The sequence below is a fragment of the Pteronotus mesoamericanus genome, unplaced genomic scaffold (assembly GCF_021234165.1).
Source record: "Pteronotus mesoamericanus isolate MK-2021 breed Mesoamerican mustached bat unplaced genomic scaffold, CSHL_Meso_final contig_2, whole genome shotgun sequence".
In the NCBI taxonomy this organism is placed as follows: domain Eukaryota; kingdom Metazoa; phylum Chordata; class Mammalia; order Chiroptera; family Mormoopidae; genus Pteronotus; species Pteronotus mesoamericanus.
Window position 1 is genome coordinate 7316017 of NW_026555084.1, and position 72089 is coordinate 7388105.

A 72089-nucleotide genomic window follows, 5' to 3' on the forward strand; every position below is an offset into this window, starting at 1 on the left:
ACAGCTGGAGCTGAGGCTAAAGAGACTGAGCACGTACTGTCTTCCATGGTCCCCAGTGCTTCCTTTGGTGTCATACTGGGTCTGGTCCACATGTATATGCTAGTTTCCTGGCACTAGCCTTTGTGACACCCACAGTTAAGTTTTAATGTATTGTTACCTTTGAATGGAAGGTCCGTCCCTCATCACCAGCAGCCATCCCCAGCACCGAAGTGCCTGAGAAATGCTGAGTCATCCTTGAAAACACAGGTCTGCTCACACTCTCCTTTGAAAGCTCCCATCATGCCACTTGGCAAACATAATAAACCCCTGTTTATTGGTGGTTGTGTGTCGTGTGTAATGTGCTGTAACTTTAGGTTCACTTGAATTCTCTCTGAAATTACGAATTTTCCAAGAGCATACTGCCGCCTTTATTTCTGCACTCTCAGTACCTACCACATTAGCTAAAGGATCTACAGGTCCCAAATGTCAGTGATTACATGGATAAAATCTCATTGCACTGACACTATATCCCAGGTCCACTGACTTGCGGTCCAGGGCCACTTCACTTACATTTTGTTTCACCTAAGACATTGTTAGTTCCTCCAGATTCAGTTATATGACTTTATGAAGAGTGGCAAGGTACTACTGTGATGTGTAGCTTGTCTTCTACTTCCCTCATAATATTTATATTCTCTTCCTTTCTCATCAGAACTGTATTTTCTTAATGAAAAAGGCCATGAAATGTTTCTCTCTCCATTTCTGTCATCTAGCACACTACTAAACAGGGTAGAGATTCAGCAATATTAGGAGAATTCAGTTTAGTTAAACTAAAATAACATTTGGAGTTAATTTATTTGACTAAATTATGGCTATAATGTAATCAAGTCACATAATCGTTCTTGTTTACAAGAGCTGGATAGATTTTAGAAAACTCCAGCAGAAGGTCTCAACAAACAGGTATAATGAAATTCAAACAGATGGTCAGCAATAATGCCAAGTTCATCCCTGTTTTGATCCCTTAGATAATTATTATGGTGAGCCTTGGCATGGATGTCGTTTGATAGCCTAAATAATCAACATTCACTACATTTTAGGAGAGCCAAGAAATCAGTGAATGTGATGGTGTAGCCAGTTTACAAATAGCGGTTTTATTTGGGTTGAGTCAGTCAGGTGAGTTGGAGGATTTTAAAATTATAAATTTTGCTAAGTACTGAACAGCTTTTCAGAAAATGCATGTTTTTCTGTAGAAGACAGTTGACTCTACTTTTGCCTCTCTTGCCTGACCACCATTGACATACAAAGGTTTTGCCTTGTGTGGTCCTGTCTGTGGAAACCAGGTAGGGCTTTATGCCTGTCATGTTAATGATATCTCTCTTGTCTTTCACGTATTGCAAGTATTCTGCGCTCTAATCTGACTTTGTGATTATTGAAACATTAAAGAATGTAACAGCTCTGGGGGAGCTTTTCAATAAACTGCAATGCTCAGGTTCCTCCTCCAAAACAAACCAGTCTCAGAGTAGATCAGAAGACAGATTTGCTGCATTAACAATGATGTGAACAAACTCTACTTTCATTTAAGCATTTTTATTCTGTTCAGTTTACATTTTACAAATTTTGAGTTGAAGTGCTACTGGTAGTATTAGATACCATGTGTTTAATAATTCTTCTTTTTTAAGGTGACTTCTTTAAAAGGGTAGTTTAGGATCGTACTATTGCTGCATCTTCAAAAGTCTTCTGTGTAGCCTACCTTCCTGCCAGCACTTGGAACTTCTAGGTGCTCTTACCTGAAACTGTTTTAAAACAGGAAAATGGTAGGACCTATTGATAACATGACAAAAGAGTCACACATTCTGTCTTGTTATTGAATGATGTTAGCTTTATTATTATAATAGAATACAGTATGACATAAAATTAAGAGCTTTTGCTAAACTCTGTAAAGCAATACATGCATCTGCCATAAACAACCCCGATTCATATTAGGTTTTATTGCCACTTCACTGCACTAATGTGCAATAAACATTCAGTGTCATCTTTTAAAAAATATTCCTGGGAGTAAACAGGAACTGTCCTCTATAAGAGTGTAACTTTATTTTCAAGGAAGACTTAACTAGTATTACACGGTTTAGCAAAGCACTGTAGAAAAGCTACATAGAATAATTTGTCTTTGATAAATTATGCAATCAATTAATACAATAGAATACTATCCACATACACCAACAAACTAAGAAATGATAGAAATGCAGTCATTGCATAGCATAAAGCAGACTAATAAGAAATATTCACATCTAATGAGCAAAATACAGACCAAATGTCAGCTATGACGAGTCTGGAAGATAAAATGCTCTTAATAAATACATTAGATTAACATTGAAAAATAACAAGATAAACAGTAACACAGAAGTTAGAGCCATATTTTACTTTATTTTCTATACATGATATCTACATAAGATACCAGAGGATGAACATCCTTGGTTCAGCCTTTATTGGCCTAGCTCATGAAATTTACACAGGACCAAATCAAACAATAAAGCACATTTAAAAAGAAAACCAGAGTTTGTTTAGGAAAACACAGTGTATTTTCCTGCATCATTGGATAGCAGCTTTTTGAGAAAAACATTACTCCAAACTTGTATATGGGTCCCAACTGCCTCATTTGGCAACTGTGCTGGCAGGTTTATGTTTTGGTGTTCTAAATGTGTTTCCTAGACCATGGCCTGTGGATTCTGGATGCTAATTGTAAATATCTCTGAAACTCTGTCAGACAAAAGGAGACTTCAAAAATACCTTCTGCATAAATATTTATCTCCAAAACATCTGGGAAGTAATGAAACAGACTAGAATTTTCATAGGGAGTATTACTGGACCTCTTGTAGTTAAAGCCCTTACATAGTATACCTACAAATATATTGCTACAGTATAAATGAGATGTAATAATATTACTCAATAAAAGCTATTTCCTATACATTCTTTCATGTATTTTTATATTTGGTGCTACATATGGTACAACACTTACTGAAATAGTTGATATCAGCAAAGAAAGCAGTAATATACAGTTGATTTTCTAGCTCTCACTAATGCTTTCCCATTTTCTTTCTGTATTACAAGAGCCTAATTTAGGGACGTGTGGCAGGACTTGAGCAGATAGCAACTGATTTACTGCTGTACATCAGACAACAGTTTGAAATTAGAAGCTTTCTGTACACATAGGAACTTTATGCCCATGTATTTGAAGTTCCATCTGATTCCTACAAGCTGTTCTCATCTTAAATGCAGGTTCTAAAAGTATTTCCATAGCACTTAACATTCTAACAGCTAACAGCGGTGAGTCTTATACAGTATTTTAAGAACACAACTTTAAAAAAAGTAAAAAATGTACAATCTCATGCTGTATATTTACATATATAATTTAAATATTCTATTTTTGTTCACTAGTCATAAATTTCAATCTAAAGCTTTTAATGTACTGTTATATAAAAGAATACATTCAACAATTCTAGAGCTTGCAAAATATCTCTGCCCCTCTAAAACATCTGTATAATGAGAATGGAGTGATTATTGGCCCCGTGTGCTATCTGGAAATAGACATGATAGGGAAGGGAATCTTTTTAAATTATTTTATTTATTTTTTGGTTTTTATTGTGTGTGTATCTTTTAAAATGATTCCTCATCAAGTCTAGTAATAAAAGCTTAGGGGATAGTGAAATAGCATATTTAGAGCATTTCTCTCCATTGAATTAAATGTGCTCTACAGCGAGGAAATGCTCCTTTGCCTATGCAGTTTCCATGAATTTTAAAATAGCATTTAGCAACAAAATGACATGTTAGGCATTTGTAATAGGAGAAAGAATGGGGTCTTTTAGCTTTGGAAACAAAAAGGTTATACATCAGCTTAAAAAACAAAACAAAAATGTAAGTACACCGTAATTTGTGCAATAAAGACAGTCTTTGAAAATTTTCTTCATTAAACATTTATAATTTACTCTTAAACACCTTCACATAAAAATATTTTGACATATACAGCATCTTTTTTTAGAATATTTGGAAATATATATCTACAAATCTAGAGTTCAGCTTTATTTTTCTTCTACTTTTCCTCCTATCTCTGGAACTACACCCCTCTCCTTGCCTCTTCCATCCTGTCTCCTCTTGTTTTTGCTCGTGCTCTCACTCGCGCGTGTGTGTGCGCGCGTGTGCGCGCTCTCTCTTTCTCTTTCTCTCTCTCTCTCTCTCTCTCTCAGAATCCTGTCTCTCAGCTGTATGCTCTGCTCTGCTCTGCTCTGAACTGCCCGACAGGGGTCTGTTGTTCTAGTATGAATTGTGGAAATAAGAAGGCCTTCAGATTCTTAAGACAGAGGCAATAAAGCAGATGGGAAGTACTGCGTTGAGAACAGAAAGCAATTTCCAGTGCAGAGGATTGAACAACAGAATGTGAATAAAAGGACCTATTGATGTGGGGTGGGGGCCTTTAGCTGAGGCTCTCTGTTTAAATATGTAGCCCAGTAGACCAGGTTAAAGATTCCAAATAGCAGCGGGAAGGCTATTCTTGACAGCCGGTCAATTTTGCTGACACTGTTAAAGGTTTTCTTGGGTTCTGGTGGTTTTGTTTCTGGCTTGACTTCTTTTGGTTCTATGGTTGCACTTTTAGCAATGGTGGCTAAGCCAGGGTCACCCCTGGCCAGATTAGGGGTGTAGCTGGTTGCTGTTGGAGCATAAGTGTTGTTTTTCTTAATAAGAGGGTCCTTCACTTTCTTTGGCTGTAGAAAGAAAAAGTAAAGCATTTTCTTCAGTAAACTGTGAGAGAAGCAAGTTTATGATTTGCTGAGTAAAGTGACTTATTTTGGAATCTAAATCTGTGCTTTATTTAAAATTTAAGAAATGTAGTTTATGTATTATTGGGATAAAGTAAAAATGCAGACAAGAATAATATCCAGTTATAAGATGAACAATTTGGGAGATCAAATGTGTGGCATGGAGATTATAGCTAATAATACTGTATCGAATGCTTGAGCGTTGCTGGGGAACAGAAGCTAAACGCTTGCAGCACAAGGAGAAGTGGTGACTGACTATGTGCCGGGAGGGAGATGGTGGCTAATGCTGCAGCGCTAATCGACTCACAATATATAAAGGTATCAAATTAGCCACGTAGTACACTTAAACTTAACACAGTGATATGTGTCAATTATATCTTCATAAAGATGGAAAAAATGCAGACACAGTATCTTCCCAGTTTTCCTGTCAAGGAGTGGGGTCTATTTCCCCACACATTAAATCTAGAAAGGATTTACGACTTTGGACAGAGTGATGCTGTTCCAGCATGTGAACCTACCTGCAAGAGGCTTTGCGAACTCGGCCTCCGCCCTCTGGAAACTCATTCTTTTGTGTAGAGTAAATTACCAGTTAAAAATTTTTAGAGTGCAATGTCTGGGACACAGTCTCATATTTTGATTAGGATTCCATGGGATTTGAACCTGGTTATTGACATTGTAAAAAACTTACCCAGATAACACTGAGGAACAGCTAAACTTGAATCACCAAATGCAATACTCTCTGAATAATTTGTACTTTTAAATTATTGGATCGGAATAAATTATTACTTCCAGAAGACCTGGTTCTTTTCACAAGGCACGATAGTAAGGAATTATTACAGGTTAATTAATTTATTTTCCAGCTCTGTGCTCTGAGACTTTTTCGCCTCTTTAAATCCTTAAGCATACTTTAGGACTTAAGAAAAAACAACTCACATTGTTCTTTTTTTCCTAGTATCACTTCATTAAAATAAGGCCACTTACACCAAGTATACACTCATTTTGCAGTGAAAGCAGAGTTGGTAAAGTTTTATGAGGAGCAACAGAAATTTCCATAATAAGTAAAAGTGATTCTCTCTGAATGTAGACCAAATGAATACAGGTCAAAAATTGATATGATTTATTTCAACACAGTTAAACAGCCAAACCTTATGTTGAGTTCATTTCTTTAAAAATGAGAGTTTTAATACTGAAGGTTATATTAAAAAGCTTGTTATATCCTTTAGATAAAATGTATAATGTATTCTGGTGTTGAAGAGAGGCCAAGGATTCCAATCTAACTAAAACTTGTTGAGTGACAGACACTCTATTAGATAAACTGAAGTGAATAATTTTCAAAAGAAAAAGTTCTTGAGAGATAATCTCTCCCTGTGCCAATTTATCCCAATACTCCCAATACTAAAAATTCTCAAGTGCTTTTTTTTTTTCTTTTTTTGGCAACATCATGTTAAATACAGTATTTGGAAATATCTGTTCGGCTTATCAGAAAATAATAATTATTAGTTTTTTCATTTCTGAAAATGTTGGGCTCCCCCATGTTCTTTAAGAAGTTTATATTTCTTTGAGCAATTAACCATATACAGATGGATCATAAGCAGACTACTATATGCTCACTTGATAATGTGAGGACCCTATGGGAAATTTTTTTTTTAGATTTTCAAGCTGTGCCTTAGAGATTAAAAATGTAACTATCCTGAAAACACTAACCTGGTATCAGAGAAAATATATCATTCTTCTTCTCTGAATGTCAAAATGAGATCTGTATTACACTCTCTGACTCATCTGTGGCTGAGGGGTGAATCTCGAAGAGCTTCTTCACCTTGGCAGCATATTTTCTTTTCGAGTGCGTTTGACCACTGAACTGTAATTTCAGGGACTATCACAAGAGACTAGCATCCTGTGGAGTGGAATTTTGGGGAAGCTGCTGCAGAGTGATTCCTCTTGGGTTACTTGTGGATGTCTCACAATCTCGGTGTCTCTGGCTTTGCCCTTCTTCCTCCCATCCCAAGGCTCACTTGCATTCTGACATATGTTTTTTCCTCTATTCCTCAGGGTAGAAGTAGCCTCTCTAACCATGCTGTAAAATCCACTCTAAAATAGGTTCTAATTGAGGAGAACAGTGATATTCTTGACTTGATAATTTTCTACAGTGAAGAACTTTTCTGTGATTTCTCTGTTATGATCCTTAAAAAAAACCTCTGTTTTGGAAAGAGAAAATGTTTCCTGCCCTTTGCTTCACTGGTAATTTGAGGTAATGCATTTTGCAAACACAGTTCAATTGAGGCATTATAGTAGTGGTATGTATGGCCAAAGGGATTAGGTTTAAAAAGTAACTAAAGGCCTATGATTTTCCAGTTCTAAAAAGTATAATGGGGTGTGTAAGTTTACTTGCTCGTAGTGTCAGGCTTATTAAAACTCAGAGCAGTAGTGACCATGGAAAAGCATATTTGAATGGAAATATTAACTTTTGTGTGTCTCCTCTATCTCTATCTACTCTGCACATCTATCCACTCAAACAACCTCTTATTAACAGTAACAAAATTATCATAGCACTTAATCATTTATAACATAAGAAATAAGAATCTTGATTACCCGCTCTCTGCATTCTTCATCCATCCCCTCACGTTCAAACATCTCATCTCATACCTTTAACAAGACATTAGGGCTATATCATAGGGGCTAGTAAAGCATTTACCTTTTCTGGAACCACACTTTTGCCATCCCAGGCATAACCTCTCTTGGTGAAATAGTTTACGGTGGCAAACTCTATCAGAGCTGAGAACACAAAGGCGTAGCACACTGCAATGAACCAGTCCATAGCAGTTGCATATGCCACCTTCGGGAGGGAGTTTCTGGCACTGATACTCAAAGTTGTCATGGTGAGCACAGTTGTTACTCCTGGAAAGGAAGAAATTAAGTGAATCGGCATTCTTGCTGCAAAATTTCATCACCAGAGGTTAGCCTGCTTGCACACAGGGAAGCCAGCAGTGCCGCAGAGGGAGTCCATGTTTTCTTGTTTATCCCATTTTGGTTTGGATTGGATGAGTTTTAATTTAATCCTAGTGTAGTTCGCAGTTGATGGTATGACGCTATTGAAGGGGATCTCTTATAGGGATAAACTACTTTGCTACTCTTAATAAAACAGTGAATTCTTTAAAAGAGGATCTTGAACATGGTGTCCTGGTTAGAAAAGGAACTAACATTCCCTCACGGTCCCCAGCTCTTTGAAAGAGAAAGCGTAGATCTTTAGCATCTCTGATCCACGAGAAATCTCTGGATCCTCAGCTGTCTGGCTTTCTGCCTGTGTACCCCAACTGTACATGCGCAAACCAAGAAGTCAGTAGTTTGAGTATTGATAATCAGTAGATAATTGAATTATCTTAGTATAATACTTTGTTACATTATTAAGTTTTCTGCTTTTATATAATTTTTTACTGATTCTGAGATAGCTACTCTTTTGAAGAAATTTCTGAAATATTTTGCATGTAACTTGCTTGAGGTTACACAGCTCAGAAGTAGCCAAAAATTTGAACACAAGTTTGTGATTTAAATGTCCATAGGCTTTCTTTTTCTGTTAATGTTGCCCCCTCTTCCTATTCTGGGACTCCATCCCTAGTGATTAAAATTATCTATATTCAAAGCACTTTTTAAGTTAGTTATTTTTAATTTATTTATATAATTATATGAGTTGGTATATAAATGATGATAGCCTTTAACGTTTGCTTAACAAATTAATATTATCAACCTACTAAATGTAATGCAGTTTATAGTTTGACTCTTGTAAGGTGCCTTTTAAACCATTCAAAAATGTATTTAAAAATTCACAATAATCCAGTGATGATGGCTCAGGCTTCATCCTCTTCCTCCTGACCTCTTCCAAGGCCTACTCTCAGCCTCACCACTTACTGGCTTTACGGCCTGAGCAAATCAATGAATTTGTAGGGACCTCAGTCTGTGTATCTGTAAAAGCTTCATTTAGGCTTCGTTCACTTGACTTGGAAGTTCTAAGAGAGTCAAATTTCTGCACAGTCATTCACAAGATTATTTGAGGATAAAGTAATAACATGTAAATGCATTTTAAAAATGTAAATAAATTATTGCCATAGTCATCAAATGGGTCTAAAATTAGTATCAGTGATTTGATTAATTTTTAGAGAATAACTAGGATTACACAGCTGGTAGGTGGCTAATTTTTATACACTGCTTTAAGCCATCCAATATTCCAGAGTTTTTAATGAATTTCAAAGTAGATGATCTTTGTAACTATATTAGAAAATGATAGGATTAAGAAAGAACACTGAGGTTCTTATTAAATCATAGTTTTGATATATGGTCAAAATATGTAGAGGGCAGATTTACTTGGAACTTTGGAGGTGTTTCATAAGTTCTGGGGCATTATCTAATATTGCCTAACCAACAAATGGCTTAAAGAATATTGCCTGGAAAATTGCCCCCAAATGTACCTATACCTATTAACTTGAGCAGAGAGCAAGGCAATTAAATGTCAGAATTTGGGAAACAGCAACCCAGTGACAAATTACAGTTCTATAATTGTTGAGTGACCTCGGGAAAATTGTCTCACAATTCTGAGCCTCTGTTTCATTATGTAAACAATTATTTCCTTATAAGGAAATTTCAGTAAGCCTAATTCAGAGGGGTGTTGTGAGTATTAAGTTCAATACAGTAGTAAAGTGTTCAGTACTTATCCTGATATTTACTAAGGGTAAAGTAATGACTAATTACTAATGACAACCTCAGTTTTTTTGGATAAATTCCTGCTACAGTAAATAACATTTCCCCCCCAGATTTTGGTATATGTAAGCAGCTGTCAAAAGTAATTTGGGAATGGATGCTCTCAAATCAAATGTATGCATAAATTAAAAGCAGTTAAGAATAGCGTAAATGGGGGGGGCGTGTGTGCGTGTGGTGGGTGGGTGGGGTGTGTGTGTGTGTGTGTGTGTGGTGTGGTTTTGCAGTGTGTGTGTGTGTGTGTGGTGTGGTTTTGCAGTGTGTGTGTGTGTGTGTGTGTGGTGTGGTTTTGCAGTGTGTGTGTGTGTGTGTGTGTGTGTGGTGTGGTGTGGTGTGGTTTTGCAATCCTTCCTATGGGAAAGAGAAAGGAAAATTATATTGAGCATCTGTTAAGCTCCAAGTACTGAGATGGACAATTTACATATTTTATTTTTAGCTTTTAAACAGCACGATTTTACTTTCATTGTACTCACATTTCATAGTCAAGTGAGGCTTGAAAAAATGAAGATTGAACCTAAAACTTTGATGTGTCTGGCAGTAAAATTCTAGGACCACATTGCCTCCAAACGTAAGCATAGAAGGTCAAGAATGTGATATTTTAAGATATAAAACAGGCTTCAGCTTTGTTGCAGTCTGGCTGCCTTTTACTAAACTGTTAGAAAGAACAACTCTTTTTATTGTTATATTTCTTTAAATACCCATGACCCTCTCTGGCATCTTACACAGCTCAAAGGAATATGCTGAGTTCAGACAAAGAATAGGAACATGTGTACTAAATAAATGTTAAAAGGCTAAAGGTCTTTAAAAAATTGTACTTTTTATTTTATTGAGCGCCAAACATTAGAAATATGTAACTTGACAGAAGTACTTGCCACAGCTGAGTTTACAGATAGATAGTTAGGTTCACCTAAAGGGCATGAGTTGCCTGATTGCTGAAAATGGTAAAAAACAAGGTTTTTTTTTTTGTAAAAGCCTTGTTAAAAAAAAATGAAGTTTTTTTGGTATGTAAAGCATATAGTCCAGAATGCTTTAGAAAGTTTCCAAAATGGAAGGATCAGCTATGTTGGAGTGAGAATGAGGAAAGCGAGCATTTAGAAGAATCTTTTTCATTGTAGTGCTGAGCTCATTCTACATAAAACATAAAGATTTGTATTTTAACTCTTAAAAATTTCTAGTGAAAAAAGGACTCAAACTACATATACACACAGAAGAAAGCATCTTGACAAGAATGCCATCTTCAGTTCTAAAAAGTGGTATCAACTCTAGTTAACATTGACAAATGGTGATCAAGAAAAAAGAGTTTGAAGCGACTTACACTTTTGCTCTGCAACTGGGCTCCTTCTGGATCTTGATTTAGCTGTGTTCCTAGGTTATTGTCAGAGCAAACATTTTGTGCTTTCCAACCTGGATGGAAGCGCCTTGCTCCATTCAGAAGGAAATAATCTTTTCTGGGCACTTGGCAGCAGAGTCTTGCTTTTTTCTGAGATAACTGATTTTTCATACCTTGCATAATATTGAAGAATGACACCATAGGGATCTTCGAGTGTGAATAATACTCAATTTAGACTTAAAGCTTCTTAAGGCTTTTCTTCTATAGTAAAGGGTCTTAAATCTAGCATTGTGCCTAGCTGATATTTTTGGAATGAACCTTGGTAATTGCATCTTTCACAAATGAATATATGGTGGTTATTTACAAGTGAGTAATGTTGCCCACAACAACCCAGTTCCATGCCTTGTCACCGCAGCCAGATAGAGCACTGGTAGTGGTGCAGCGTGTCTGGATCTGAGGGTTTGGGTCCTTTACCTAGTAGCTTCTGGCCTCAAGCATCTTTCTTTATCTCGTCCCTGAGCTTTGTCTATAACTCAAAAATAATAAAGAGGCTTTTTTTTAGTGTTAAATAATATAATGTAGGATTATTTTATAGAACGGAGCCTGATATAAAAGCACCTGATAAATAGTATACATGATTTTATTGTTATTCAGAGTTTAAGCTCCAGATTATAACCTCCGAGAGGGTTGTGGTTTATTGTAAGGTCACGGCTACATTCGGTGCCTCGCTCATAGACGGCCTCAAATACAAATTCACTGAGTGAAGGAGGGAGTCAATAAGTTCATGGTAATGGAATCTTTTGTTTACATCAGACTGAGAAGTACAGTTAAGATAGTATACTACACTACAGGCAGGAAATACCCTTTATATGAAGTACAGATTTCTAAAATAATAAATTAGGGGGTGACTTTTCCTATTAGTAAAAAGTTATTACCCTTCAAGCAATTTCCACTAGATTGCTTTAACTTGAAACATGTAGGCATTTAAACGCTTTTAATAGAAAGAATACATATTTGTAACTCTTCAGAAGTACATGCATTAGGTAAGTAAAGTACTCCTGTACTGTTTCATATGATATGGTCATTAGTGATCTTCATACATAAGGAAACCCCGCTTTCATATATGTAAGGAAGTAGCCCTGCTGATATTTTCTTATATTCTCAAAAAATATGCAGATATGAGATTATGTATTCTGAAGGTATGATTTCAATATTAATGTTTCCATGTGTGTATTTTAATCGGGTATGGTATGTTTTATGCCTGCTTCATTCCATTTGTCTCCCAAAATATCAAATCCAATGTTCATTAATCCCATCAATTTGCATGTACTGAAGCAGCTGCTATTTAGGGAAATAACTTTTCAAAATCATACCATGACGAGAATGGTACGTCCCTGAATCTTTGTATTAACTTCATATTTTAATACATAATTTTTTTTTCATTCTGTCTGCTGTTATCATCCGCATAGCTTGGCCCCCAGACCCTTGCATGCGTGTTTTGATTGGCACTTACCAAAGACAGTCCTTGCTGGTACAGATTCTCTGTTGAGCCAGAAGGAGACTTGGGACAGAATAACTGTCATAATGCAGGGCAGGTATGTTTGAATAACGAAATAGCCAATCTTTCTTTTCAGGTGGAAATGAGTGGTCATGACAACATATTCTCCTAGAGGGAGAAACAGTAAGGGTGAGCTATTTGACCTTGAAAAAAACTATTCTTTGGGGTTTATTTATCAACAGCAAAGACCTGAAGGTTAGACACATCCTTCCTCCAAGTGATATCAGGTTCCTGAAAAGCTTTTATCCAGGAAAGAAAAAAAAAATCCAACCTTTAAGAACACACCAAAATGACTCTGGGGGTGAGCTTGAGGTGTCAAAGATGTCATGGATAGTCTTACATCCTAACCTGGGTACGTGATACATGTAAGATAGACCTGAGATATATTTGCAGATTGTCTTTAATGACCACAAAGGCAGTGTACTAGATCCTCGTGGCACACACCAGTGGATTAGAGTAGACCAGATCCTCGGTGTGGGCACTGCAGGGGAGAGCAGGCTGTCTAACGAAGGGGCTTTGGAAGCCAAGTCCGGAGAGCAGAACTGTGGCTTGGAGCACTTCCTTTTAGGAGCTCTGTGACCTTGGGCAAGGCAATCAGCTTGACCTGATCTCCAAAGGAAAGAGAGTCCAGTGTTTCTCAAAACCCGTTTTGAATTCACCTGGGAAGTTTTTGAGACAGGCAATTCTTCAGATCCCACCTAGACACACTAACTATTCTTTGAGATGGGGCCAGCTTTTGTACTTGTCCCAGTTCCTTAGCCTGGTCTGGGTACCAGTGGACTAGTTGGGCTCCGTACTCCGAAGTCTGGCTTTATGTACAGATCCAAAGCAATAGACACACAACCCAAACTGCAGGAGGGATTTTTAGAAATTGTTATTTTTTTTCAATTACAAATCTTAGGAGGTTTTAGCTTTATTCACTCTAAATATATTCTTAGTTATCTGAAACAGAGCAGGAGAGAAATAGGTATACTCTTGCAAAGAAAACTTAACTCTCTTTGGTATTCACATTCTGTACCTTCTTCCTTCCCTTCAGCTTCAGATGTTTTCCTGTTCAACCCAAGATTTCTGTCTCTGACCATGGTCAGTCAGCTTAGACCCTACAGTGCCGCTGAAGCTGTTCATGAGTTCTTAATATCTCTAACTGGAGACATCAGTCTTAAAGAAGATCTCAGCCTTCAAGCTGGTTGCTCCCCTTTGCAGCATTAAGAATTAAGCACTGCTGACTGCCCCTACTGTCTTGATAGCACACTCTTAATTCCTGTTCTCTTTTTATCTTTCATTTTTAGTTTATTTTGATAACTCATTTATTATCTCAATCTGAGAGTAATTACTGTGTTTTTTCTTTTTCTCTTTCAGGTAGTTATCTTCCATCTTTCTGCAAAGTAAATGTAGAGATTCCTCATGTAGTTCTAGCTTCAGCTTTCTTTCTCATTTTTTTTAAATAAGAAATTTTCCTTTTCACTTCTTCCCCTAGTGTCATTTTTGTTCAGATGGATGCCATGTCTACCTTACAGGGCATTGCTCTGAAAATGACAGCCTATATCTCCAAATGCTTATAAGACATCTCATAGATACTGATTTTTCACTAATGCCACTTATTAAATATGGTAACTGATATTAGTTATCTTTTCTCATAAAGAATAATGCCCAGTAATAGTGTTGCTGCTTATCTACTTTGTGTCTCTCTATTAATTAACGGCACTGTCATCTGCCTGCTCACTCGGGCTGCAAACCTGGAATGAATCCTTGAATGTGAATTCGGACTTTGGAAAGAGAGCAAGAAATCAGTTGATCATCACAGTTTTAATCTCACCCGCAGCATCTCTCAGTCTGTCTCTTGTCTTGTGGTCAATGCTCTATCTCCTCTGTAGATTCTTTGAAAAATCTATTACCTTTCTTGTCACAAGTCCCATCCTCACTCCACTTTTTTCCCCTGAAATTTGTTGTCAGAGTGATCTTTTTAGAGCATACACAAATATCTTAAGATACCTTAATGGACTCCCATTACTGACGTCAGGGTTTCCCAACCTCAGCACTATTGATATTTCATACCAGTTAATTGGTAGAATATACAGGTGGAGACTGGTCTGTATATTGTGGGATATTTAGCCACATACCCGGTTGGCTTCATTCCACCAGCACTCACTCACCTGAGTGTGACAATGAACAATGTCTCCAGTGTTGTATACTAACAAGCAAACTCCCTAACCTGTATTCAGGACTCCCCACATCCTAACTCTCTACATTTCCGTATCACGTCTCATGTCTCACCACACATACATCTCAGTATCCTACCTACAAAACCATCTATTTGACATCTTCTGTTGGTGAATATTTTGTTCATCTATTCGTTCTTAGTTTATAGTGGAATAGGAAGAACTGTACTGTAGAAAAGGATTTATTAGCTTTAGAAGCTAATGAATTGGTTTCAAAACCCAGATAAGCTAAATTCATAGAAGTGGCAGGATACAAAATATTCAGAAATCAGTCAGATTTTTATACATCAATAATGCACTTCAGAAAGGGAAATGCTAGAAAATAATTTTGTTGGCAACTGTCTCAAATAAAGAAATAGGAATAAATGTAACCAAGGAGAGAAAAGAAAGCCCCAGATATGCTATTTTCTTACTCTGTGGTCTTGGGCAACTCACTTAAACTCTCTGATCCTCAGTTTCCTCATCTATGATACAGTGAGGATAAAAAAAATAAGAGCTCTCCTTGAGATCATGCTATGTAAGAGTTTTACATAAGAAAGGGGGGAAAATAGTTTTAAAATAAATTTTAGTTTGTCCATTATTTTTCTCTCTTCTCTCCAGTTGAAACTGGTAGAAGTAGCGGTGAAAGAAATGCACTTCATCTCTATAGTAGGAAATCATCCATACATTCACATATGCTTTCATTTTTGTTAATGATAATATCTGCCATTTAATGATCAATATTAAGTAACTGCAAATTTATTTATAGCTCCTTTTTATATTTATAGTAGTATTTCATGCTTTTAATTTTTCTGTATATATGCTTATAGCCTCAGCCAACGGAAAGCTAACTGTGAAGAGGGGCCGCTCTTTGGCTACCGCATGGCCGTACATATTCTAAGTATTTAATACCTGCCTGTGGTGAAAAGGGATGCACTAAGGCTTAGGGGCACTCACTCAAGTGGACATCCAGAAGCGTCTCTCTTTTGAAGGGTAAATAAAATGTTAACTACAGTTGACCCTTGAACAAAATGGGTTTGAACTGATCAGGTCCACTTATATGTGGATACTTTTCAACAAATACTGTAAATGTACTTTCTCTTCCTTGTGATTCTTTTATTAACATTTTCTTTCTTCTACCTTACTTTATTGTAAGAATACAGTATATAATATATATGACATACAATGTATGTGTTAATTGACTGTTCATGTTGCCAATAAGGCTTTCTGGTCAACGGTAGGCTCTTAATAGTTAAGTTTTCGGGGAGTCAGAAGTTCCATGTGGATTTTCCACTGAGTACAGGGTCAATGCTCCAGACTCCTGGGTTGTTCAGTGGCCAACTGGAATTTCTTTTCATTTTCTGTAGATACCTTGGGTGATGCCTCCAAGGTCGTGTGAAAAAAAAATACGTGATTTAAATTTGAGAAAAATGCAGAAAATCAATTTTCTCAGGACTCTGCTAAAATGTAGCCTTGTGTGGACACAGTCATGTTACATTTCACACTGCCAATAGTATGTGTTGTTATTCCTAATCACTCATTCAGATGGGGACTGTGAAATATCATCAGCTCAAAGAAAAAAATTCTTTCATATAATGTCAGAAGGATGAGCGTCTACATATATTCCATTAGCATCTCTTGTTCACAATGTGACATTTTGGGAAGATTCTTTAGAGTATGATTGTGCTGGTTTGAAGAGCAATTATTTGACATTATATTTGTCTTAAAAACCACTTCCTCACTAAAACAAAAGTTAGAGAAAGGATAGGAGAATTTCAAATCTTTTGAAATCATCTTCCTAAACTAAACAGAATCTGAGTTTTAGCAAAACATGTTTGATCAAGGAAAGAAAAAAGCAGCAAAATCAAACTCATGTTGGAATAACTTAAAAATGAAAGGAAAACAGAACAAAAAAATTGGTCTCTTAACTTGAAATAAAGGAATATGTCCAGACATCAAGTGCTTATGCAGTAAGCACATGGTTTTCCTCTAATGCAACAGTCTGGAAGAATTGTAATTCAAATATCCTTGCAAATCATGTAACCCTGAGGGAAGCGTCTAAGTTAGATGTGACAATATTTCTGATACATTACAATACAGAATTGAGGGGACCAGAAGAAAAGAAGCAGGGATTTAATTCTGCAAAGCAGAATCGAGCTTTTGTTTAGACCTGGCTTCAACTCGTTGTCTTCGCCAAGATCTGATGGCAGACTCCAAGGAAGGAGTTGTGCCTCTAATATGTTTTTGCTGAATTAAAAAATCCAAGTACTGGACTGAGCTTCATACATTCTGTTCCTATATCATAGGATTGAGCATTTGCCCTACAGGAGGCCGCTGGTACTGTGTGTGCGCGCTCAACATGTGTGACGACTGCAGGCAGGTGGAGCCACACCTTCTAACCTTCCGAGAGGCGATGTGAATTGGTTCTCCCCCGAGATTTTGAGGTGGAAAAAGATGTTCTTTATTTAATCGTTCTCCATGTGTGTGCTCCTGGCTGCCGTCCTTCCCAGTCTCCTGGCAGAAACAGGGAGGCAGTAGCACCGAATGCCATTTATCTTGATGTTTTCAGGGCTCCACAAGGACATGCAAACTATGGGGTTGAAGACCTTAACAAGCATTTTTGTTTCTTCCCACAGCAATCTATCAAGGTGGATCTCCGATGAGTGGAATTGGACCCAGAGGAAGTATAGTTCAGTGTCCTATGGTGAAGTTGAATCTGTGTGTCATACTAAACTCCCACATTTGAGAATTTGGTCATTATTCTCCTTCACCCGCACCTACCCTCGCCCCAACAGTTATTATGGGAATGACAAGAAAAAGCTTCAATTTTGTACAGATAATCTTGCTGGCTCCAGCACAATATAACAACTTTAATGGACCAAATTTATGAGGTCCAGCCAGGTTGGGGTTGGTGATTTGGGCCACAGTCTCTCACCCATTGTCTCTATTTCTGATTGCGTATCTTTTCTGAGAATATGTAACTTTCTCAGAAAAGGCTCACATTTCTCAAGAAAGTTACGCATTTCCACGTAACTAGAATGTAGGTAGGCTGAATCTTTAGGAAGCCAGAGTGAAAGAGGTCCCCAAGTTCATCAGGCTAAGCCATTCACTTTGCAGACAGGAGAACTGGGGCATAGAGAAGCGATCCAATGACATGTCAAGATCACTAGTGTCAGAACTAGAATGAAGGCGCTCCTTCCTCCGAGTAACTCTTGTGGCTTGTATGTACTTCTGTTGCATGCGTGCTGCTGCACTTGAATTACTGTCTCCCTGACATCCTCCATTCTCTCTATGATGATAGATGGGGGATTTCTTGAGGAAGAGCCCCGTGTCTGTTATTCTGAATGTCCTGGGCCTGGAACAGTGATTAGTTGGCTCCCAGCAAATACAGATTAACAGACGAAAGTCAGATCCTGCAGCGATCCTTCCTTGATTATCCTAGGCTAGACTCATTTACTTACTTATTTAGTGCCGCCTCTGTTTCGGCTACTATCGTAAATGACAGGGATACAAAAAACAGATGTGGTCCCTGAGCTCGCAGGAACGTTTCTCCCAGCATTGACCACCCATTTGGAGAGTTGTAGTTTATGTGTTTGTCTTCCCTTAGACTTCATGAGGGTGATCTGTGCCTTGTCTATCAGTGACTCCCTAGTGCCAGCCACAATACCAGCCTGTAACAACAATTTTTAAAAAGTCAACATGCTCACTTTAATATCTTTTCCAACATAACTTGTGAGTAGGAAAGTTTTCAGTATTTTCTTCCTTCTGTGATGTTTTCTGGACTATGGCAACAAGTACTACGTATGTTTTGAGCATTTACTATCTAACACTGTGATCAGTGTTTTATATTATTTCATCTTTAATGCGAAATTATAGAGTCCCCGTTCTTAGAAGGGACCAAAGTTTCTAATTGGATAATATGGTTTTCACAAAGTCACAAGACTTCTTCTAAGGGACAGGACCTGGAATGGAGCCCACATCTTTCTCCCTGCGAAGCCTAAGACCTTTCCATCTGCTACGTGCATTTTTTTAAATTTAGTTTTAAATCACTTACTCAATTACTTATATGTGGATGTCTGATGTTTGCAAAACTGAGAAACAACCTTCTCCATGTTTCAAAAAGAGAAACATAAGATACTTTAAGGTAAGGAAAAGACAGATCCTATTAAGCAAGGATTATCCAATGACCACAGTAAGAGATACTGACCTGTTACTTAAACAGGTTAGAATGATCAGGGTCCCAATATAGAGTCTGAAATCTAAGAAAGAAAGTTTTCTGAGAGAAAAAAAGTGCTTCTGTCCTTACGTATTACTAAATTGCCTCTCTGTAGAAATTATAAATCAAAGTGAATGAACTAATTTAAAATTTTAAAAACAGCTATAAAAGTAATTGTTGAATCTTGCTAAGCTTTCAGTGATTGAACATAGTTAAAAATATTTGGATTGCGGGGGAGTAGCAAATTTCCAAATCGCTAGAACCCAAATTTTATTTATAATAATCTGGCTCTGTGATCATGCTTAAGTCACAAAATGATACTTTCAAAATTAAGCTCTTATTTCTTGAAACAACTTCAAAAGTGTAAAATTTTGGATCCAGCCACTTAATATTATTTTATTTAGTTCTGAGTAGTTCATTTGTAAGGTAGTTATAACTCTAAGAAGGATGGCACTCCGTCTTCTTTTAATTCCAAAATGACCAATCATGTGATTATGTTTCTGTAGGGTTTAGCTGAGGAAGATCCTTGGCTAGAATACAAATGGTTTGTAGAAGGAATTGGCTTTTTGGCATCCTGTGTGTAATGATGACTGCTAAAAATTCACCAAGATTCATTGAATCATGGCATTAAATGGGGTGTAGGTAATATTAATAGCTAACATTTATTAAGAGCTTTTTATGTGCCAGGAACTGTGATAAGTATTTTTTATGGATGCAATTTTTTCTTCCAATAACCTGTGCGGTGACCACAAACAACTGGCAAGGCGGAGGGGTAAGGATTTCACCCAGACATTCTTCCTCAAAAGTTCACACACCTAAATAACGCGCTATGCCGATCACACAGAACCAGTTAGGTATTTTGCAGACAAAGAAACAAAGGGCATTAAATGACAAGTCCAAGGTCACAGGTCTATAGAGATTACACTAGCTTTTAGCTCAACTGTTCCCCAGTGTAGTGCAGTTTTTTCTCTCTCTTCTTGTGCTTTCGAAGGACTTACTGAACTGTCACATTCTCACAGAAATTCTTTATGCTCCTCCCTCCCTGTCTGCAGTTACCAAATGGCACTTACCTGTGCTAGACTGAACAATCCCTGAGTCTACTGTTTGTCCAAGAAGATCATACTGGTTGAGACGTGACCCATCTTCTGCGACCACCACCGAGCGTGCTGGCTCCCTGGTCCACTCATAAACAACTTCTGCTCTCGTGTAAGCATCTAAAAAAAAGGCAAATGGTCCACGTGTCATGCCACTTTCCTTCTCCTGATTAGCTGGTGTGTTCTGTCAGCTTCACATTTTCTAGCTCACGATTCCAGGGCCAGGCTGGGAAACGAGAGCCCGTGTTCCTTATGTGTTCCTGATTCATTCAGTTATCTGTCCCCTCTTACTACAAACAGTTATTAAGCATCTGCAAAAGACAGAGTACTTCTCTGAGGATATAGTAGTGAACATTAACAAGGTTCCCTGATCATAGGGAATGTGCATTGCATCGGTGGAGACAATGCCAGATAAGCAAATCAACAAATACTTTCAAGTAGTGTTCAATGCAATAAAGCCGTACACAGCAGGTAAGGAGATAGAAAATAAAGGAGGTGGGGCCTGTCTTGGGTATGGGACTAAGAGAGGGTCACCAAAGAAGTGACATTGATATAAATGCATGAAAGGAATGAGAGAATGAGCCATGCAAGTCTTGGGGAAGAGTTCTTTGGCCAGGCAAACGGACAGGTTTCTTCCTCCAGGGCAAGAAAAAGCCTGACATGTTTGAGGATAGACAGGAAGACCGGGGTGGCTGGGGGGAAGTGCACGCGAGGTGAAAGGAGGCCGGGGGCCGCAGCCGGGGTCCGGACTGCGTCAGGCATGGTGAAGGTCAGGCTAAATGAGAAACGTTACGCCGGAAATTTTACTGAACATCTATTATTTTTAAATTTATTTGAGCATCTATTTTTACTTGAATCTGATTTTACTTTCTTTTAAAGTAATTATCCTTTTTATAGATATTTACTATGATGATGACGATTTATACCATGTATGTAGTTCTTTGTACTTGGCAGTCACTTTCCCTAGGCTGCCTGTTAACCTAGCCACCATCCCACAGGAGGGGCTAGGCCACAGCCCTGCTCTGAAATCCGGGCAGGCTTGGGGAGGAGGTGTATTCAGCGAGAGGGAAGGAGAAGGAATTGCATGCTTCTTCTGATTTCCCATCACCGAACTCCCACTTCACGTAGGTTGTAATGATGGCACATATTCTTCTACTCTGTTTAGATGGAGAGTGATACTAAAGTTTAAAGATGATCACATTGGGAAAAGCAGAGTGTTCCCGGGGTTTTTAAGAGAAGGACACGCAGCAGAAGTCAGCCTTACAGTGAGGGCTTCGCTGCCCCCCCGCCATCCCCCATCAGGCAGAGGCGGCGCTGTGCGCTGGCCTACAGTGCGTTCAGGAGGCCACGGAGATGCTTTAATTTCTTTTAACATCAGGAGAAAAATGAATATAAACATACATGTTTAAACTATAAATGAAATTTAAAATAACGTTTTAGTGTATGTATTTGCAGAAATGGCCCACAAAGGCAAAAGCGTCTAGGCCCTGTAAAAGTCCTGAGGCGTCCCTGCTTGACGCGACCCCCACCAAGGTTACCGGGTCTGGGTATTTTGTCCATATTTGCATTTGTCCAAAGTAAAATATTAGGAGATGTGAAATAACAGTTGCATTTTTACACACCTATGAAGCTGCCTAAAAAAGATGTGAGTCATGCCCCTCATTCTGTGAACCAAAGCTGCTTAAAGTGACCACTTGGGTCTGCAGTGAAGGATGCAGAAAAGTGTAGTCAGTGTGCCCTAGATTTTCTCTGGGTATCCTCTCTGCTCCAGCATCATTTCACAACAACTTATAGTCAGTTACCTTTGGAAACAAATTTTTCCAGAAGTTTGAGAGAATGTGCTTGCTATTAATGTACATGAGTATTGCAGTCTTTATCCACTCAATGAATGTACTTGGAATGTACTTGGAATGTAGTTACTGCTGCTTTTGTGAACATGTAAGAGGGACAGACACATAATTTTGGTATTTGTTTTCATTGTCTTTTTAAACTGTGGTTGTCCTCATTGACTTTTTTTTTTTTCCCTGTACTATGTGTAAGGCAGGTTTTTTGTTTTATTTTTTTAATTTTTTTATTTTTTTTGGTAGTAAGAGGCAGGTGCACTGAGTAATTTCTAAAGTTTTTATTCTGAGTTTATTTAAATTTCTACTATTTCTTTGTCCTTGTTTGCAAGGCACTGTGCTTGATGATCAGCCAGGATACAATCATTTATTTAATCCTTTCTAGATCTAGCGCTTGCCTAGATCTTATTGTCAGGATATAGTCTGATCCTCTTCTCTTAGAATCAAAGCCTTATTTTGTGTTTTCCTCAAAAAGCAGTTAAAAGCTGTCAGCGGCGTCATGCATTGACCACGGTGACCTGGCCTCATGACGAGGGCTTTGTCACTGAGCAGAAAGTGTAGTTTAGTATGGCAGCCAGAACCTAATAGAAAGTGGTAAGGAAAACATTTGCTTGTCCAAGTTTGGTTCTTATCAACGTATGGATGAAATTACTGTGGATGCTTCATAAACATTTAGTTTATAGCATTCTACTAAATTACTGCAAAATCCTATTATTCTCTTCTCTGACATGTTGGCAAGATATTTATTTCGAATATTGGATCAGAGCACGTTTAACCCTCTGTTGCCTCAGTTTCTTCATCTCTGAAATGTGCTAGTTAGACCAGGCCGGAGAAATGGCTGCACAGGAAATGCACCGCCACCGAGTCTTCTCATGCCCTTGGCAGGCAGTGCTGCTCAGTCACGGTGCTCTCTCCCGCTGCGCGTGCGCCGCCAGAGCTGCTGCTCAGGGTCAGGTCTCACCTGTTTAATCACCACGGGTCTTAACCCCTCTTTTCTGAGGCCATCTTTTCTGAGACTTAAACAGTGAAGGTGTATTCAAAACCTGAGTATTGTGGTCTTTAACAAACATTTATTCAGTGTCTGCATTTTATTAGGCTCTGTGCTAGGAGATGCTGAATAAAAGAGATCCTACCCCCAGGGAGTATAGAGGTCTCCAAACAAACAAACAAAAAGTGTTAACCAATAGCTGAAACTAATAATTATTTCAGTGATGAACAGTATGCAATAAATGTGTTTTGTGTATGTGATCAGGAGGACTGATGCAGATTTTGGTGAGGTCACCAAGGAAGGCTCTAGAAGGTGGCGTTGATGCTGAGATGTGGAGAGATTTTAAAAAAAACCAGCCATGCTAAGAACCAAGGGAAGGGAGACCCAAGCAGAGAGAACAGAGCACCTCAAAGAAGGGCTCTGAGGTGGAAAATGGCTTACTTATTTTTCTTTAATTTCAATTTTCTTACATGAGAGACTGTTTATTTTCTACTCACTATTCATTTCCTCCTTCCTAAAATACATTCAGTTTTCTTCATGATGACAATGTGCCTGGCTAAAAATATTTCTTCCCGACCTCCTTTGCGATTACCATTGGCAATGAGACACAGCTCCGATTAATGAGACGTATGATGTCTCTTAGGATTTTAGGGAAAGCTTTTATCTTTTTGATGCAGGCACTACTACTTCTTCTGTGCTCACTATTCCTCTTTATCTTGAAAGCCGGCACAATAGCTGGAGTTGTAGCAGCCATTTTGTGATCAGAAAGAACATCCAAGGACATCTTAAGATATCATCCTTGTTAAGATGCTGAATTAATCAGCAGTCAGCCAACAATCACTTACCGTCATGAGTCTCCTATGAAAATATAAGCCCTGCTTTTTGTCAGCTATACCTACTGTTTGAAGACATTCATGAATAATATAATAAACATTATATTAATTTTGGATAATAATTCATTATCCAAAACAATACATTTTTGAAAAAAGAGGGCACTATTAATAGGATATGAGACACAAATCAGTACTGTGTCAGGCAAACTAGGATGCATGATTTCCCTACCTATAGGGAGAATTTGTGGGTTAGATGAGCTGACGGCATATCCAGATGCCTACTGTACTGCCAGGCATATAACTCACACATGATACATAAAACCATTCTTAAAAATGAGCCTGGTAATGAGGAGAAAACATAATAACTCATGACACAGAACAGTCATTAAAATGGGAAATGAATGGGGAGGAGGGATTTATCACCAAAGATCTGTTTAGCTGACAGCTTTCGAAGGAGTGTATGGTTGGGTTTCAGTATGGAATGAGATTTATAAATACATTTCTCTATCCATGACTAGTGCTGCTAGAAGCCTGAAGGCCCTCTGCTATTTTCTTTGCTTGCCGTCTTCCTACACGACCACTATTTTTTTTCTATGAATCATATACCTTCACCGAAATAGTTGATTAAACTGCTTGTCTAGAGGGAACAGAAAGCTGGTTAGGTCGTTCGGGAGTTGACTCAGTCCTTGTACGTGACTCCCCTGCGGAAACCAGAGCTACATCCCTCCTGCGCCCTTTCTGGGTGAGCACACTGGTCGGAAGCAGAAGGGTGGAGGAAGACCAGGGAGCCTGACTCCGCTGGTCACTGTTCTCTTGGCTCCACTAATGTGCGCCCACATATATAGCAGCAAAAAAAAAAAACCCAACAAACCAACCAAAGTTGTTATGAAAGGGATTTATCTAGGATGCATTCAAGAGCATTTACATATACATGAATTTCATGCAATACGAAAACAGGTCTATAACATTCCTAAGACTTTGATTAGGGTAAATTCTTTCCTGGCTACATCTATTAGGTATAAGCTTCATTATTAAGAAACAGCTAATTATGTTCCTTTGCCAGCTACTAATATTTCCATCTGATAAACAAGTTGAATCATTCTTAAGTCAAACAAATGTCAGTAATGACAGAAAATAAACACAGTCGTCTCCATTTATTGGAAAAGAAAATGTTATCTATGAGGTGTAAGCATCCATAATCCAGTTTTTTTTCTTGGAATTCCACTTCAACAAAAATAGAATTTTCCCTCTAAATAGTTAAATGCAGGAGATAGGGAATAACCCCTTACTCAAATAACATTAAAATGTGAACTCAAAGATTGTTATTTATGGAAAGCACTTGGAGCAAATCACTATTTACACTTTCTTGATGCTCTTTATCTAACAGACATAACTAATTGGAGATTTCTTGCCTAAAGACTTAAGCCTCTCATAAAAATTTCAAAACGTTAAAATAAATTTACTCACAGCTTCCAAATTTTAGTGGGCAGGCGTGGGCATCCATGGGGAAGTCCTCCAAGTGCATTGGACACTCAGCTCTCACTGTCAGCCTTATCGTTTAAGGAAAATAGGACACAAAGAAGAGACGTAGATTAGATACTTCCTGATATACACACTTTTGGGATATTGTTAACTATAGCAAGTTATTAACAAAGCAGGAAAGACTGGCCAAACTGTACGGCATTACATTGAGCTGCTCATAATCAATTATCTAAAAAGAATTATTTACAACAAAGAACAGATTCCATCCTTTTTTTTTTGTTTGTTTTGAGAAAGTAAGTGACACTTGATTCCATAAAATGGGCACGAATTAACGTTTTTCAAAATAAGTATCATCAACTAATCCACCTAGCTACAGCAAATCCTTCAAGGATGAAATGGGATGTAAGCAAATAAATACTTGCCAACATACTAATTCATCCTTGGTTGAGACAAAGACGTGGACAGCAAGAAAAAGAAGGTCTCCTTTTCTAGGTCCAGCCCCGCCTCCGCCCCACCCCCCCCTACCCCCAAAACAGGTGAGGCAGGAACTGTGTCCTCAGGCTTTGTGTAATTAAGATTAACGAAAGTATCCTTGAGAGTGTGTCTGTGATCTCACTATATCCCAACCATTTAGTTTTATTTACAGATCCGTTGCCTAATTGAAGCCAGGACTTTGCTACACTTCCCTTTAGTTCTTATCTTCTGGGAATGTGAATTCTATTCATGTTTTAAAACGGGTATTTAAGAAAGGAATTTGCTGATGGATATTTGATCTCCTTTGGTAGAATTATGAGGGAATTTATGCCCCAGTTCCTCACATGAAAATTAGAAAATATTTTCACCCATATTACTAGGTAGCTCAAGAAATGTGGTAGGAGAGCTTCATAGGCAGTAAAATCATTAAATGACTACAAGACTGATAAAAGCAAATGTGAAATGTGTAAATTAATGATTAATCTTGCATTCTTAAGTCAAACTGTAAAGGAAAATGTTAATGCATTAACAAGAGTGGCGAGAAATCTAGGAGATGGAGGATACAGGCTAGTTTTTGGTGAAGAGTATTGCATGCATTAGGGACCATCTCTTGGTAAACTTTTCAGTATATGCAAACCCCTCCCCAGAAAACTGGCAGCTGGGAGGGATAAAGACTGGATTGAGGGTCAAAAATAAGTGTAGGGTCTTTTACAAGGCAGAATATTTCAAATTTCAAATGTCAGTATATGCTGCTGGGCCGATCTGGAAAGGTCTCAACACACCTGTCTTCTGATTCTGTATTTTCTCTCTCTCTCTCTCGGATTTTTCATCTTTTAAGTCCTGTTACACTTTTGCTAGTTGAGTCCAACGTCTAATATGGTTCCTGAAGGATTTTTTTTCTGTCTTTTTCATTAAATATTTATGTATAAAAAGCTAGGAATTCTGGCAGCTTTCTCCAAAGACAGAATATCACTATCCCCATGCCAAACAGAATCCACCAAGTCCAGGATTTTGCCTCATTCCTTTTTCATGCCAAAGGAATAACTGGGTGGTCTGAATTACCAAGTGCTGGCCAGATCTACAAACACAACATTTTAGCAAGTCAACTGGGTATGAAATAATTGCTTCCCTTAAGAATGAGTCCTGAACAATTCTTAATTTCTCATAAATTAGAAATATTTTTAACTATCTCTTATTTAAAAATATTCGGAATTTTATTTGAGTTACGTTTCCTTCATTCAGCCATTAGCAAATGAGAGATACTAGGCTTTCTGATAACCTCAAATTGTGGAAAATGTTTATAAAGCGTAAATATATACCCTTCAATTTAAGCAAAATTTTAAAATATCTAAATTCTCGATCTAACTAATATCATTGTGAATTCATATACCTCTTCAAAATGTATACTTCCACATGAAGCTGTCAAATTTAAGAATTCTGAACTTTCCTTTGTGTTTTTCCCCTCCTTTTAATTAGCGATATTTTCAGGTATACACTGCGGGGTGTCTTTTAGAAATTTAATCTAGACCCTACTGGGATGCAGGAATCTACGAGGTTAACCGTAGGGAAAGGGAGTGCCTCATACTGCGCTAGAGCATTTGGGAGGAATGCCGCGAGTTGCTGTATATACACTGTAAACTTTTAAAAATTTTATCTCATTTCATTTAACACTTGATACTGTGTACTATATAGCTAGCTTATTTTTCATAGTAGAGCAATTATTAGTTGAACAATTGGGGAAAAAAGAAAACCAGGTGCCTGGCCTGTGCCATCAGCCTGATGGTCACCTATCTGCGGAAGAGAAAGGAGGGCGGATGGGTTCGCAGATGGAAGCCGCTGGCCTTACCTCATGGTGTATAGCAAGGTACCGTCCTCTGTGATCCTCAGGAGCTTGTTGGGCATGGTCATGTTGTGAGCCACTGACTTCTTTCCGTTGTGAAAAAAGGTATCTGGAGTCCAGATCTTACTTGCCATTAGATTATTTAACCGGAGAACTGTCATGGGTCCTTTAAATTTTAACCTTTCATCCTTCCAGCTTTGACGGAAAAATACATCTATTGTATATTCCTAGGTAATTTTAGAAAATGGCAGAGTTTACTGTGCTGTATTTTGCAATGCAAATAGCTTACACAGGCAATGCATAATCTTTGCAACTTTAGAAGCGAAATATGGGCTAGGTGATGTTTCTAGAGGTAACCTGTACATGCTGATGTCAGGTGAATCACTAGTTGACATCATGATTTTTTGAAATATCATAAATGCCTGAAATATTTCTTGGTCTGACAAATTCCGATTAGCTCTTTAGATAAGTGGGAGAAAAATAACACCACACTCCCGTGCCTCCTTCACTACACCAGCACTTGAGGAGCTAGAATATCTTACAGAGGTTATTACATATAAGAAAACTTTTAATGAGACAATTCCAATTATAAAGATAAAGTATAGAGTTTTGAGAGCCCTTCATGGTCTCTGAAAACCTCACACCCAATCCTGAATCATCCATGGTTCCAGTGTGGATGGGACAATCCCATGTCCTTTTTAGCTAAATTAAACATTTTTAAAAAATCATAATGTATGTAGACTTTCAACTCTACACATTGAAAACGAATATGAAAATAAGGGATCTGTTTCACTGGTAATTTGGGTCTTTTCCCAAAAAAACAAAGAATGTGGAATATGCGAGCAGTGTTGAGTGTGTGTGTGTGAGTATATGTGTGTATAGGACACACGAGAAATATGTGAAGCTCATAATCATTCATAGCCAGGGACTCTTTATTTGAATAAACACAGCATTCTTTATGGCAATGCCCAGAGACAAACATCTGCTCATCTGAAAAGCAAGGTGACTCACCAGCTCCTAAAAGTGAAAAAGTGAAAAGTGAAAAGTGAAAAGTAATATCGGTCTTCCTTGTAGGGTTTGCTACACTAACACTAAATTTGGGACCCAGCGGTCTGATGTGGAGATGATTGCATCTGCCATTAATCCTAGCGCGCTTTACACTAGAAGGAAGACTAACCTGAAAACACCACGTTACATTTTCTTAATCCCCTAAACCCTGATGCATCAGAAAGCTATTTAAAAAAAAATACCGTATATACCAACTTTTGAACATACAAAAAAAAAAAAAATGTCTGTGTTTAGGCATTTTGTGCATGAAGTTAACTACCTGTCTCTTTCTCAGACTATACAAGATTGGGTAAAGACTGCGTGAAGGTTCACCCTATGGCTCACGTTGGGCATTGCTGAGCCCTTACAGATCGAGTAACTAACAATTATTATTGGTTGGCTTATAATGTACCAAGCATAGTGTGAAATTCTGATAGAAACAAGAAAAGTGTAACATGATGCCAGTCTATCTTTGTAGGCAAGAGAAGTCACCTTGCTTGTTGGTTAGATTTTTCTGTATCTGGAAGAGTCAGATGAAAGACACTGGGATACATGGGAGAGGAATTTATTCACCAAGAAACATTTTTTAAGCATCTGTTAAATTCAGCAGAGGGAGAGATTGTTTAATTTAGATGCTGTAAGAAAAACTCTAAAGGAGTGGGATGGGCATAGGATGGTATTTTCCATGAGGAGAGAAATGGGGGGGCGTGGGTTCCATCAGGAAGCGAGGTGGGGCAGCAGTGCGTACTTGCCAGGGGAGCTGTGTGGATGGATTTACTCTGGGCCACCAGTGCCTGTTCTCTTTGGGCAACAGGCAAGTTTATGAGCTTGGGATATAATGATATTTCCATTACTCAGGAGTCAGCCACATGAGCTCTCTTCTCTGTCCAGCTGAATGACTCTAGTTAGCCTGGTCAACAGTAGAGGGAATGGCTATTTGTAAATCAAAGTCCCAAGGATGTCTAAACTGACAAAGTCCCCATGAATCTAAAACTTGCATCCATTTGTTTGCTTGCTCCAAGGGTATTTTTGAAAACAAATGGTAATGTAGAATAAACGTAAAATAGTTACTATCATATCTTTGACAAGATCCATACCGAAGTCAGTGATTTCAAAAATATGTCAAAACTTGAAAAAATGCTGACGTTTACATGAACAATCACATATACTGTCAGCTTTACTTAATCTGTGCTAATAGCAGACAATGAAATTCCCAAGTTCATATAAGATACTCTCTCTTGAAATATAGTCCTGGTCACACAAACACTTGTGTGCACATGCACACAAGGAGCCAAATCAACTGGGTGAGTTTTGATTTCCGTTTTCCCCTCTCTTAGAAGTGAAAATGAAAACTGAAGTGAAAGGAGTTGATAGCGATCAGCTCCTGCCTACTCAAGAGGGTAAATAGTCTGTCTCCCATGCTCTGACAGCTGCCGCTGCAGTATTGCCACGTTAGCAGCTGTTCGCTCCCAGCAGCTGCTTGTAGAGCAGGACATTGCCCCCCTGGTCACAACAGTCCGTCAGACCAAGATGGGCCAGGGCCCCTTCTTCAGGAAACTGGAACAAGAGGGAGGAGAGGGCAGAGCCGCAACCTAACGGTTATCGGTATAAACGCTACGCTTGCTAAGTAGAGCTGAGTGGTCTGTGCCAGCCGAATGGCCTCAGGTTGTTTTCTTACCTTCTCTACACGTTAGTTTCCTAGTCAATAAAGAGGGGATGATGGCAGTACTTACTTCATTTGCCTATTTTGAGAAGTGAGTTAAAGTAAATAGCTTGCAAGAATGTCTGGAATTTAGGGGGCTCTCAGTAAGTGTAAGACATTATGTGTCTCCTGTTTTATTTTTTAATGAACACACATTTATAATGCATTTTTATGTAGCTGGAAATGAAAACAATGGTATTTCTTTGGAATGGTGGTAGGACAGAAAACCTGCGAAAAGAGAAAAGGTAACCATAGCCAGGCAAAGTAAAGACAGAAGGCAAAAGACAGGACTCCACAGAGGATTGTCAATAAATAGGAAGCTGTGCTGAAGAACATGTTCAAGGTTCAGAGTTCTAGGCCCCACCACTCAGACGACAAGTCTCTCCAAGTCGCCCTGTTCTATAGGCTATGTCCCTCGAGAACTTGAGGCTTATTTTGGAGACCGGGGACAAAACCTGTGTTAGGTTCTAAATCACTGTTGTACTGAAGTGGCCACGCGGCACCGTTTTTTATCACCTGGTGTGCTCTGCCTGGCGAAGCTTTAAACACTGTGGAAAACGGTTCTGGCCGCGCTGCCTGGGTATCTGCGTCCAAACGCAGTGCCCTGGGAATGTGCTGTTTGAGTGCCAATTAATGGTTTTTAAAACAAAGGTAAGGAGTTGTCCTAATTTTATTTTCTATTCCAGTTGAAGTCAGATGCTTAGGGAGCTGCGGAGTCTCCAGGGACAGACAGCCTAAGTTCAAGTTGCTGCCTGGCCAGGCCACTGTCCTCATCTAGAAAACGTGGATAATAGGAACGCTTAGCTAAACTATCTGGCATGCAGATTAGATGAAATACAGTCTGTAAAACCTTTAGCATGGTGCCTACCATACTGTAAACATTCAATAATGTTGAATGTCGTAATGGTTATTATTATTAGATACATTGTTAGTTCCCACTTTAAGAAGTACAAAGCTTTTCCTCTCTTAACCAGCTTTGTCATTCTGCCTTGTAATTTTGATAGCTTCTAAATCCTACTGCTCTATCTTAGGCATAATTCTACTATAATGTGGTTTACATGATTAATCTTCTCAGAGTGGTCAGGTGTGATTTCCACTAGCCACTTAGCAAATCAGTTGCAGACCTATGGCAAATTTGACTATAGAATAATTCAAATACTGTCTGGCTCAGGAGTTTTAGGCAATAGGGGGTATCAGTGGCATAGACACCCTGCCCCTTCTTCCTGTCTAATATTTGACCAAAGGCCATGTATGAAAAGTAATTCATGACATTCATAGGGTCAGTGATAACATCAGAAACCCTAGTGTGCGCCTCTAGTCTAAAATGAAAAGAAAAGATGTAATTGGTTCCTTAAATCATAGTTAATCCGAAGCAAAACTCAAAGGCAGGCCAAATATTTTTCAAGAGAGAAGTTTTTAATTGCCTAGAGCTTTATTTGGCCACTGTTCCTTTACAACTCCTATTAGATACTAAGTCTTTGTGAGTCATCATGCTAGGTGCTGGACAGAATAGCCATTTATTATTATTATTACTAGGAATAATATAATTGTGTGCGATGTCTGTAATACTTCATTGATTGGAAGAGAGCTTCATGGCTATACACATCTGAATGCTCCCCATTCCCTGATACTCTTCTATTTGGGGAGAGGAAGAGGGGAAAATAGTTTAATTTGATAGGTGAGTTTGGAAGGAGAAATCAGTCTTGCCTATCTCAGCCTCCTGCTCTTGTCTTTTCCATTTTGGATGCTGGCTGTTCATAAGACTCACAAATTTTTCTGTTTCGCTGTGCTGGAAGCCTCACATGGACAATCTGTGCCGGAGCAGAGGGAGGCCCGCACAGCCCACTGACTGGGTGGGTTCCTCTGGCTGATCCTGATATTCAATCTCTGAAAACCCACTTGTCTGCAGATACAAGCCACCTTCTACAACATCATCATCATTAGTAATAAAGGTGATACTTTTGTATTCCCTGTCCCTTACTCTGTTGTCTTACTTCACAAAAGGTACTTGTCATTCTGCCTTCTAATTTTGATAGCAACTCAGGTTGGAAAAAGGATGGTATTTATTGAGTCCCTAAGACCTTAATTTTTAAAGATAATACAGACTCTTAGACATATCATCAATTCACTAGTAATTCAACACTTCCTCTTAGCCAGCATGTGCTGATACTGTGATGGATGGGAAACAGGTGTGTCTTTAATATGTTTTGGCATCACTTTAGGAAAGTAAGACATTTATATGAGAAAAATAGCTTTACAAAACAGTGCTTTATGTGAGGCCAAAAGTTAAACTATATTTTATGTCAATAAATGTGATTACAATGCAGGAAGGAGAAAGTTAATTTGGTATTATTTTAATTTTAAATTTTTTTTTTTCATCAAGCTTTTGGGTCTTGATTCGGGCCTTTGTGGAAATACAGGATTTAGATGGGTGGAGAATAGAGGAAACTTCCATGAAGGGTACATAAGGAGTTCAGAGGCAAAAATAATTATTATTTCTTGAGTGCTAGCAATAAACACTTTGAGTATGTATCTCATTTAAAATTCCTAATCTTGTAAGAATAGGTAATTACAACAATACACCCATCACAAGCGTAAGTGGTTTTCCCAAGTCATGCTGCTGATACTGGGCAAATTGCATTGGCCAGCCCAGATGCTACAGCCAGTCCTGCTGAGCCCCAAGGTAGCATTTGTCCCACACAAATGATTAAAGTAACCAGTCAGTATGGGCGACAAGTTGGGGACAAATGGTAAAATCATTTATGAATTGTGTGGCATATAGGCAGGGGGGTTTAAATTTGACTTTAAACCTGACTGGGGTCTGTGAAATATTCTTAATCAGAGAAGTGGCATGAGAGAACAGGGTCGTGGGAAGGCCGAGTTCCCTCGTGAGAGACTGACAATAGGTCCCCAGAGGGCAATCAGTGTAGCAACAAACACCGTATCACATGTTGCAATGAGTGGTTTACCCACTGACCACAGTGACAGAATGTGTTGCCAGAGAATAAATCCACTCTTGTGGCTGACATTCAATGGACTTCTTTTTCTTCTAGAGTAATAATGGCTGACATTTGTTGAGTATTTATTATATGACAAGAATTTTTAAGAGTTTTTCATGTGTTAATTCACTTAATACTTATGAGCATCTCAAGAGGTGTTATTACTTTCATCTCACACATGAAGAAACTGAGATAGAAAGATATTAAGTATCTTACCCAAGGAAACACCCTTATAAAAGGAGGAGCTGGGATCATAAACCCCAACCTTCTAGCTCAGAAAACTGTGTTGTTCCCCACCGCTTTGCTGCCTCCCGTGTGCTCTGCTGACCCTACCTTTCATAGTGGGTACATTTAATAACCTGTTTTAAGATCTAAAGTACCTAATTATCATGAGCCAGCATTTCCCAATGTTTGGCTCATTGAATATTCTAAAGAATGTCAACAAATATTGCATGAAGAAAAAGGATTTTGGACAAATACAAAAGGCAAATGCACCAAAATGCAAATGCATCTAAAAGTAATGAAAGGAACTCCTCAAGAATATTAAAACCATAAACAGTGTTTGCATCTAAATAGTGGATTTATAAGTGATTCTCAGTTACTTTTTTATTTGGTTCTGTATTTTGAAATTTTTTTTTATGAGCATGTTCTCTTCAAATAATATCACACATACTGCAATAAAATTTGGGTTTGTTTCTGCTTTCAATTCCTCCTGAAGGATTGAGAAGAAGTTCAAGAGGAGACGTAGTTGCATAGTGGGTACGTTTAATAATCTGTTTTAAGATCTAAAGTATCTAATTATCCTGAGCCAGCATTTCCCAACTTTTGACTCATAAGAGTATTCTACAGAATGACAAGTATTTCCTGAAGAAGAAGGATTTTGGACAATACAAGTGGAAAACACTACCTCACATGAAGACCAGGTTTCCTTACCTCAGGACTGGCCAGAGCGTTTCCCATTCACTGCCAGTTTTACACCTTGGGCAATGCTAGTCTAAGCTGATGTTTTCTGTAACTTTTATTCTGAAGCATCTGAGCTACTATGAAGCCAGAGGTCTTTATGTTAAGAGAATGTCAACAAAATGGCATTTCAAAAATAATATTCAATTAATGTATCTTTGAAATATTAATAATGACGTGTCTTCTTTGTGATTTTTTGCTTATGTAGGAGCTTGGCTGTTATGACTTCAGAAACATACAGGACCTGCAGAGCTCTACTGGCGCCCCGGTTCCCATCAGTGAGAAGAGGGGTTCACATTAACTGCTTGTGTTGGGAAAAGAAAGAAAAGGTACGTATTCATTTCATTCACATTCTTGATAATGATTTCTTGAGTGCCTTTTGCAATGAAGATGAATATTTCCCACCAGTATATTGTAACTATTTCTCTGTCTGATTCTGGTTAAATATTCCTCCATATTTTATACTCTTTTCCACTTTTTAGCCAAAAATAATTCAGAAATTACAATATTTATGGCTATTCTATAATAGTGCTGGCAACCCAGAAACTTAGCATCCTTGAATCAACATGTCAAATGGTAGATAACTCACACTATTTGGTTTACAGAACATAAGCCAAGGCAAAACAATCATCTCAGGGATGGACAAAAGAAGACTGCAGTGATTGATAACCGTAAATAGTCTTGGCCTGGGAAGAACTGGGTATTTCCTATTATATAAATATTATGTATTGTATATCATGCATACAGAGAGACACAAAGCTATAGGCAAGCTGTTTCAAGTTGTTCCTCAAACATTTAGTTTATATTTTTCTTTCAAAAGCAAAGTTAGAAAATACTCCAAGAAAACCAAAAATGCAGTGTCACTTACCATATCGTGGTCCGAAACGGGTCCGAAACTGGTGACGAAGATGTCAGTCTTCACTTCGGTTACACGCTCTGATGAAGCAGGAAATTGGGACAGTGACTGTCTATCAACAGCCCTTATTAGATCGCACCACCACATACTCGCACCCAAATGGAAAATTTATTGGCTTTGATTAGCTATTTCTAAAATTGGTCCACTGTGCAGTCCTGATAATTTACTGCTTACACATGAAATTTCACAGTTAATATTTTTTCAGCGAAGAACAGAGCCTAAATATTCTACTTTGGGAAGCAGGAAGTTTATGAAGAAGTCAGCTATCGCTTAATGACTACTTCAAGAATGGACACACTTTGCTAACTGATACCAAAGCCATTTCACATTGTAATAAAAACGTGTTAGCATAGGGGCATGGTTTAAGTTAGTATTCTCACATGGCTTGCCATACCTGCCAGGCTTGGGCTGCTCTGGGAAGTATATGCTGCACGGTCGCAAGCTCTGTTAACTCTTTATGGACTCAAGGGCATGTTTTATAAATACTGCTTTCTGGTACTAAATCGTAACTGAATTACCCAAATGACTCCCTGGAAAACTCTGACAACCCCTATAAGTGTCTTCAGTTTTGATGATAAAAAGAACATATTATGGCAGAGAAAAGTTCATTTAATCGATTCCATTTCAGGTTCAATGTGATTTTATTTTATTGGTCTCCGAGGCATATATATCAACCAATAAAACATATTTATTATAGTCTGCTGACAGCTCAATGGGGACATTTTCAAGGAATTACATTCACTCACCAAAAAAAAAAAAAAATAGAAAAATCTTTCTTTCATAAAAGGAAACAATTTGTTGAGAGGTGAGAATGAAAAGGATAACTTTGTAATTTTCACTTTCGCTCTGAGAAGTAGTAGCCCAGGACGTTACACTTACCGGGACATGGTGTCTCCGGTGCAGGGCATTGAAATGGTGATCCAGTATTTGCAATAATACAGGCTTTTGGGTGTCAGTTTCATCCCTCAGCAATTCACTTGTAAACAATTCATGCTCAGAATAAATTTTTCTCAAGGAGGTCATGTTATGCAGTACATATAATGTGTACCTCAAAATGGAAAATAATTTGGAAGTGGAGATAGACCCTTCAATAACCAATACAATATTTTTTGGTTTGTTTTGCAAACAATTTTATTGGCTCTAAAATGCTTAAAGAGCCTCTTGACATAAGAATTATCTGGGGTTTACCCTTTAAAGAGTTCAAAATGGAGGATCTAGTTTGAGACAGAAAATACAATTGTTTTATTAAATTAATTTATTAAATAACTTTATTTAATAATTTAAATATTTTATTTTGTTAAATAAAATTGTTTTAATTTATTAAAATAAAAACTCAATTCCAACCTCAGTTTTATCATTCCACAGCAACTGCGTAGCTGTGGAGAGACAAACAGCTGTCAGCAGTTCGTCTCAACTGCCTTAGCCGATTGCCTCTACCTGGGTTTCCATGCCGACCCCTTCCAGAGGTCATGTGTTTCCAAGGTTGCTTTTCAGCCCTCGTAGATTATAAACTCTAAGGCTTAGGGGGAACATCTGGAAAATCTGAGTGACATCTATGGAATTAAATTATGTCAACTCTTAATTTTTATATTTGTAGCAGGGATCCACCATTAAATGCATGCTCATTTGGGAAATTTATGAATCCCCGTCTGCACGTGGGAGCGTGTGGCAGTGGGGAGCAGCTCTCCTGGACTCCTCTATCACCGTTACCTATTTCTTGAGTACAGGGAGGGCAAAATTTCTGCACTTGAAGGTGTTTCCCCAGGGGAGCTAAGCTTTGCAAAAATTGGCCTACCAGATGTTTTAGGAGCAACCAATCTGTTTTATCTAATGTGATGAAGTGCTCTGAAGAAGTGAGATCGCCACGTGCCAAGTGTGTGTGCTGTTTCCCTCTGTCGTTTTTAGATTTCTAGTAGGTTACTATGCTACATAAGCAGCAAATTATAAAGGCTAAAAAGTCTATTTGTAAAGATTACTGTGCCATTCCAACAGAATATAAAACATGGTTAAATTCACATACATTTTTTTCCCCGACGTAAGTGTTACCATGCTACGTAGGGATCAGGCACGAATGGCAAGCATATCACATCAGTATCTGTAACCACATTTTCAAAGTCTGTTTCTGTCTTCTCGTGTGTCTCCTGGCCCGTAAGTGTGTTTACCATATCAGCCCATCATCTTCTGGCGACTCCTCTTGTTCCCACCAGCCGTCTCCTGCTGCGATTTCCCGCAGCTCACCGCTGCGCCACTGCAGGGCCTGCGCCCGACCACGGCCCTCCCTCCCTGAGTCTCCCCAGTGACCTTCTCGCCAGGCACGGTAGTCATACCACGATCCCTAAAGGGTGTGATTTTTGCTGTTTCTCCTCTTACTCCTCCAAACACATTCACAAACCCTAAAACTTAAGGTAGCAAAATTTCCAAGTTCCCATACTGAAGGTTGCCTGTGGGGATTGTAGTGACTATTCAACGACAAAATGAAGGAGGTGGGCAATGGCGTCAAAACAGGAAGAAGCCCGCACAGCACCGTGAAACCTGGGCACCGTCTAGAGCCAGGCGCGTGGGAAGCAGGAGAGCGTAACAGCCGCTTTCTGTACTTTCCACTCTAATGTGTTTCCCTTGCCTCACACTCAGGATTCTTTGATTTGTCGTCAGCTGTTAGTGAGTGTGCAGTGGAACCAAAGGTTTCCAGTGCTGGAAAACTCTGCTCATTATGTAAGCCTCTGGAAGATTAGTCATAAATGTTAGCATGCAAATGTCTCTAGGAAATCATATTTAAGTAAATGTGGTCAACTTTTTTTACCCGAGTGTTTTCCCAAACTGCTTTGGTAATACTACCCTAACAAGTTACAAAAGCTTTAGGGTAAGCATGAAGTCAGTATAATATATTATGTTGTTTATTAAAAAGTAAAAATAAAATTGAAAAATACATATATGTAGTATAATTTTGGAAAATTCAGAAAAGTATGAAAACATTAACATTCCATGGAATACCACCATTCACATAAATCCAGTTAATATCTTGATGTATCCCATTATTTTTTTCTATTCACATACATCCTTGATGATAGATTATCCTCAAACGACATTCTCAGTCAGTAAGTTCAGTGTCAATGACCAAAACAGTGTCCTTCACTGCAGATTACCAGGAATTCCCTGAGTGGATGTGAAACAGAGTTTTAAGATAGCCAGATGATTGTTGCGAATGAACTTGAGCCAGATTGTAAACAGTGGTTAACTCGCTCTTTGGCAAAGGAAGAGTGGTCTGAAACCAAGACCTCTTCAGGTCCAGGATCAGGCTCCAGTGGAAGATATGCTCATATGTGTGTTCTTTGAGATCCAGGAGAATGGTCAAAGAACAGCCTTTTCCCCAATCCTGGGAAAATTCAGTCATCTCTCTTTCATCCCGTTCAGATGGAAATCCCCATGCCATGGGAGGTAGGATTATATTTATGTAAACTATTTATTACTTAAGGAAACTAGAACATTAGAATCCAAAACATCTGCTCTAATGCCAGACTATATTGACTTAGTGCTAGACTCTAAAGTGTTACTAGAAATACCTAGAAAGTACTCATATCCTTTCTGTGTGTCGCTTGAGGAAAAGACACGATATTTTTATGCTTCAGAATACTCTGTTTAAGTGCATACAGCACGAGTCAGGAACTTCTAATGAAGGTCAGCCAGAATGATTATACACCTCACCAAAGTTACACTTGATGAACCCCTTAGAAAAAACTCTCTGAAAATGAAAATCATTTAAAATAATTTGGTTGGAAGACATGTTGAACAGATTAATCAGTAAATATTTTTCAATCAAATACTTTCTTCACAATAATCTTTTTCTGTCCAATGTAAAAAAAGAAATCAACAGATTCTTTAAATACATAAACACGTTCAAGTTTTCAAGGGATAAATTGGGATAGAGTTACGTAAAATGGGATTATGATGATGATGAATGTTCTTTCAGTGATTGGGTAATATCTTCAAATAGTTCATCAGTGTAAATGAAGTTTTGGATGACAAATAAACGAATTAAAATCAGTCTTTGAACAAGCACACCCTTCAAAGATATGTTTTATAAACCTATGTATAACACACACACGCATACACATATATGCACCCTCTATTAATGTACTCTATAACTGCTAGATAGCAGTAGATCTCTTCTTACTGGGGATTTCTTAACAATGTTGATAACCTGCTGATAAGTACTGAAATAACAGATGTTTTGCAGTGATAATTCAAAAAGATGATTAGTGCTTGAGGCAAAAATGAGAAAAGCAGTGGAGTATAGTAAGCAGTAAGCACATGGGACCAAGAGTCAAAAACCTCAGATTTTAACTGTGATTTTCTTGGAGAACAGGCTGCACGGTTTTAGGTCGAATCCTTTAATCTCTCTGAGCCTGTTTTCTCACTTTTTAGGGAAGAAACAGTGCTTGCACAGTTGACTACATTGTGTTGGAGTGAGAGTTAAATAAGACTGTGATGCCAAGAGCCCTCACTTTGAGGTGCATTTGTTGGGCAGAGGTACTGCCGTTCTGGGCTGCAGTGACGCACTGGTGGGCAACAGTACAGCTGTTCTTGTTCTTCTGGGCACATCGTAGTTTTGGGGAAAATACATTTTAGAGAGATTAAAAACATAGATCCGGTACACAGAGACATATTAGATATATTGTTAGGTACAAACACGTGCAAATTATACTACTATATTTTAGATTATTGAGAATTCTCTGAAAGAATGTCTTTTGAAGAGATGACTTCTTACTGATACCTGAAAGATGAGAAACTTCAGGGATCAGCAGATCCAGGGAAGAATGTTTTAAGCAGAGGAAAGAACAAGATTCAGGGTAAGTGTGTTGTGTTTAAGAAACAGAATGTTTAATGTGTCTGGAGCCTGTTGTTGCTGATGACCATAGTATATGATGATACTCTAGCGGTAAGGAGAGCCACAGCTAAAAATCTCTGTGCATTTCACTAAGCAGTTGACCTTTCTTCTAATGCAAAAAGGAGCCTTTGGGTAATGAAGTGAAATTATGTCACTTGCAGTTTAAGAAGATAGCTAATGCTGTGTGAGTAATGAATTGTAAGAGTGTTTAAAAATGGGGGTTATGGAGAGAGAATTAGCAGTGAAGAGTTATAGGTGGTGGTTTATTAGAAATGCCTATCACAACAGCTTACTTAATATGTCACTGGCCATATTTTCACTGGAAATGCTGTCTACTGAGGAACTCAGAGTAATACTCACTATGCCTAGTTCCATGGACCTGTAACTTACGAAGGAGTCGTACTGCCTCCTTTAAGCTACTTAGTAGTCTGTTACTTCACAGAGGCTTTCACTAGATGGAGACTAAATGGACTAACATTAGTCATCATAATAGAGTATATCTTTAAATTTCATTTTAAATGCTCCTGTTTAGAATTTTAAATATCTTGGGCTCCCTACATAAATATCAATATATACTCCTGGACTGGAACAATGTTTCACCTCCCTGACAATCTTTCTCTGAGAACATTTTTACTCCCTCCATTGTTTCCATCCCTTAATTCTTCAGAATAGTTGGCAACCTTCACTAGTTGATAGGTAGTGCTACATGATTTTGTATGTGTTTAACTACTAAAGATGCAGAGAAGGAGAGGCTCACATGTAGAGCTATTTAATTTTGTACGTGTTTAGGCACTAAAGATGCAGACAGGATAGAGACTCACACTTCATGGTGTCTAAATAGTTCCTGATCCTTCATTGTTTTTGCATTTCAGGAACTCAGATGATACAAGCAACTCCCAGGGAAAAAAAGTAAATTTTATTGTGGCAGACATTTACCTCAATTCCACTGAGAAACTTCCTCCTTCTCTCCTTACATTATGGGCAGTTTCTCTTGAAAGAGGGCTAACCTTTAGAGAAGAGTGTGAGTGCTTTTAGAGAAGAGTGTAAGTGCTGTGTTGGAGGAATGCGTTTCTTTTAGTCTATGGAAGTCTTGATCAATACGTATAACCCCCGGTTGCCTCGAGGTAAGATACTTCTTGTTCCCATTTTAGTTATTTGAGAATAATAATATAACAATCTTGGAGGCAGGTGACTTCCTCTTAGGACTTTGTCCTCTCACGTTTTCCAAAGTGGCAGCATCTATGACTAATAATAATGTGATTCTCACCTCAAAAACACTCCAACATTATTTTTCAAATGAAGAATTCAGATTTTACCTGAAAAAGGAATCATCTACAGAAAATTTTTTAAAAAAATATTCCACATTGTTTCTAGAAAGAAGGTGGGAAATGGAAGCTGTATGAAAGGTCAAAAGTAGCTGCTCAGAAAAAATCAACTGCAACCATGTACTAATCGATCATTTGGCCTTTATAAGTGAGCATAGTCTCAGTGGCTACATTTTGTCTTAGGAAATTCTTGGCACTAAACTAGTAGATGATTTATAAACACTAGGAAAAGATGAGATGAGAAAGTTTATACAAATGCTAGAACATTCCTTTGGGTATTTGGTTGGATTCATGAGACAAGCTGACTTCCTGCGCTGACTGGCGATGTCAGCCAGTAAAGGTTAAGAGGTGCTCTCTGTTCATTTTCACAGTTCCTCTTGGGTTTTTGGTAACTGCTTTTTCGCTGAAATTCAACTGAATTATAGAATGTCTAGATATACTATTTCTGTGGAAATAGATTGCATTATGCCAAAGTCTGAGCATCTGCTACACACCTTGCATTAAAAGTGCCTGATAAAACTATGGCAAATTCAAAAAGAAGGGTTCCAGAGTAGAATTTCAAAAGATAACACTAAATGCCATTATCTGGGAAAATAAATACAACAACATCAAAATATTGGATAAATCTAACTTTTAAAATTTTATTTTAGATTATCAGTGCTTTAGAATCCTTTTATCAAAAACTATTGCAGTATGATAGGAGTATCTTGTCCTCTAAAGTTTTGAAATTCTAGCTTTTTAATATAAATATGAAATATGTGTTTTAACTTTAGTTGGATATGAATAAAATGGGTCCCTCTAATCTCTACATCACACAGGATAAGAAAATAATAGAAGATCACAATGATCAGATATCTTATATTCTGAGATAGAACAAAGTGAACTTTTTAAAAAAGTATTAAACTATACTGCTTTCTCTATCCCTTAGTAATCTAAACTTTACAAAGTTGCATACAATTGCACAAGAATTCATCCAATTTTTTCCCAGAATGCTTAGTGGTCCACCTTCACATATTTTGACATAAAGACACATAAGCCAAGATCCTAAGCTAATTTCCCAGGGACCCAGCGCCACCTGGCCAGCTGCATGCATCTTCTACTTGGCCATCTTACTTACTTGGAGGTGTTTAAATCATAAAGCTGAGATCTCACGTAATAACTGAGCTAGAGGAAGTCTGAAAGATCTTATAAAGGCATAAAAAATCCAAAATTAGGAAAATAAGGAGAAGGTCTGCTTTGAGGCAGAGGCTGTTTGTCACATAACATGTCAGTGCTAAAATACCTTGAGAGAAAACTCCAGTTACACTCTGGTTTCAAATATTTATCTGACTGATACCTCCAATTAAGTAAAACCTAAAACAAAACAAAACAAAACTCAAAACCTGTAACACTTATAGGAAAAAGAAGAACCTATTAACTATCTGTTAAGTAAGGATAAATACAGTCCATTCTTCTGTGTAATACTACTTAATTTTGAATAATACCTATAGTCCTACCTGTTTACCTATATCTACTTCCCTCTTCCATCTGGGCTTGTCTGCTTCTCTCACACATGATAGCACACATTCATCTCTTGTTTTTGCCTTCTTTATCTATATGGTTTTATAAAAACTTTTGAGAGGTATCCATCATCCTATACATTATTTATTGAGATTATACTTAAGGCAGAATTTTGAAATTATAATAGTATTTTTGGGAAAACCATTAGCAAAGAGGGAGAAGGTGAAAATTCTATAATTTCTTTAAAATGTGACTCAACCAAGATCTCATTTCTTTGACACTCTCCTGATTGAGTTCCATTTTAAAATGGTTTTTGCTCTAATCAGTTTTCCAGGGAGAGAAAGAAAATTGTTTATAGAGAAAAAGGTCTTTTGTAAACTAGATGTGTGAGAATGAACCTCCGGATAGGAGAAAGGTGACCCCTTAGCCTGGTGGCATGTCCTAGACACTAAACTATATGTCATTAACCTGGCTTACACTGGAATTTGGTCACATCAGCCGTAAAGTGTAGCCTGGTATATATGGAGGGAAAAAAGGGAAGGCAGATAGGCCAATGGGAGAGCATTACCTTCATTAAAAGCCCAAAACCTTCCTTTAGAGTTACATTTTGGACCTGTGTTTATGTGTGGTCTTTGCCCCGCCCCCGCCCCCTCCACAGTGCAAGGGAGGCCACTGTGGTGGCAACTGAAGAGCAGCCCAGTGGGGCAGCTCAGGGGGAGCATTATTGAATGTTTTAGACAGTTGGAGGAAATTCAGGTTTCTTTAGATTACTGTAATCAGTCAATAGGGAGAAACTTGGGAAAATGAATCACAGATGCATGTTTACTTTGGTCCTGACTTGAAATGAAAGAGGGCTCCTGAGCCATCACGGAGCGCCTTCCTGCGCAGACCCTCCTCCCGGACCACTTCCTCGACCACTTCCTCGCGTTGCCCTCCTTCACCTTCCCTGCCCCCAACCCCTCTCGGGTCTCTCCCCTTTTCTCAGTTCCCGCTTTTGCTCTCCCTTCTTCTCTAACCTTCCCTTCCTTGCTTTGCCAATCTTTCTGGCTTTTACCTCGCCCGTTCCCCAACCATTGTATTCTTCTCTATTGACCATGCTTTAGGCAAGTGCCTTTCAAAACCACTCCTCAGCCCCTTGTGGCAAGAAAGGAGCACATCTCCCCCGCCCTTCCCCTCCAAGAAAGCGGTTTTAAATGAGAACCAATTCCACAATTACTGACAGTTTCTATTTGCATTTTCTGGCTACTAATTATTTCAATCCAGTTCATTTAAAGGTTTCTTGACTGACTTTGTAGTTAAAATATGAACAAGGCTAACTTATTTTTCTCTTTGCATTTCTGAATAGAATGTGTTAAATGATGAGAATTCCACACATTCTATTCTTCTTTATCTCTTCTATCTCAAAGGAAACATCCCTTGCAGGATGTTTCTTTTATATGTTATACTTTTATTTCCATTTCCTCAGCATTGTTCTTGGCTGTGAAAAGGTAGCCTTTTTAAATAGTGTTATAATATCTGCAAATTGATTTCTATCATCTGGATACGCCAAGTTACATATTTCATTTCTTAGTTATTGGACTCAGGGTGTATGTCTCCAAAGAGTAATGCCAAAGCTTCTGATGCAGTGTGTATTTCTAAAAAACGGGTCATGATGAATTTGCACGTACAAGACTTTCTTACATTAACCTCAAGTCCCAGCTTATCACATTTTTATATTTTCTGAGGGCATTCGGGACAAAATATCCCTGCCTTCTGCACAGTGTTGTTATTTTTATAAAATCAGACTTTTGCCATAATGAATATAGTGGGCCCCTTTCTCTTGCAAGAGTAGATTATCCCAGCTGTGATCAAAAATCCACTGAGGAAACTTTTACACCCTTATAAGCTAATGACAGTCTTTCAAGTATTTTCTCTACAGAGTCTTTCATCTGAAAGCAAATGGATAATTAAAAAAAAAAGTCCATTTTTGAAATAGTGATCTACTGGAATACATGTCATACTTAACTAACCAGAAATGTATGATAAAGAAATGAAATTAAATAATCCTACAGAGAAATATATATTAAATCATTTCAGTTTATAGCATCCAGAAATAATGGTGTTAACTTTTTTCTCTAATTCTTTAACTGATTATGTTTTTTAAAAATCTACAACCTATATTTAATATTTTAAACGGTGGTTTTCAGTGGACAGACATTCTCAAAATGTACTTAAAAACTTTAATGACTCTGGAGATATATGTAAGAAGCATATACCATTACATTCCTTAAGGCTAAAATAAGCACTCCAAAAAATTACAGAATTTAAGTTAGTCATTATTGAAGTTGTTTTCCAAAATCTCATATCCATCAGATTGAACTGTAATACAATACAGGATGATACATAAAATAGGAAAATATTTGAGCTACTTTTTAACTTTTTAATGTTTATTATATCCTTAAAAATCACTGTATGTCGGAATCATAAATATCAGAAAAACATCTTTAGCAAAGATTAGAGGAAATTCATTCTTTTCAATATTCCCGAGTCCTTGAATTCCTATTACTATAGCATATTTTATCCATTTCAGTTAAAGAGAATATACCTTGTAAGTATATGTGGTGAACTACCTATTTCTCTTCTTTAAATACTTACTTATTTTTTGTTATTTTGGGGGGGTTAACAGATAATCGAAGTAAATTCTCCCAAAGCAGTAACATTGCATTATGAAATATAGTTATCTGCGCTAATAGAAGGGATGTGAGTATGTGCGTGTACGTAAAATCCTTCAAGAAGCTAAAAACGTTGCACAGTTAGAAAGAATACTCATATTCACATGTAAAAGTATTAAATGGGATTTCTTAAACTAGAATAAAGATAGAGTTTTCTAGGTGTGTTATGAAATTCTGCTGATTTTTTAAGGACAGTATCACGAGCAGGAAGGAGAATAAGAGGTCAGGTGACTGCCCACCAGCACATCAGCAAGTTCTGCTTTCTCAGAGTTGGACTGCTGTCCTTTTCTTTTTTTTCTTTTTTCTTTTGACATTCCTCCACTATCTGCAGTCTTTCTAATTAATTTCAGATTTTGTGAAACAGGAACTGTCTTCCTGGAACCAGTTCAGACGCTTACATACACACAGATATTATATTCATACATCACATACACCATTATGCACACCATTTTATGACCCATACATTTTTGTTCCTTAAGATTTTTTTCTAAGAATGTAGTAAAGGAACACTAGGTGGAATATAAACCCCAAAGAATTTGGATAACATCTCCTAGAATGAATGTTTGAAATCGGTAAGAAAAGACACCTGGTAAGACCTTAGATGAACATTTGACTTGCGTCTGTGACAGAGCAGTTTCCCTTCAACCTCTGAAACACCATTGGCATTCGGCAGCCTCAAAACTAACCCGTGATCCACATCCAGCTGATTTCACTCCCCAAAGTATTAAAAACAATTAACTCTAAGTCCATGCTCCCATTCAGTTTTAAAATCAAATCTGAATTCTTATTGTTTGCATATCTTTGCTATCTAAGTGGAGAAGAGATGGATGTCTTAATAATGCCATTTAATTTTAATTTAAATATTGTTATGAGATAGTTTCTACAAAGTCTTCAGAGAATGTGCAGCATCAGTTACAGTTGGGAATCCTGGATTCTAACCTTGGTTTCCTGTGTGACTTTGAATGTTGATTTATTTCCTTGCATCACTTGTTTTACTCAGATCAATATTTTGTTTTGGCTTCATTAGTCTTTGTTTAACTAAATAAGATAGTCTGATCATCTCATTCAAGGGTTATTCAAGTGTAATGTCTAGTACTATTTACTTTTATTGTTATAAATATTGTATTATTAAGTGCTGTTCTCTTCCTAAGCAAAAATTTATTAGTATAAGCAATTAATTATAATGGGCTGTAATTAAAATTTATTAGTATAACCAGTTAACATACCAATACAAAGAAAAATACAGTTTTACTTCAGCAAATGAGTTTGTTTGAATGCATGCTTTATAAAAAAACACTACCATCTATCTTGTTCACCTTTTCTCTCGGAGGTGGTGGGAAGCTAATGTAAAATAGTGGCTCAATAAATAGTATTCCAAGACAAAAGTTTAGAGCAATATATTTAGAGATGCTCTGCTTAAATTCAGTATGCCGCATTGTAGATGGACTCTTTAGGCTAGAAGAAAGATTATTATCTCCATTTTCCCCTGTCAGGTAGAAGTAACATATCTTTTAAGTTATAATTTTGTATCTGCTTTTTGCTGCATAATGGTATGTACATGGAATTAACATGTAAATTCAATTAATATTGACCAACTTATTAAAAATAGGATTAGTCATATAACTACATGCTCCATTTTTATTACTTTACTATTTAGACGGAAAGCCAAGCCTTAAAGTAAGGGCTTAATATTGTTCTCTAAAATAAAACCAGTAATGTGACCCACCTCCCAATCCTGGTCTCAGGCGGTTGTCATAACCGTCTAGGAGCCGATCCAAAATCCTGGTGAAGACAGTGGTATTGTCTTTAAGTTCATCTTGTAATGAGGGTTGTCCATAACTGCAAAAAGCATAAAGGGAGGTGATATTTAAATTATAAATTTCTACTAAAACCTTTCCCCAAATAAAGCTTTCCCCAGATTCTTCTACCGTCCTTCTATTGAATCTTAATTTTGAAAATCCCTTCTGGTAAAGTAAAAAAAAAGTCATATCTTAATTCCTACTATTTTTCTCATACTTGTTCTCATGGGTGATAAGTTCTTTATTATAATATTTCCAACTATGGAAGGAAAATTACCAGGAAATGAGTTCTGTCTCTTTACATTTGTAATTCTCAGCATGCACACAGAGCTCTGATGCATTTTTTCTGGGCAAGTGGAAATGTTAATGCACGCTGGAAAAAAAAAATCTGGAAGACTTTGTCCCAAATAAAAAAATATATATTGATAAGCTACCAAAATAATTAATAGTCTTATTTAATTTAAGATAAAGCATAAGCCTAAGATTTTACCTCCTAACATCCCTTTTTTACCTACTTCATATTCTTGTGTGTGTGTGTGTGTGTGTGTGTGTTTTGCTTTTTTGATGTTCTTTCAAGATATTAAGATGAGAAAAATAGATAAAACTTGTTTCTTAGTATAATTTTATTTTTTACATGAGTGTGGCATTTCCATTCCCCTTAAGATATATGAACCTATTTTGAAAATTTTATAATTTGTTTATTCAAACCTCTAATTAATTAAATTTTTGTCATTTCTTTTCCTGGAAGTAAACAGTCCCTTGAGAAAATACATGGCCCAATATTCTTAATTTATGGTTTACTAAACTGTAGTGCAGCATTAGTGTTTAAGAAAACACAGCTATTTGTGAGCAGAGCTTGAACTACAACCCAATTTTCTTCAAATTTTAGTCTAAAACTTTATTTCTGTGCTTGTATTTAGGAGTAATTATTTCTACTTAAATATTTATAATTGAAGATGTAGTTACTATTCTTTTCCATTACTAATCTTTGAGTTTCAACGGCATAATGACTGCAGTTCAAATACTGTGTATTTCTTACATCGATCACATCATTATCTGTGCTCCTTGGATCATATTTTATGTAATGATTAGGATGACACTTCCAAAATCCTATGAGAGAAGAGACTTCTATTTTAGGATGGATCACACTCACTGTTATATTTCAGTGATAGCTCTGACCTTGAGTAAAAGAATGTGAAATAGAGTATAAACTAAGAAACTGCCACAAAAATATCACTTTCATACTTTCCATTTAATGTGCTTTAACTCCACTCTTGTCTGTTTATATTACTGATCAATCTAAGAAAAATTGTAACATGAATCCAGGATTCACTGAATTTATAGGGGTAAGATATATAGCCAAAATATCATTTTAAAAACAAACACTATTATTTAGGTAATTAATTTTATAGCAGCACAATGTAATGACCTTTTTTTCTGGTAAATTTTAATTTAATAAAGTTATTATAACTAGAAGCTATTAATGATATTAAGTATATGAAATGTACTTCTATTAAACAATTTTTCATTCTCCTAAATTCAACATCAGTAATCATGCAGATTGAGGATTTACTCTCCTTGGACACAATTAGGCATCTTACTAGTTTTTGAAATCAGATTTCCAATGAGATCTGTGTCTTCCAGAATTTCTCATTAGTAGATGACAGCAGTAAAGCAAAAATAGTTTTCTGAGTGCAATTATTTACAAGAACTCTGTCATAAAACCAACTGCCATGCATGCATCTTTCAAGGGTGTTGGAAGGTCATCTTGATGAAGACAGAAGAGAAATGTTAGCACACCTTAGGTTGTGAGCAGGGCCAGGTCAGGTAGTTTACGGAAGAAAGCAAGACATTGAGAAGGGGGGAGAGATGGGATGGGCGACATGACAGAGCCAGACCAGGGGGTTAGCGTGATTCTTGGAGTGTGCAGTTCTCTTTACTTTCATCTATATTCTCTTTGTTTTTACAGCTTATTCAAATTCAGGAAATGCTCCCCCCCTCCCCAGCTTTATCCTATAAACGTTGTTTTCATCATTTTTTTTGCATTGGAATACAAATGCCAAAAGACATATATCCCCCCACTCCCAGAAAACCAGTTCTGCTACCCTAGTTGGAATGGCAATTCTTTTTTAAAATGTAATTTTATAATCAGGTATTCTTTATCTTTACTTCTGATTTACTATGTCCAATTGTAATTGTCGGAGAATAGCCTTAGGATAAAAATTATTTATTTGCTATTAAACACTCATGCCAATGTAATGTTTCTTAAACTAAATACATAATTTGAAGAGAAATGTCAGTTACAGTACCTGATTTTTATTCCATGTGAACCACTATATAATAAAACACTGTGCACTAACTCCATCTACAGGTCATTACAGTAGTAACACTTCATATAATTTTTCAAAAGCAGTGAAGAACATTTAACTGCTCAGATTAAGAGTATAAGGCAATAAAACATTTCCTATTCATCTGGCAGTCATTATTTACCACTCACAGGAGGAAAAAAATAGAAAGAACTTCTTCATTTTAAAAATCCTCCTAAACTCATAGTTCCCTCTTCTATCTCTCTACCTTACTCATTAGGCTTCACTTTCCATTACATTTTGAAGAACCTTAGATTTTTATAATATGTCCAAGACTCTCTTATGGGCCACAGGAGTAGAGTACACAAGAAATACAAAATCAGATAAAGAAGAATATGAAATAGTTGGTCATTTATATCATTGCTACTATAATATCTTATATGCTTGATTGAGTCATTAGCAAATACTTTAATATAGTCAAACATATTATTAACTATTTCTCATAACTTGTCTCCATAGCAGTTATGCTTAAATTAAGATATTCAACTTTACCTAATATTCTTAAATATATTTTTCTTATATTTTACCTCTACTGGCTATATAAATAATATTTTCAAAACATAATATGTATATGCTTTTAATAGAGACTTATGACTTTCAAATTGCAAATACTATTTTAAACTTCACTTCCATATAGTTACAAGTTTTTCCATGATTTTGTAATTGGCTAAAAATTTTCTTGTTGAAAAATCAACTCACATAGTATGCAGCCATTAATTGGGGTAACTTTTCTATGAATTGGAAAGCTGCAGGTTTTGTTCAGTTACAACTGAACAGTAGTGAAAAAAAGTTGAATTTAATACTTAAATGTTGAATTAATACATTCCTCAATAAAACATGTTAAGTGTATTCAAACTAATGTACAAATAAGATGATTATTTTTTCATACTGCTCTTCTTTATTCTTAGCTGGGATTTTATAGCAGTTAAGTTTTCTAAATTCCCTTAGTCATGAATTCCTCCAAGGGTAATTGTCTTCCCCCTGAAAGAATAAATGAAAAGTTACAGAAATTCCCATGCAGATTTAAAATAAAGTTTCCCCACCTTCTTCCAGTCAGTGTGCTCAGAAGGAGGGTCCAGGCCCAAAGGTGGTCAGAGAGACCCAGGCTTTTCTTCTTCATCGCGGGCTTGTGCAGCTGAAAAGTAGAACAAGTAGAGATCAATGTCTCTTATAAGAAACATCAGGTTGTAACCACTAGGGCTGACTGAGGCAGCTCAGATGAATGCTTTGAAGTCAGGAAATGACCTCACTGGGATATGACACCTCATTGGAAGCAATGGGAACCTGGACCATCCGTTCTCCACTTTCCCTTCCATATCTCCATTCAGAAATATATCAGTATCTTAATTTCTCCTGTAAAAGTATTACAAGTTGAAATGCTTTCAGGTGACAATATTGCTCAACATAAAAACTGTGAGTTTTTTTTCTCTAGGTTTTATATTTCCAATATAGTTTGCATTACTCTCTTCTAGTTTTTTAGTCATCTGAAAAATTTGACCTTTCTGATTCGAGTTCCCGCAACTAAACTGTGCACTGCAATTTTTAAGCTGGTGTCTGTCACGGAGAGGGCATGTTTCAGGGCTGGAATGGGGTAGGTTAACTTGCTTTGATGGCTGAATTCCTCTTAGCATTCTGAATGTATCTTGATTTCAGAAGCAACTCTATCTTTAAAAAAAAATAGGAAACACACTGTTGAATGTCAAAGTCGTGCTTACATTTTCTGCCTGTGATTGCCTTGTTAAATATGTTCACTAATGCTTCTGTAAGGCTAAAGGACACACTTTATAGTCCAGCCATGTGCTGATCTCTCGCACACACATACCACACTCACATCAACGCACACCAACATGCCTACACATATCTTTCAAGCCCTCTCGAATTTTGCCAGGTTGCTGCTAGAAAATGTTTCATCTCAAACAGATGGAAGCTGAGTGCTTTGCTTTGCATAAATAAGGGACTCTTTTTTTCCCCCCTCTTAGGTAAAGTGTAATCAATCACCATCTGATTGTTGAATTTAGACTTGGTAGTGGGATGCTTGAGAAATGGAGTATGGAAAGCTTAGAGAATTTTTTAAAATTATAATCTATTTGTAGAGTCAGTTTTTAAAAACCTGTGCCCCACCTGGTTAGAGAGCAGAATATGGTAGCACTTTATTTAATGTGCTATAATTCATTCCAGTCATAATATGAGAAATGTTCAAGGTATTTGTTAGCACTTTCCTAAATCTACAGCAAGTCTTTTAAGGCATATTTTTCATTAAACACTCTATAGTTTAATGCGGTATGCCTTTAAATACATCTACACAAATGCTTTCCACACTCTCTGGTATCATTTATATCAGTAAAAACCATTACAAACAGGCATGTAAGCAATGAAACATAATGTGTTTAGAGTGAAATGATCTAGAGATAAGAACCGTGAGCTTCATAGTTTTTAGTTAATTTAGTGTCTGGCTCTGACACAGATGGGTTGCATATGACAGGAAATATTAGATAAATTATATTATGTTAAAATATTGCATCCAAATTGCACGATTATAATTCATCCTTCTATTAATCTTTGACATTTGCTATGAAGGAAAAACAGTTTATCTTACCCTATTAATATTTGCTGGTTTTTATTTTTAAAAGATAATTCCTGAAAGGGTAAATGAAACAAAATAAAACACAGTCCCAAGGCAAGGTACCATAGCTGTTTGTCCTCCTCTGACATTTTAAAAAGAGAAAAACAAGCCTATCATGCCACTTGAGTTGTCGAGTGAGAAAGTTTCTTGCAAATACAAACATAATAGTTTAAAAGAAACACTAAGCTTCCTCGTTACCCCTTTCCACCTTAAACCTCCCCCCCACCAAACACATACTCCAAAAACCCATATCCCATCCCACCCATATCAAATGATAAGTTGAGTTTTTGTGTTCAGAATAGGAGAGCCCCCTACACCAGAGGGCATTTCAGCAGCGTCCACTGAAAAGGAGAAAAGAGGCATTTTTGCAGCCAGAACGAGAGCATGCCTTCCCCTAGGATGAAACATTGAGACAGGTTTTCTGTCCCAGTGTTCTTAACTTTAGACTGTGCCCACCAACGCCCCTCCCCACCGAATCCCAGCTCCCTCTTGGAAGAGAGGAAAGAGAAGAAAGACCAAAACAACAGGTCACCACCCACCCCGTGGAATAAATTCAAATCTGCTTAAGAAAGGGGGACAGAAAAGAAGAGAGGATAGAAAAATAATGCTCCTATATTGCTGCGGTTCTCAGCCTGAAAGAAAAACATTCGTTGTTTCTACCTGCTATGGGATCGGGCTCTTGTCCTGTTCCCTCTTTCTCTTTAGCATTCCAGTCTCTCTGGCTAGGAAGAGCCGCCCTCAAAGATCTGTGCGTTGCGGTCCAGAGCCGCACTTACCTCGGGCCCCCTCTGGGCACAGGATCGCTCCAGACCCGGGAAAAGTCTGCGAGAGGAAATCGTAGAGAGCCCGGAGCCAGCGCGAGTCCGCGAGTCCGGGCGCTCCGAGCGAGGGGCGTCCTCGCCCTGCCTCTCACTCACTCGGTCTGAGCCATCATGGACTCTGCGTGCTCCTTCGCCGAGGATTTCACACCCAAATTTGCTTCCCAATATCCAGTCTGCAGCTATACAACAAAAGATTTCTCTTTACCAAGACAGTAGTAATACGTCCCAGGGCAAACCGGATGTGAAATAGGCGGTGACTTCATGCCAGAGAGATTTTATTTTAGAAAGGAAGGTGGTACCAGCCTCTGGATCTGGAGACCAATCCGCCCATTTTTTATATGCAGCACAATTTAACTTGCACCGCTCTGGCCCTAATCCCCTTCTCTCTAGCTGCAGACCCAAATCCTTCTACGGTCTGCTGCGAGCTTTCCCTTTTTGAGGGGAGTACTAATGGGGGAGGGAAGGGAAAGAGACCTAGGACCAACACTCATGATTTTTTTCACACTTTCAATTTAGGAGCACGCTATTTTAAGGTGTGCCCGTTAAAAATAAGGCTTCTCGGTATAACTATTCGGCCTTTTACCAAATATTTAACCACTGTATGCATATGAATGAACGCAACCTACGAAGAAACAGAGAGGCAGGGTACACATGTGGCGAGCGCGCTCCCCTCTCGTCCATCTCCCTCACTTGCACTCCCACACACATGCCTGAGTCCCCGTGCCTTGCACAGTCACGGACGACGAGGAAAGGCAGGCAGAGTTCTGGCCAGTAGGGAATCCGCTGCCGGGTTTAGAGTCTTTCGCACTTGCACAGGTTGTGAACGCTTTCTACCCCAACCTTAATCTGTAGCTTAGAGGACAGGAAAACGCGCTCCCAACCCAGGTTTTAACCTTTGGATGCAAGCGTTTCTCGGTTTGTTACGATGAAGAAAACACAGTCTCTGTAAATATGAACTGTGCTGGGTTCCGAGGGCACAGTTCACATTTAACTTTAAGTCGCCCAGATCCTTTCTAGGTTTGAGAGTCATATCTTCATTTCTGGAATCATTCCTTTGCCTCCTACTCCATCGTTCTCCTGATTACGAAAATGGGAGAGGGGGAGGAGAGATGAACAAAAAGATTTTTAAGTCAGGACCAAACCCTCTTCAGCTTTTTACCTCTGCCCTCTTCTGTTACCCTCCCTGGTGGCTCTCCACCCACAAATAATTACACGTTTAGTGAAGGAGGGTGTGTTTCAGTATCACTCTAACTAAATTTCCAAAGAAAATCAGGGAGGGCTGTATCTGCTTGGATTTTGTGAATGGGTGTTTGTAGCAGAGAGGAGATGGGTGCTGTGTTCCTGGGATGGCTTACTGACATGACCTCAAGCCCTGGGAGCGGTTCCTGCAGCACTTTCGCGCGGACTAGGTAGGAGGAGCTGAACCCATGGGATGTCTTCAAGTAACACTTCTGGTAAACAAAGTCCGAACTTCGGACTTTGGTGAGAGCTCCCTGGCCAGTTTTTCCCAAGAGGACTTAGAGCAGAGGAGCTCTTTCTGGTAGGGCGGAGCTTGGCTAAGCAAAGGAGAAGCCTCAGTGGCCGATCCATACCTCTCTTAGGTTTTGATCCTACGAGTGTTCCTTGACCTTGCACCAAAATGCAATCGTCTTACGTGATTAAAACTTGAGGCAGGCAACTGAAGACCACATTCTCAGTTGAGTTTGTTTATCTTCTGAGTTTTGAAAGAGAAATGTTATTGGGCAATTATTTCAGAAATACATCAAGGAAAGGAAGCTTGAGGACCAGCTTATGGTACCCTTTCCTGTTTCTGGGCACGAGTTGCCTGTTCGGTTCACACTCAACACAAATTAATGTGTTCTTACAGATGTTCATTGAAGAAACATCTTAGCTTCCCTTTGTGACAGGACCCAATTTTTATTTATTTATGTGCTTATCCATTAACTCAGTTATTTATTGAGTAGTTCTGAGAATAAAACTCATTTTAGTGAGGTTTAAAAACCCTAGGTAAACAATTAGAAAACATGGTTTTCTTACCTGAAAATATATGTCATACAATTCCATAGCTTTGTTTTGATTCAGCAAAGACTGATAGTCCTAAAAATATGATCTTTAGTCTATATTTCTTCTCTTGGGTGAATTACCACAGCTTCTTCCACTCTCCTCTACTAATTGAGTATAACTTTATTTGCTGTACCTAATGGATACTGCCAAATCACTCTACTGATTGTTGTCTGAGCACAGTCACTGAAACTTTGCATTTGAACAGCAATCTCTGAGAACAAATCCAATCATATCTTGCTTCAGGCTTAAAAAGTCATGTAACTATCCAACAGTAATCAATTGCACAGTTTTTCCATACATTTTCAAATAAATATTTACATGTAACAATTGGGTATATCCTAAAACCCAATTCAATATGTAACATACATATTGAAATGAAAATATCCGTACTTAGGCTTTCTATTTCAAATTCTCTCACAGGCTAATTTTTACTAGATGGTGTATGTATAGTTTGTTCTGGGATAGGTATGTTTTTAGTAAATAGATGTAATAACTTGTGGGCATTTAAAATACTGATAATTTGACTACTCCAAAAACAGCAATTGAAACTGTAAATTAATTGTGTTATCTAAGGTATTATTAAGATATGCACATAACACCAAAGAATAATATATAAAAATTAAGGGCAAGGAAATACTTTATATTGTCTCATTAACTGAATCTTTTAGATAATTGTTGTCATTCTTCTTCCCCCTCCAGGGGAGTAAGTCTCTTCAAGGTTTGTGTGAATCTGATTGAAGTTTTGAAATAATAATAACTATAATGTTTAATATTCTTAAAGTGTTTACTTGGTGGCAAGTAAGTGCTAATCAATTTGCATAAAGCATTTAATTTAATTCTCAAAACATGAAAGTGAGAGATAGTCTTAATATACTCATTTTGCAAATTATTCAATAAATTATGAATTAGAGGGAGTGAGACTTTCCCAAGGTTGTACAGCTAGTAAGTGTTCACGCTGGAATGCAAACCAGATCTTCTGACTTCAAGGCTTATTCTCTCAACTACGCTTCTGCATCACTTCACGTCCTTACTGTGTGGTAGTGAGTTGAGGTTAAAATCTGTTTTATTCATCTTCTATCTATGGTTGACCATCTTCATCTCAGTCCCATAAAATCTGCCACTGAACTTTTTGGAAAATACTTGTTCACACTCAGATTCTTTGTTATAATGATCTAGTACATCCAGCTGAATGTAGTGTCAGGCTCGCGTTAGTATTGCAGAGGTTTCTGCTGCTTCCCTTCTGTCTTGTGAGGCCAGTCGCAAAGGCCTTTCAGTCACTAGCTCTGGGCAGAAGGGATTCGAGGTCAAACCCAGGACCAGGGATCCTGGGGAGGCCGAATAGCTCTATTTCTAGTGTTGCAGTCTGGTACATTTTGCTTTTTCTGTCAATTGTAAATGGCAGGAAGCCCTGACCTAATTGAAAAAGTGTACTGATTCTTTTCAACAGAAATGTTTTTACTTTTTCCAACTAAATGTGAATCAAATGAGGAAAAAAAATAGTAAAAATGTTCTTATTAATTCAGTGTGGTTTTTATCATTTACACAATAAGTTGGGGTGAGTAAAAATTATAAAATATCAAGTAAGCTTCAGCTGAAATCTAGAATAAAGTGGTCTTTTTCAGTGTATTTGCATGGCTCAGATATTTACACTGAAAGTATATTTTAATGTTAACATTCTGTGAAACGTGGTTATCCGTTTACAACAATAAGGGTACAGGTTGCAATTAAACATGTTACCTACATTATATACGCATACTCACATATTTATAAAGAATATTTACACTCACTAAACCAGTCCTTTTTTTCTCATGTTCCTGTATAAAATAGAGACCATCTTGTTAATGGGGCATACTAGCACATCCAGAGAGCAAGCCTTTCCTTTATACTTGATATTGAAATAATAGCTTAGTTTGGAAAAAGGAAAGAACTGTGATGTAAATATTAGAGTGCTTTTTGTATCTCAACCTAGACACTTTTTTTCATGTGGATTACTTAGAGAAATTCTTTTGCCCAGGCTGAAAGGTTAGTTTAACATCTCAGTGTAGTGAGAGGCATGGTAAGTATAGTAAAGCAAAGTCAAATTTCTCCCAAAATATTTGAGTCATAAATATTTGGCACTCTACAGGGACTTATAAGTTGTTTGCCCCAACCACTCTGACAGATTGCAAATTTTATGTAATTTTTCCTGTGATCTTCGCAGAACTAGAACCAGAAGTAGAACCCAGGTTAGCATGGCACAGTAAATGCTCATACATGGGTATATGTCTGAAGTCCCTGACACCCAGTAGCTCTGTGACCATTCGTATGTTATTGAACTTTTCTGAACCTTACTTTCTGAAGTTTTACAATGATTTAATAAAAATAAAAATAAAATCAGGTAATAGCACCTTGTTAGCTGGTTGTGGCATAATATGGGAAAACATAGACCTCTTGCATAACACGTAAGAGGCATTCAATGAGTGCTGTTTCCTACTATCTCTTCTATCTGAACACAAATTCATTATTTTTGAGCATTTTAGTGCATCTTTTACAGCATATTCATGCAACTCATAACACTGATTATATTATGCACATCTTGCCTAAGATTTAACAGAAACACCAAATTTTCAGTTAGATGAGACACTACGACAGACTAGCCCCCATGCTACCTTACATCCTAGGCCTGTTTTTTGTCAATAAGATTTTCAGAGAAAAAGAATGCTTTTCATTATGCCTGCCTTAGGCATAGAATATTTTACATATGCTCTAAGTGAGAGAGCTTTGAAGGGCGTCTTCCTCAAGATGAGCCATGGCACGCGCTCAGGCCGCAGCTGCTGCAGCCAGCCACAGACTCTCCCAAAGGCGCATGTGCCTCGCTTTCCCATAAGACTTAAGAAGGACCTAGCCAATATCCAGCAAGTATAAAATATGTAGGTGAGAGACAGACTCTACATGATAGTCAGATAAGTAGACCTCTTTATCTAATTTTCTTCTGTGGCACTTTTCATTTATCAGCAACTCATGTGTAACCCAGATTCACCCATATTTCTTCGAAGTCTTTTCAGATTTGTCAAACCCGTCGACACAACCAGGAAAATGCAGATTTATTTTGAGTTAAAGGAAATGATACTATGCTGGTACTTGAAAGGAGTTGTTAATTTTAGAATATCAAATAAAATATCAGTAATTTCCAAAACTTTGAAGAACAGTTTTATACTCTAAATATCACTGGCAACTTGAAGACTGTAATTTAGTAGTTTGGGAGGTAAGAAAACAAACATTGTTTATTAAAATGTCACAGTTCTATATCAGACATTCTAAAATGTTACATCCTATATGAGTTGACTGAGGAGGCATGTATTCTTTATCTTTATGGAGAAAGTAAGACATTCGGGATATATATGTGTTTCTTTCAGCAAACTTCAAGTATGTGTGTGTGTGTAGTCTTTCTGTGTGCATACAGAGTCTCTGTGAACTCCTTCAAACCGTTAGAATCCTCATTTACTTACCCCTCTTTTTCTTTGTTAAGGTGAATGTAATAGATATTTAATCAGTATCACTTATTGTTTAGCATGAAGAATGAAAAATAAAGATTTAAGTTGGAGAAATCAATTTAGAGAGATTGCTTATCAGAAGTAATTAAAAATAATAGGCATGTTGGTACCAAGAAACTGCATTTAGTTTATGCAGTCTTCTCGCATGATTACGATATGCCTTGTTTAGAATATTTGAGGATCTTAATATGGCCTTGTTATCCTGTTGGGCAGCTGCATTTACATATTTGATCAAAATTGTAAAACAAAAAGTAACAGGGACATTAAAGGAGCATTTAAAAAATCGCTCATCCTGCCCTGAATGGCTGTTGTATTTGTGGAAAGGATGAGAAAAGTAAGGATTTACTAGAACAAAAATCAAGAATTAAGACACTAATGCCCCATCTGTTCAGTAGCTCCCAGTTCTTGATGTGTGCAATAATTGTGTTTTGTGGAGGGAAATAAAAATGAGTTTGTGGATGTGAATGCATTTTTTATTGATTTTCTTAAGTATATTAAAATATAACTGATGTCCTTATGTTAAATAGAACTAATTCAACTATTTTACTATAATTTACAACTAAAAGATCTTTTGACCTAACCCATTTCCAATTTTGATTGTAATAACATTCACCAAGATTTTTATTAGAGAAAACTTTACAGCCTCCATTTTAATTACATCTATAAGCTTGGGCAGAGGTAGGGAATCTTAAAGATGAATAATGATCACTTTTGAGTAATTTTATTTATGAACTATAAGCCCATACAAACCTTTAAAATGTAGACTTTCTCCCATGAGAACTCAAGGTTCAGCCCAGAAAGAATTGCTCTAGTTTAGTAAAAAGATACAACATCAGAAACTGTGTAGTCCAGAACCAATGGACTATATAACATAAAGAATCAAGATGAGAAACAAAGATATATTTACTTGTCCTTCACTTCAACTGCTCATAGAGATGATGGTACATAATTGCCTTTGAAAGATGTAAAGTGTGATTTTGAAAGCAATTGAATGGGCTTGCTTTTCGTCACTACTCACATTCAGTGTTAGAATTTAAACATAAAGTAGACCATTTTTAAATTTAAGGAGATGAAAGAATGAATTCCAAAATATCACTTCTTCCCCCTACAAAAGAGATTATCTCTTATTTAGTACCTGTAACATAACAGACTCTGTAGTATTTTTTTTCACAAAATCTTTACAGTTGCAGTATCACAATAATGCTCTTTACTGATAGAGAACCTAGGTTCAAAATGAGTAAGAGATTTTCTCAGAGACGAGTGGCTTATAACTCAGTCTCGATTTGAAACCATATATATAGATTTTGTGGCTTCAAAAAACTTGTGATTATAAGGCAATGAATGTAAATCCTTTCCCTGTAGTCTGGGAGAAGAACTGTCACAAGAGACAAATGAAAAGATTTCTGATCACAAATACTTGCACAATGAAGTGTAGTTCTTATGAATTAAAATTTTTTAAATGTTTAGTATAGGAAGTCAGAGTAATGTATTTAAGAATGTAGGATTTGAAGTCAGACTTTTTCTTTTTCTGGCAGGTATTTACTGTTTGGGCACCTAACTTACCTTGAACTTCAGTTTCATTATTTGTAGTAGAGGATTAATAATTTGATTTTACATAGAATATTAATGAGGTAATACTTGCAAAGTAGATAATACATTTAACTGCATCAATTGCTAACTATGGTAATTATTAATACAGTCTTTACAGTGTAACAGTTTCTGAAAACATATACCTTTTTCTAGAATATTTCTTAGCTTTTCAAATTTTGAAATTAAGTTTTTATACATGACAACTAATGAAGCTGAGGCTTTGCCGTTGAACCAGCTCAGCCAAAAATTTATCAAATACCAGACTGACCATTTGGGTTGTTTTTTTTTTTTCCATCATATACTGATAGCCTGAAGCAAGAAAACTTTGGCCTTTATACAGAAAGTGAATTTATTATTTCAGAGAAATTTGACTCAGCAGGTGGTAGGACAGAAGACATAAAATTCTTAAGGCTGAAGCTACTGCAAGACTCAACCATAACCCCACAACAGGAGGCAAAAAAATTGTCTCCATCCAACATCTGCTCAACTATTCTGACAATAAGACAGTGTATGCTTAGTGAAAATATAGGGCAGCTTAATTTTGAAATCAGACAAAATGGAATATAAAATAAATGGGGTGAAATTAATGAATGAGTAAGAGGTTAAGGAAAGTTGCCTACTCTTGCTGTGTCTTACCCTTTTCTGACAATTGGAGTAGATATTGCTAAATGAGGAAGTCGTCCAAACACTCTCAAAGGAAACATTGAAAGACAAGCCATTTTTTATGGATTAGGGAAATTCTGAAATTGAAAAGGAACTTTTACTGGACAAAGAAAGGATCAGAGAAAGCTCTTGTGGAGATCCATTTTTATACCATGCTTTTTCTTTTATTTACCTGTGTAGGAATGTTCTAGCAGGGAAGTTCATTCCATGATGAACTAAGTGAATCATCAATGTTTGTAAATTAAACAGAAATATCAATGCATATTAAACTAAAAGTCATACAAAACATTTTGTTTTTTGGTTCTTTAGTAGATCAATTTGAATGTGTTTATATTTCTTATAATCTGTCAAAGTTGAATAAAGTCAGAATTTAGAAACAATGTCAGAAAGCAGCTTAACTAGGCTAATGTTCTGTTCTTATCGTACAGTATTAACCATGTGAACCATGTTAAAGCACTATAGTTACTTTTTGGGTGACCTTGAGAGACTCCATACCTCTAGGAAAACTAGCTATTTCAGGAATTGATCTGTCCTAAGTTAGTCTGACAGCCATATGTTTAAATCATGATTTCAGTGCCTAAAGAAATTTTTGTCAAGCTCCCAAGCAAGTCAGCGAATTCAGAACTGCCCTGTGGCTTTGAAAGAATGTGCTTGGGGAAGGTCAGTCAAGGTTCAGAAAGCCTTTGTCAAAAGCCTAAGGAAGGCACAAACACAAGCCCTGTTCTTAGAACGGCATCTGTCTTCCATTTATATATATGCTTATAGAAGGCTCCATAAATTATGAAAAAAAATCCATTACACAATGTGAACTCCTCACATTTCCTAAAATCAATGTGTAATTTGGCTCTGAGCACCATAAAAGAACAAAAGAAAATAAAAATAAAAATAGAAGATCGGCTAACACCTTTCTTGGTAAGAGCTTATGAGGCATCAGGAAAATTTTAGAAAGAAAAAACAAACATTTTAAGACTAAATTTGTTAAAACCTTATTGTAGCTTCTGAACTACAATGCGTGGGACGGGTAGGAGAAATACAAGGTTTGAAATTGTAAGTCCCAAATTTTTTTAATCACTCTTCACTTTGAAATATCATTTTTATGCTAAAGTGCTAAAACCCCTTGTGTTTTGAAGCACATTGATAAAGACATAAAGAGAAATACAGTCTTCAGAGCTCAGCACATCAGACATCATGGAAAAAATTTAAAAAATTATGAAATCTAAAAAAACGACTCAGACAATATTAAGTAGTTATTTGTTCATGCCTTTTTTATTTGAAGAAGCCTCTTTAACTATCCGTTGTTCAGATTTTTCTTTCTGTCTAGTTTCCAAAGCAAAATCCAACTTGGAGGTGCCTTCCTGCAGGAGGTCACAGCATACTCAAGCCTCTTGTTTCACTTTGCTCTGCCCTTCTGTGGAATTCATATCTGCACACAGTACTGCCTTGTAGTTTCCAGAGTTTACTTCATACAAAATCTTTACAAATGTGGGGAATAAGCTTCTCAGATTATTTTTGGAACTGGTTAAATCATTTCAAAAGTCACTCTGAAGGAGTAAATATGAACAAAAACATTTAAAAAATTGGGGAAGGGGGTGGAATCTAGGAATAGGAATTGTTCTACCAGATGTAAAAATATACATGAAGAAACTGTAATAAATACTTCTGGCTTAGAAATACGTGTACAGATATAAAAATAATGAAGAACCCAGGAACAGACCCATGCAAATATGAGAAATTTTATGTGAAAAGGTAGTATTCCAAATCATGAAGTAATTTATTATTTAATACATGGAACAGGATTATGAATCATACATTAAAAGAGAACAAAACAAACAAAAAACCTTAAAATTAGATTTGAATCTCCAACGGTAAATAAAAATGGATTACTTTTTTAAAGAAATCTTTAAAAACTCCTATAATCAACTATATTAATACTAAAAGACAACTCACAGGAAAATGATACATTTATAAGGAGATTCTGCTAATAGAAATACAAGAGCAGATATTCAGCTGTAATTTTGAGCAAGTAAATGCTGACTGAAACAGTGTAATGTCATAGTTATCAGCTTGAAATATTTTTTAAGAATTTAATGTTCTTATTTAATATTCATCTGAGTTGCTGGTTATAAAATTGGTAGCGATCTGTTAGTATATGTCAAATATATACAAAATTTCAATTCGTAATTCTATTTCCAGGAATCCATTCTATAGATAGTTTAATGCATGTGGGAAAACGTATATGTAGGTGGAGTTTTAATGTAGGATCATCTGTCTGTAAAATATCTATTAAATTAGAGGCATCTTAAAAGTTCAAACATTGAGGAATTACTGAACACATTTTGTTATACTCATACTGTGTAATTATATGCAGTGTTAAAAAAAATGAAGTACATCTTTAGCCATTGACACAAAAGGGTACTTGCAATGTATTGCTGAATCTAAAAGCAAACATCTAAATAGTATGATCCCTCTGGTGACCACCAAACTGTCATCTGTGTCTGTGAGTTTCTGTTTTTCTTGTTTGTTCATTTGGAAATGGGGGAGGTAATAAGGGGTAAACGGGACCAAACATATGGTGACAGATAAAGATTTGAGTTTGGGTGGTGGGCGCACGATGGAAGATACAGATGATGTATCATGGAAACGTACACTTGAAACCTGTATAATTTTATTAACCGACACCACTCAGACAGATTTAATTTAAAAGTAAAATAAATAGTATGATCCCTCTTTTGTAACTACATGTAAAATAATATACAGATCTGAAATGGTACACATTTTAGATACAATTGTCAACAGAGACCACACTTTTTTATCTTATCCTTTCCACATAGTATGATTTTTTAGTAAGTATGCACCTCCTTTGTAAAGATTTTTATAAAACAGTAACAAAAAGAAAAAAATTTTGATTTAGATTCCTGGATACAGAAGAAATGAATCGGTGACACTGAAATTCACTTAAAACCCCAGAAGGCTGACTCCAGATTTGCAGAGACAGGTTTGTTATTATAATTATCACCCAGGAAGAGTTGGATTCTCAAAATTGCTGAGATTTCATTCACTTTTCTCAGGAGTCGAGGAGGAAGTGGCAGCGTCGTGCTAGGAGCTGACACTCGCTTTCCCTGTCTTCCTAATTACGTAGTCCTCCAGGAGTAACACTTCCCTTCAGAAAGAAGACACTCACTTCAGAATCTCAGGCGCTGCTCCGAATAATGGGCGTATAGGTTTACTGTAAACTCAATAACAAATGATTGAAAAATAGAGTCTGTCAGTCAGCTGAACAGACGAGGCTGAGTTTGAAAGACTCCCTGGTGCATTGTGCTATAAATACTAGATTGTTTTTTACGGTATTATTCAGTGTGGAGACGTGCAGTCTCCCTCCCCCCACCCCCCCACCCCCCCCAAAGCAGAACTCATGTTGTGCCTGCTAAAAACCCTAGGGAGCATATGTTTAAGTGTGTTAGCATCACATTGCTGGGAGCCATAGTTCTTTGCCTGGTTCCCTGTCTGTAGACTTTGGAACTCTTCCCCAATTATGTAATTCTCATAGCCTTTTGTTAAGTGACTCACCTCTTACCCTTTCTATTGAAGGACGATTAAGTTCTGCTTTGCGGTTTTTCACAACAGGTTTTGCACCACAGGTATGTAACTGAACAGCCCTAGGTCCCTATCAAGCATGGTCTTTACTCTCATTTGGAACCCGATGTTCTTTTTTGTATGTGTGTTTTTCCCCTCATATAGCCTCAGATAGGAGATTTTTAAAACAGGGAGTAAATTTAAATGTCTCAAGTCTCTCTGTTTTTACCTGTAAAACCATATACCATCATACATTCACTATTTATAGAGGCATTAAAAAACAGTTAACCTCTTGATCAAGAGAAAAGTATAATTTGCGTCTTTGTACAAAGAACAATAACAGTTCTTCCATATATGAATATACATTGCAATCTTGGGCGTCTATTTTCCATGAGTTGAAAGCACAGCTTTCTGTCTAAAGGATGAAAAGATCAAGCTCAATCTTTGATAAACCTATTTGTAGGATTTTATTGAAACACTTTATAAGTTGAAAAACTTGGATCATTACATTTTATTACTGAGATGCGGTAGATGAGGTTGGCATTCTTATTTCCCACCTACTTTAAATAGTTTGCATTTCAGAAGAGTTGGTAAGTGAAGGTTAATTTGACAGTCATATGAAGTAGGGCGTGCATCGGTCTATAGGCAGGGGTTCTCTTCTGCTCTTGAGATCAAATGAGAGTATAGGTTAAAGGCAGGAGCTAAATGTCCAGTTTGGGAGGGCTGTAAAGATGGTGGAGCTGACGTTTTGTTCAAAACAAACTTGATGAAATAAATGTCCATATGGAGAGGTAGCAGAGCAGTTTCCAGGAAACATGGGTCAGGTCCTAGCTCTGCTGATTACTGAGCTGAGGCAAGTTACTTGACATTTGTATATCTCTGATTGTTTACCTGAAAATTAGGAATAAGAGCCACTTCAAATTTTTTTTCTTTTGAAGCCTAATTTAGAGAAAGTGCTTAGCACAGTGCCTAGCACATGATAAATGCTCAATGAACATGTAAAAATGTTATTCATATTATTTGTTCATAGTAATATCAGTATTCTGAGGCCTAGTTTCTAACTTTATAGATCGAAATCAGTATTTTTTTCCTCATAGTGTCAAAATCAATAACACAAGGGAAATTTCACTGTAGGTACCGTTATATTAGAACTGATATTAAAACCTTTTTATTTAAGGAATACCACTGTGTTACTGTCACTTGAGAATTTACAAAGTAGCCATGTAAATGTCACACACCCAGGAACTCACATTTCTCTTTATACAGTGTACGGTTTAGGATTTAGTGGGTGAATTCGGGTTCCCTAGAAGTGATGCCAATACATGAGCAGTCATTGTAGGCTTTGGATAACCCTGTCTTACAAACTCCACTGGGCAGTCATAAAGACTTACAGAGATCTGGGTCATAGGACCACTGATGTTAGATCGGTCAGAATGCTCAATTACCTCTCTGTGGCTTCCCAAGTCTATACATAGGTTAAAATGGTACTGTTGCATTTTACAAATTGTGTATGTCCCTATCCCCTTCTCTGTTTCCTTTTGAATACCGAAAGCTATGTCCCTTATTGCAGTAAGTAAGCAAGAAAATTATTTCTCTATATATCAGCCCATATGTTCCTTTTATGTAAGGCAAAAGATCTTACTGAACATTTTAAAAAACTTGACAGCTCATGTATTGGTGCCTAGGCTTCTACTTGATTAAAAACTTTCCTCCTGTAATCTTAATCCGACAAATAAAGACATTGCATTTTAAGCTATGACAGGCACATTTCCAGCTCTGAAGTATTGGAGCCATGCTGATTAGGGGTATTCTGATTATTACCAATACCAATAATAGTGATTCACATGAGGGAATTTTGTCAGTGTGATTATGCTTTAACTTCTCCTGCTGAGTTTAATATTTCTAAGTGCTTCAGAGGATACCCAGTCCTCTCGTCTCATTGCAAAGCCTACTTGACTACCTCCTCTCTGCTCTGCTTAGGGAGATGGCCCCAAGGAACAGTGGCAGTCACTGCAGCTTGCACCAGAGGCTGTGCTCACGGAGTGGGTGGGGTAGCAATTACTGGCTTTGGAGCTGGAAAACCTGGGTTTGCTTATGCACTAAGATTAGACCGTAAGCTCCCTGAGATCCAGGAGCCCCCAGAGCAAGGAAACGGGCTGACCAAGTCTTCTAGAGGGTAGGATCTAGAAGAACAAAATAGACATTAGGGTGAAATGGAAGAGTTAGAAGAACTTATTTATTGGGGACGATTAATTGTTGTTTTCTTATATCCCTGCCCATTTTATGAGCAGAGACAACGGGTTCTTTATTCTAGATTATTTTTTTCAAGGATGCTTCTGTAGTAAACAGCCTTAAAAGATAGAGATAGCATCTCTCTTCAGGCTAAGAGCAGGTTTTCTTATAGCTTTGGAAGGTAGAGAGAGCATTTCCCTCTGGAGTAAAGTACAGGCATGCTCCTCATAAGAAGGGACGTGGGCCCCTGAAGTTCAGGCTCCCCCTCCTGTGATGCACCCCACTGCGTATGCAGGTGTCATCTGGCCTCCTGAACATTGCCCTGTGGAAATTGGGGCACAGGCCACTGATGCAAATGATACGTTTGCTGCTTGCCATACCTTGAGTAATAGAGTCCTTCGCCTTCGACCCGGGAGTCTCATGACTCTGAGCATCCATGAAACTGCAACAGAGTGAGTGTTGGCTTGCAAGAAGGGTAAAGTATTAGACTCCGTATAGATTTTGACAGAACATTGAGAAATAAAGAGATACAGCCTATAAAAGAACTCTAGAGGGATAAAAGGGTAAATAATAGCCTGTGATTTAATAAAGGTTTACTTAGCATGAATTTCTTTATTCATACGTTGAGCCCCTTCCGTGTGGCAGGTATTACTCTAGGTACCAGGAGTACAGTGCTGACGGTGACCGACAACACCCCTCCCGGCTGGGTGCCTGCTCCTGAGCAGAGCCCAACATAAATAGGTGAATAAATACATTTTAAAATCTCAGATGGTTATGAATGTTATGAAACAAAATGACCAGGACGTTATGAGGGACAGCTTCCTTAATGAGAGTGGCCAGGAAAGGCCTTCCTAAAGTGATAACACGTGGTATGGGGTCTGCCAGACAGAATTTGGGGAAGGAACATTTTAGGACAGGGAAGAGGAGCAGGGGAGAGAGAGCAAGAGAGAAGGGAGCAAGAGAGGGTGGGGAGGAGAAAGAAGGGGGGAGGGGGAGGGGGAGAGGCTGAGCAGAGACACCGAGGCTGAGCAAGAGAAGTAAAAGCAGTGTTGCTGGAATACAGTGAGTGAGAAAACGTGGGACTGGGTAAATTTGGCAGTTTGGGCAGGAGCCAGATTATATTGGGAAGTACAGAGTGCGGTAGATGGGTAAATGCTCTCTCTTTTTCTTCATGAACTTAAATTGGCTCACTGGCCTCATTTTTTAAAAAGATGCAAAGTTTATTGATGCTATGATTATTCTGAAAATAAGAAATGCATATGCACTGTGCAATCAGATGTATGGATTTCTAGAAAAAAATGAGAAAAATCGCCTTTACTTAGGAACTTGTTGAGAACAGAACCAATTATATTTGCAATTAACTACCACTATTAGTACTAAAACACTAACACTAAAACTAACATTAAAAGGATGAGGACAGGGAGGAATAAGATCAAGACAAGAAGGAAGTAAAATTATAGAGAGATTTATGTCTCAAGAACTGTGTTTGCTACCTTACATACTTTTTCTAAACTTCAAAATTCCTCTGCAAAATGCACTGATGCTCCTTTCAGAGGTGGAAATTAAGGTACTGAGAGGTAGCATTCTGTGCCTGAGCTTTTCCACCCAGCCGGTGCCTGAGCCAGAATTCTAACCTTGGAGCTCTCTGGCTCCGGATCCAGGATTTTTGTAGAACATGCAGTCTGTGCTCTAGTGCAGCATCTCCACATCGCAGATGTTTCTCTCCTTGTAAAGCAGGCAGCACTGTCAATGGTTGATAGAGAACTGGAGTATCCTAACAGAGATTGTTAGGTTCCATCATGGGACAAAATGATTGGTGGTTTTTATCTGCGTTGTTTGCAAAGCCTGGGCCTGTGCAGCAGCTGAGATGCAGCACGTGCTGTTTGTTCTTCCAGTGGAAGCCACAGCAGACAGCAGATGTACAGCGTCTGTGTGAGAAGATGGGCAGCAAGGCCTAAGTCTGTCTATCGCGAGAGCAAGGCTGACCCGTGTTTTATTCCATGTGCTTCTGGGCGTGGTGTTTTGAAAGAAAAATGATGAGTTTCTGGAAAATATCTCTAATGAGAAGAGATTATTGTCATCCTGGAGAAAATGCTTCATAAATGCACAAAGTCAAAGGGAAAGGAACAGAGAGAATTATCTGAACTAAAAAAGGCACATTTTAACCTACTAGAATAATAGAATATCAAATCCAAAGGGAACTGAAATTCAGTTCTTGGGTAATTGGTAACTAATGACATGCTATCCTGGGGTGGGGAGGGGAATGTCTAAAAGAGATCTTCTAGACCAGTGTTTTCCAAACTGTGTTACAAAGAATCCATGTTTCTAGAAATGCTCATGTTTTATGAAATTAATATTTTATAGTTTGAAGAACCTCTAGCAGAATTTATTTATCCATACCATTTTTTCTTAGTAGCAGAACCCTGGTTGGTTTTATTTGGGCAAGGACTACAACTGTGTTAATATGTGTATTATAACCAGGAATATATAAATAAACATATATGTATTTCCCAGCCTGCATTTCATTGAGGAATCCAATGGTATGTAGATCAAATTTCTGATTGTGAAATGGTCCAGTGCAGATATAAGAGTGTGCAAACCACTATACTAGTAATTTCTTTGGCTGGCTATTAAAAAACCACTAAAATTTATTCAGGGGGCAACGTCAATTCCATGAACTTCACCAACATTCACAGGAGGTAAAGGAAAGCCGACCCCCAAACCAGCAGAAAGCCCGTGCTTGAGGAAACTGATTCAATGAGTGAAAATAATTTTAAAAGCTTCCTCCTTCATTTTCGTAAAAGCACAAAAATTACAGCCACCTTCACATTGCCCCACGCGGAAGATGGCTGCGACTTGTCTGCCACTGTGCAGGCCTCTTTCCGGGCCAGGGTAAGAGCAGAGCCTACTTGTCCCTTTCTATTTGTGGTCAGGGAGGCTTCTGTTTTCCCAAGGTGCACCGTTCCATTCCTGGCAGTGAGAGGATGCAGCGGCCTTCAGCGGTGCACCCACCTGAAGCGTTGTGACTGAAATCAGGGCCATTTTCACTGAAGGCAGTACCATTTACTAAAGAACCAATGGCTACAGCATCAATGAAAACATGCGTAGTCTCTGTTTCAGAAGAAGTCGTCATTTCCTTGGGAACGATGACTTGCGGATTAGACATAGGGGAGCCAAAGCGTGTCGTCGTGCAAAGGAAATGATGACACCTTTTGGCTCCCCAGTCATCTCTAACACTGAAACAAAACAGAAGTGCCTCTCCAGCCTCACGAGTTCTTGCACCAGTCTCCTACCACACCACTTGCTGAGGAGATCCTGAGCTCTTCAACAATCCCACCTCTGCAGTATAGCATGCTTACTTTGCAACCTTTTTGGAAGAGCTGTGAAATATTTCTGAATGAGAGTTCTGGTTGAGGAGTTAACATTTTAATCAGGGGCTTCCCCTTGAAGAGATAAACTATAGTCTTTACTGTAATGGTGGTTTTTGCTATCAATTTTATCTCAACCACAATTCTCTTCACCTCCACCCCACCAACGAGGCTTCTGGGAGAAATCAGGCAGTGTATGAAGACTTAGAACTCAAGTTCACGGGTGCTGCTTTCGCCCACCGTCTGTATTTCTTTTACAAGGACTCCTGACTGCTGTAAAAAAAAAAAGAAAAAACAACAAACCTGAAAGTTCCTTCTGTTTAGAAACTAAATGTCCAGCTCTGGCTGGTGTGGCTCAGTGGACTGAGTGCTGGACTGCGAGCATGCAAACTCAGAGTTCCATTCCCAGGCAGGGCAGAGGCCTGGGTTACGGGCCAGGTCCCCGGTGGGGGCTGTGCAAGAGGCAACCACACATTGATGTTTCTCTCCCTCTCTTTCTCCTTCCCTTCCCCTCTAAATAAATAAATAAGTAAATGAAATCCTTTTTTAAAAAACCCCTAAATATCTAAATGTGACATAAGTCAAATCAAATAACTAGGTAGAACACTTTATGTAATTCTCTCACAGAAGAGAAACATGAAAACAAATCATTTCAAATAATAAAAAAGGCTTTCTTTATATTTAGTTGAGAATCCACCAGTTAAAAGATGAAAGACCCTTCCTTAGGTTTCTAGAAATACTTAGTAACCTGGTTTCATAACGCCTTGTTATATCACTGCAGGGGTTGTGTTGGGGGCTCTTGAATATACAAGTTTAGCTTTAGGGACAAAGAAGAGCCTGTGTACTAAAGGGAAAGTATTCTCTTTTTTGGGAATTTCACCTTTAGTAATTAAATTAATCAAATAGGTATTTTTCACTTTCCTTCCATAAAATACATATTTAGATACCATTCAAATATAAATTGCTCTCAGAATCATGCTAATTGGTTCTCTGGTAATTCAAGAGCTAACTTCTTGATGAAGATAATGATAAGCTCTCAAGGATCTATAAGGAAATTCAGTTTTTAAGAGCAGTTTTACTCCTATTTTTTTCAAGTTATAAACAAGAAGAAACACTTTAGAGTGGAAGTATGAGAAGGGTTCCTTAAAGGGATGGTAATGCTGATATTCATTATGTCTAATCTGCAAGGAAAAGGAGAGAAAGCTTCAAATTATGACCTTGTAAAGAGAGTCAGAATCACAAACTCTTATGTAATAGGATGGAACTGTATATTCCACTTAGCTCCACAGTTACAGTTTTACCAAAATGTAAAGACTTCGTAATTGTCCATGTTCCATTTTTCCACGTGGAAGAGAAAGACCCTATTCCATGTCTGCGCTGCAGCAGAAATGTTTAAAAATGTGCAGAGCAGAGATGCAGAAATGTTCTTAGGGCCGGTGAGCCTGGTAGTCTCTGTCGGCTGCCCCGTCTTTCTAATCGTGGCTGCGGAACCTCTGCTTGTTGGGAGAGTCACACTCACATGCCTCATAAAAGCAAACACACTGGGAGAATTGGGATCGGTCTCATACCCCTGGGCAGTCACTGGTTAGGCATGAACACGTGACCCAGTCGTGTCCAGACAAAGGAAAAGACAGGTAGATCTATTGATCACCGATAAAAGAGATGCAAGAGGGGAAGCATCCCTCCTCTTCTAGATATGATAGAATGGCCATATGCTAGATATGGCCATATGGCAATATGGTACCAGAAATCTGCTGCAAACAGTATAGCCATTTACATTTAAGTTGAGTATTCAATATGTCATTTATTAATCCAACAAATATTGAGAGTCTACCACATTTATCCCACTGTTTTAGGTGCAGGATTTATAGGTGGAAACAAGAGAAACAAAGATCCTGCCCATATGTATCTAGACTCTAGTGGAGTCATATTACCACTTGAGGTCTATGATTCTTTTTTCTGAAGTAATTAATTCATTTGAACATTATTTTCATTTATGTTATTTTTTAGACATCTCACTTGTCT

The 72089-nt window shown here is 37.6% G+C and overlaps 1 protein-coding gene across 2 annotated transcripts; it reads right to left on the bottom strand.

Moving 5' to 3' along the window:
- Positions 1–1732: 1732 nt before the first annotated feature.
- On the bottom strand, positions 1733–53731 carry GABRA1 (gamma-aminobutyric acid type A receptor subunit alpha1). Of its 2 annotated transcripts, XM_054568088.1 has the most exons (11): positions 53668–53731; positions 52997–53220; positions 50641–50732; positions 47159–47271; positions 34964–35031; positions 27394–27614; positions 25059–25141; positions 19906–20049; positions 12377–12529; positions 7480–7682; positions 1733–4733 (listed from the first exon to the last, which is right to left on the bottom strand). In XM_054568088.1, exons 1-11 carry the CDS (start codon positions 53720–53722, stop codon positions 4422–4424), a joined length of 1668 nt encoding a protein of 555 aa, XP_054424063.1. In that variant the 5' UTR covers positions 53723–53731; the 3' UTR covers positions 1733–4421. The 2 variants fall into 2 exon arrangements, with proteins under 2 accessions (XP_054424063.1, XP_054424064.1); XM_054568089.1 differs by lacking the exon at positions 53668–53731 and having other exon boundaries at positions 52881–52997.
- Between the last annotated feature and the right edge of the window lie 18358 nt (positions 53732–72089).

Excerpts from the sequence above, each read along its gene's own strand:
- GABRA1 (XM_054568088.1), bottom strand. The coding sequence starts at position 53,722 with ATGGACGAGAGGGGAGCGCGCTCGCCACATGTGTACCCTGCCTCTCTG. Across the intron at positions 47,272-50,640 it reads AGCACACTGACTGGAAGAAG|TTATGGACAACCCTCATTAC; the intron begins GTGGGGAAACTT and ends TGCTTTTTGCAG. Across the intron at positions 12,530-19,905 it reads GATTGTTCAGTCTAGCACAG|GAGAATATGTTGTCATGACC; the intron begins GTAAGTGCCATT and ends TTCTCCCTCTAG.